At 37.2% G+C, this 66,855-nt stretch overlaps 1 protein-coding gene across 1 annotated transcript; it reads right to left on the bottom strand.

Annotated features, from left to right (window-relative positions):
- Positions 1 to 8,637: 8,637 nt before the first annotated feature.
- Positions 8,638 to 30,987, bottom strand: fgf5 (fibroblast growth factor 5). Its single transcript, XM_028804578.2, has 3 exons — positions 30,564 to 30,987; positions 28,302 to 28,405; positions 8,638 to 10,269 (listed from the first exon to the last, which is right to left on the bottom strand). Exons 1-3 carry the CDS (start codon positions 30,763 to 30,765, stop codon positions 9,904 to 9,906), a joined length of 672 nt encoding a protein of 223 aa, XP_028660411.1. The 5' UTR covers positions 30,766 to 30,987; the 3' UTR covers positions 8,638 to 9,903.
- Positions 30,988 to 66,855: the final 35,868 nt, after the last annotated feature.

Here is a 66,855-nt window from a genome sequence, read left to right as displayed (position 1 = left end):
TACTTTCTTTAGACTGAGTGGAATATAAGGACTTTTAGTACTATCTAAATGTGTGGGTTATATTTTTATGTATATGATTTGATCTATGTCTATGTCGGTAATTGCTGTTACTGCATTACGGACTTCCTGCTTGTGGATATGTTGAGCTAAAATCTTATTGGTCTTCTCTCCATGTTCATAATAATGATGTCACGATTTAGAGATGAGCTGTTCCATTTCTTTAGCAGTCAAGAGGTTAAACTCTTGATTGCAAAACACTGTCTTTTCCTATAAAGTGCCTCATTTGGAGACCTGGCATATTCTAGATATGTTCTGGTAATTTCACTGATTAACTCAGACACATTCTTGGTTTCCTAATTATTTTTGCAAGAAAGATATTAAATAATCTGCCCTCTTAAAAATGCCTTCAGAGTTTCCCAGAGTATACCTGCAGAGACCTCTGGGGATGCATTTGTCTTCAGAAAATAATTTGCTTGGATATGAATTCTGTACAGTGCTCATTAGCTAATGAGAGGGGGTTAAGACGCCAGCTACAATAGGGGCGTGGTTGGACATAACAATTGCGTCATACTTACATGATCTGATAATGGGCAAAAATATAGTCTATGATAAAATAATCAATTCTTGAGTAATAATGATGAAGCTTTGAGAAGAAGGAATATGCTCTAAGGATAAAATTTAAAAACCCCCATGGGTGTGATAAGTTCTGATCCATTGCTGTGTAATTATTTTTGCAGTATTAGATGTCATCATCGCTGGAGCTCATGACCTGTCCAGGTTTAGATTTAAAATACAGTTAAAGTCTTCGGCCATTACAATTTTATGAGTGTTCACATTAGGGTTGCAAAAACATTTTGGATGAAATCTCGATCATCCATGTTAGGTGCATAAATATTTATCACAATCACTTTAGTATTAAGCAGATTGCCCATCTCCATGACATATTACGTTTGACGCTACATGGGAGAGTTCTGTGTATTAAGATTCCCATACCCCTAGTTTTCTTTGAATAGTCAGAGTGAAACATTTGGCCAATTAAATCCCTTTACAACCAAAATTGGTCCTTACTTATTTTGTGAGTCTCCTCTAAAAAATACTCTCTTGGCATTTAAACCTGTTAAGTGAGTGAATACTTTCTTTCTCTTTAATTCATGATTGATGCCTCTGACATTCCAGCTCCCAAAGTTCAATGTTTGGTCATAAAAACATTGCTTCTGAACTTTTGTTGACATTTTGCAGTCTTAAGTTAAGGTAATACATTTTTACATATGATAGCTTTGACCTAGATTTGATATTACTGCTAGGTGTCATGGCTATGACGCCTATTGTTGTGTTGGCATTAAAGAAGAAATTATAAACCATTACATTTTCTTCTTTTATCCATTCGATTGCTGCTTCAGAGAGCAAAACAGTAAAACACATGCAGAGTTATACATGGTGGATATGCTGATACACTATCTGTGGAAATAGCTCCTGCTGCTGTTCTGTTACTGTCCCATTAAAGCAGAACCAGAACTGTAGAAGGAAACAGATGGAACAAGAGATGAAAAATAAAATGGATCCCTAATATGCCAGGGTCAAACCAGAAATTTAGATACACTAGATATCTGCATAATCTACAACACTAACCAAAAATCCTTGCCTGAAATCAAATAATTTTTGGGAAAAATGGCTAATTAACAAATTCTCACTAGACATTTTTAAATACATACAGAATTTTGGACAGCAACTTAATGTGCCACACCTGCTTATATACCATCACTCTCATGATATTATCCAGCAGTTCCTGTTGCTGCTCCAAAATGGCAGCACTCAAATGGAAACAAAGATGGCTGCAAGGCATAAATGAATAATTGTTTTTATTCTGGGATAAAGTAATAACTCTAAATAAACCATAACTAAATCATTCTACTTCATGGAATACAGAAACAAATTATTGCAGCAATAAAAAATGTTGACATTGTTAAAAAAACGCTTTAAGTATTGTAATAACTTCCAGAATCATAATACATTGATTGTGCGGTTTAGACTATTTATTATGTATGATTTCTTGGTTCTTTTTCGGTTTGTTTTTAGGTTCATGCTTTAAATAATACCATACTCCCATTTGGGACATTTATCATGTGATTTTATATTGCTGGTGAGGACAATAAATTTATTTTAGTCATAAATAACAATCTCTAACGTGATGCAGGTATTTGGTATAAATTGTTTTTCAATGCATATGTGTTTTTATTACATGATTTTATTCAACTTGCCATTTGTTTGGCTGGGTCAAATTTTGCAATCAATTTTTACCCACTTTTACCACACTGATTTCCTTCAAACTTTGCAGGCATACTGATCTCCGGTGATAATGCAATATTTCATCAGTTTTGACATGGGATCTGTACGTTAATTACATCAAATTTAATTTTGTTATTTCCTTATACTTTTAGTGATTACACATATGTGCAACACACCTATATATGAAAAATTAGCAGTGTTAGTCAAGTGGTTGGCATATTGGACTTTCGATCAAACAGTTGAAGGTTCAAAGCAAATGTAGGCAAATTAATTTAAAAAATTTTTTTGATTAGTTGATATTAAAGTTTTGTCAAATTACTTCAATATGACAGTTAAGCAGCATTGGTCATGTGGTTAGCAGGTTGGACGTTCAATCAAATGGCTGACAGTTTGAGACCAATGTACACAAATTGTTTTGTTTTTTTTTATTTATATACAAATTTGGCAAAATACTCTTTTCAGTGATTTGGCGATATTGGCTTAGTGGATAAAGTGTTGGACTTTTCTAAGAAAGATTGGAGGTTCAGTTCTCCAAAAGACAAATGCACACCTCCAGTACTTCACACGTGTAAGGTTTCACCATGGTTAGTATTTCCTGAAATAAGAAATGAACATGAATGAATGTTGCATTTCACTTTAAGATCGTAGGTTCGATTCCACTGTGTCGCTAATGTAATTTCTGGCAAATCTCCTTCATACCCAAATCAAGGTTTTTGTAACACACCGAGGTCTGTGGCATTAAGGTGGATAAAATATTTATAAGAAAGAGAATTTTAATGACACGATTTTATTCTAAAATGTGCCAAAAAGGAAAAAATACATTGTTTATTGTACTAAGATTTTGTTTGGCATATGTGACTAAAAAGAAAATAGTGGGGCATTCTTAAAAGAATTAATTTAATTCAATTAAAATGCATAGCTTTGAAATTAAATTTCTACCAGCACTATAGAAAGAAAATAATACATTATATAAGAGTTGATTGAAGTATGTAGGATAATGGTTATAACTGGAGAAATTCCACTCTGTCGCTAGTGTCATTTTTGTTTAAGCACCTTCCTACCCAAGTCAAGGTTTTTGCAACGTGCCAAGGAAAGTGTGGCATTAGGGTGGCTGAAAAAAATTTTAAGTGACACCATCCATCCATCCATTATCCAACCCGCTATATCCCAACTACAGGGTCACGGCGGTCTGCTGGAGCCAATCCCAGCCAACACAGGGCGCAAGGCAGGAAACAAACCCCGGGCAAGATGCCAGCCCACCGCAGGGCTTTTAAGTGACACAATTTTATTAAACAAAAAAGTGAAAAATAAATTTTTAGATTCCTTAAATGATTAAAAAATACTCTTACAACTTGAAAAATTCCCCAATTTTCACATTTTGTTGTTTGATGAATTGTGTTGCGGTAAACACCAGTTCGTTTCTTTTTTTTTTTATTTAATCTTCATTTTATAGGTGAACTGGGTATTGTACTGGCTGCACAGGGCACACAACAGTTTAAAATTAGATGGAGTCAGAAGACAGGTTGCAATGGTAATAACAAGCCAAGGTCATAACCAGGAGTGCAGGAACTGAATGAACTAAGACCACAATGTGAGACAAAACTGTAAATCAAGAAACATAGCAAAAATTTCATGTAGCCTAAGCTAAAACAGGAGTTGTAAATCAAAGTAAAAAACATTAAAAAATAACAAGAATGTAATATTACAGAATATTAGCATAACATAAAGAACAATACCAGTGTTTACACAAGGTTTTTTTTTTATTTGTCCACAAATTTGAATAGTTAGAAAGTGTATGATGCCTACCTCCCTCTATACCATCATGGTAAAGATATTATGCATTACACACTTTCAGGCATCCTGGCTAGCAGCAGCCTGGCATCACAACCCTGCATCACAAACAACAAACAGTGGTGACGCTCGTAATTAAAGCAAAATGGCACCATGAAAAGAAATTCAAATAAAATCTTCAAAAACATTCTAAATGAATCTGACCATTTAATTCTTTGACCTCTAAGACCCCAAGAATGATAACAAAGTCCAGATCAAGAAATGTGTGGAAATAATATTTTGTCAGTAACACCATTTCTGTTTTGTTTTTTTCTTTTTCATTTATCCTTCCAACTGTGGTTTCTAGATAGTATTTGGAAAATTTAAACTGCAAATGTTCACCACTCCTTTTTTTCTGCATATGTAGTTGCTTGCATTATTTGTTGACTGTTAGCTAACCCCATTCACTAAATTGCAGAATATCTTCAGTAGATTTCTTATTTATTTATTTTTGTCCTTAGCTCAGCCACTGAGTTCCTGTTCCTAATACAATATGTCTGACCTTTTACCTTATGCATTTTTATGCTGTTCTACGACGGTTTCCCTTTGGCTGCCCTCCAGATTTGGAATAATGGCAAAAACATTATCATTCGTCAAAGTGGCTTGTTTGCATTATCAAAAACAATTAACGATGATTACAGGGGGAAGAAGAAGTAGGAAAGAAAATTGCCTGTTGCCCCACTGGGCTTTCTTAAACTTGTTACAGCCTTGACTCTCTGCTGGTTGGATGCATTTTCCATCCTTACAGCTCTAAAAAAGGCAATTCTCTCACTATCTCTCCACATACTTCTGGTGTCCTCCATGCTTTTTTTAATATTTTATTGATTTTTTTAAAGGAAATAACATTCCATACATCCAGTCAAACTTGACAAAACTAAATTCAAATCAACCCCCACCCCTGAGAAAGAGAACAAGGACAACAGTAAAAGTTTAAGAGTAGAAAAAAAAGGGAAGAAAATCCTGTTCCCCAGTATAAATACTTATTCTAAAATGTTATTGATTAGATCCTGGCAGGTTTTAAAAAAGTTTTGAACAAATCCTCTAGGTGAGAATTTGATTTTTTCCAATTTCAAATAATATATAACATCAGTTGCCCACTGACTTAAAAGAGGTGGATTAGGATTCTTTCAGTTGAGCAAGATAAGTCTACATGCCAATAGTGTAGTAAAGGCAATTACAGTTTGTTTGTCCTTCTCCACTTTAAGCCCATCTAGAAGTACACCAAACACACCTGTCAATGGGTTAGGAGGGATTGTGACACCAAGGCTGTCTGAAAGGCATTTAAAGATTTTGGTCCAGAATGATGTTAATTTGGTGCACACCCAAAACATACGGCCTATGGAGGCTGGAGCTCAATTGTATCCAGCCTGTGAACCAGAACTCTTTGACTCTGGTAGGAAGCAGCATTTAATCTATTCCTGGCTAAAATTATCAAGTTGAGATTGCCTTATAAATTATTGTGCATGATGCCCCAGAACTTCTAGATCCTAAACCTCTAATAAAATTACCAGACCAGTAAGGCCTCTTCAAGTCATGACAAATTCATTTGTCACCTCTTCTGCTTAAAAGAGGAAGGTGAACTGGCTTTCTGCCTATTCTTCATCCAAGAAATGGCATTCTGTGGTGTAGTCTAACTGCTGGTTTAGAAGATCCATTTTGGAACTTTCTTCTGGACTGTAGATGTTGTTATTTCTCTTCTTCATTATGATTTATGTTTGCCATTTAAGAATGTGACTGCTACTTCTCCCTAACACTCTATTTCACATAGTGCTTGACATTTGACAAAATTTTGAAATCTTTTTAACTTACAAGCACATTTCAGCATTGACCATCATTATTCCGTTTAGTACTTCTTTGATTTTGTCCTAGAGAAAGATTTCATGTTTTTATGTTTACAATTCTTCACCTGCTTCAGAACTACAGTTTGTTCTTTGCCCTAGTAGCACTGTACTTAGCGTACTTAAAGTATGTGTTTATGAAACTCACTTCTTTTTTATCTTTTCTCTGTCTTCTAGTATAGTCTATTATTTCTAGAGTGATTCACACCCTTGGGAACCCCTTGGGGTTTTTTCCCCAATTGCCTTTGGCAGACCCAAGTACTCCTGCCCCCCCTAAGCCCCAGCTGTCATTTGTCCAGCCCTCCATTATAAACAGCAGCATATATTGGACTACCTTGCTGCAACCTATCAGCCTGAAGGAGTTTTGTTACAATACTGTCCAACAACCTTTGGAATTCCTTCATTTTCATGCCCATAGGACATTATGTTTTGGTTCACACATTCCATAATATATACATATATAATATCTTTTTTCTGTCATAAAATTAGCTAACTTACTTACAGGACTCACTCATACTTTGTGCCTCAGACCTAAATTTAAATGTAAATCTGCCTGTTTATTGTATTACTCATTTCTCCAGTAGCAGCACTCAACCAGCCTATTTTTGAAATGGTTGCCTGACCAGAGAAGGCAGGTGTTTTTAAAAATCAAACTTCATCTGTTTGTCATTTAATAACAATATATGTTTTTCACATGCTGTTATATTTTTGTACATGTACAAAGCAGATAAGCTCCAGCCCCATCATGACCCTAAATTGGATTAAGCTGGTCTGAGAAAATTATTATTAATATATGAAGTTATGTTTTTAAAGAAAAATTGCCGTTTATTTCAGATATAAAGTACTTTAATACATTGAGGCTCATAAAATGCCAAATGTACATGTAGGCTAACAGTAAATGCATTTGACCATATATAACAATCACCAATGGATGGCTATCATTTACATTTCACAAATAACAGTTTCTATGTATAAAATGTACACAATAAATTTATTATAACTCTCTTCTGTTGTATCTTCGTAAGTTATGACAGTTAGAGATTGGTGTAGCCTGATTTGAGTTTTCTTTTAAATAAAATGAAATGATGTATTTTAAAATACTGCACCCAAAAATATTTTTATGTGTTTCTTACCCTGCGTAGTTTGTAGTGATGACCAAGAAAAAAAATATGTAATTTCATATTTTCAAGAAGAAAAGACATCATGAAGATTCAAAATCAACAGGAACGAGTTGGAATCAGTGACCAACAGCAAACAATGTGAAAAACATCCATGGGAAAAAGAAAGAAAAATATTATGTAATTTGTGTGGCATAATCCACATGTTCATTATCCATTTGTATTTTCAGAATGTGCAAAATACATGCAGGTTCTGCTAAAATACTACTAATACTTCAGGAAAACTCATCATAGAAAAGGTAAACAGGGAAGGCACTTTCCCCCGAATTCTGAATATTTGAACTGAACATCTTCCCCTCTTTCATTGGTCAAGAATCCTACCTTTAATTCAAATGCACAGTATTTTAGGAAAGTGCCTTTCTTGTTTATCTGAGTTTTCTGGAAGTAAGCATTAGTAATATTTTAGTAAAAAATATATACATCATGCACATTCTGAAAATATGAATAGATAAAAACAAGCTGATTATGCAACATGTTTTACATTAGAGTTTTTTCATTTTTCCATGGATGTTTTTCACATCGTTTGCCACTGTCCAGAGTTGGTCACTATTGGGTGCCATTCAGTTTGAATCTTCACTATGTCCTTTCTCCACAAAAACATGAGATTTAAAAGCTTTGTTGGCTTCAACTACAAACTGCATGGTATAGATAACATTAAAAAAATCATTTTTGGGTGAATTACTCCGTTAGTACTTATTTATGATGGTGCCACGGAGTGGGGGAGGTGTTGCATGTTGGTGAAGTGTGCAAATAAGAATTTCACTAACCTTGTAAAGGTGACATTACTGCTGTTACTACTATTATTATTTATACATTACCAATAATTTGTTTTAAACTAGTTGCAAAGAGTCTATACTTACCTAAGTTTCTTCTGAGCCCCGCTTTTTAGTAACACTAGTATTGGTAGTTGGGAGCTATTTCTGTTGCGCTAATTTAAGGGAGCAACCACCACTGGACAGAACCATCATAAGACACAATCACATGCACCAGGCCAATTATCGAGTCACCAATTAAACTAGCATACTTATCTTTTGGATGTTGGACAATCCGGAGTACCTAAAGAAAGGATATGAAAACCCCACACAGACCATGGCTTGCCCTGCAATTCAACCCAGATTCCTGCCTGTCCTTTATCATCATGTGATAGAATGGTATTAATGAAAAAATAAATTTTTGAAAGTAAAGTGTCTAATATCTCCAAATAGTGTATACATGTCATAACACCATGAAATAAATACATTTTATGATGGTTTCAGAATGAATTATTTATTTTACAGTATCAGAAGTAGTTTCTAATATGTTGCTGCATCCATAATACTCAAAGAACGGCGGGTTTCCATTTATGAATTTAAAGAATTTCTCCTGGTAAAAATTAAAAGTTACAGATTTACAACTTTAAATGTTTAATATAATGATTGTATTCTAACTTTGAAATATCTAGGGAGTTTACCAATTATAATTTTACTTGCAAGAAAAAAATGCTAATTGCACTATAAAGAAAATTTGCGTTTTGCAAATCATTTGTTATTGTATATTATACTGAGTCATTTAGCAGTGCAGTAAAATACCTCATGGCAGGGACAAACAAGGCAATGTTACTTGTACCTGATCTTTCACCAACTGTGCATTGAAAGTGTTTCAAGTAAAATCGTGATATATAATACCAATACAGCAGCACGGTGACAGCAATCAAAGGACATAGTTTGTTGTTTTTAGAGAACAATGTGTTCTATTATAGCCCACAAGTCATTTGTTTCACTGTAAACACAGCCACAAGAATCATTACCTTCCAGAGCCAATTCTTAGGAGGCCTTTGATGGGGTGGATTCTTAGCTAACACTGTGTGATAATAGGCCATGACATTAATGGATGCCACCTGATACACCTATGGCTTCAGCCATTTCCAAAACATGTAGTCCTCCTGTGAGGCATCTTTATCCCTGTGGAACTCTGAATGCAGGAATGCTGTTGGGTCATAGAGGGGATATTTTAAACGGCCAGAGACTAAAATGATAGGAGTGATAGACAGTCTGTGATTCATCTTTCCACCTGTTCATGAAAAAAAAAAACTGGGCCTGGTAAGGCTTCGTGCTCGAGTAACATTATTTTTCAGTGAATGAATAAAAGTGGCCAGCCATAAAAAAATCTCTGTGCCTTTTGCATATGTTAAAAATTCAGTATCTCAATATACTGTTACCATGTTTATATTGCTGAATTGAATATAGAGAAAATGCACAGGAACAGATAATTATATTTCAAAAGTCACAAAATGTCAACAAAACATTCAGTATTCAGGTCAAAATCACATGATTGTGTTCAACACGACTTTACCATCCAAACCAAAATAAACTTAATCTGTACCAAAAGGTTTACATTTGTTCACAGTTCAAATGCTGAATCTTTGACAATTAAGAAATAAAGGCAGCAGGCACTGGTATACCTAGTGCTGACCAGTCATTCTTCACCCCTTTAGCTCTCAGAGGTAATAAAGATGCTTTGGAAACAATGCAAGAGCTCTCTTGAAACTGCGACATCAGACACATTCATTACCAACCTCATCAATTCTTATGGATTACTGACGGCTGCTCCATTGCTGGTTGGAATGCTACAAGTGATAACAAAACATTTTTTGCTTTGGACTGAGCTAAATGGATGATCTTCTGTATTTTGGTATTAGCTCATTTCGGCTTCTATTCAACGTGGCCTGTATTATGCATAATACATCTTTTTCACTTTTCTTTGCTTATATTCCCAGTTGGATATATGAGTCTCTACCCAAATCTAAATTTGGGCCAGTATTTCATTGTCTGAACAGTTTTCTGACCAGTATTCGGGTTTAACTTTGGCACTGTGGGCTTTGATGTTGATGCTGGATGCTTCTTCCTCTCTTTCTTCTTTTCAGTGATTGTAAACCCTGGCTCATTCTCCTCTCGTGAAAAGAACCTTGGCAGAAAGTGCGTTGAAACATGTTGAGACTTTACCCGGGGACTGGAACCCATCTTTGCTTTCCCTCTTTTGTTTAAAGCCACAAACCATTCTCTTCCGTTCCGGTGATTCTTATGTGTTACTGAGGCATATGTGTTGTAACTGTTTTCTTGAAACCGTTCCCTGAACTTGCAATCATCTGTGAATTTGGTCTGAAAAATACACAAACATCAAAAGACTTATTGTTAAACATTGCTATTTATGATGCACTGACTGATTCCTTTAAAGTATTAAGACAGCTTTACGTCATCACTTTAATCTGAGTTATATTCCACCATTTATCCCTGTGGTTTATATTTAATTGAAGGTTTGTAGGGCTCTTTATTTTTAACCTTCTGCAGCAAATGCATAAAACAGCATATAAGGTGAAGAACTTTTCAGAATGGAAGGAGAACAGTCTATGACAGTAATTTTAAACGACTGTGAATATTGATTGCTGAAGCACTTTTCGAATGCATTGTTCCACTTTATATGTCTTCTAGGTTCTTAAAGCTTATAAACAACATTAACTGGATTTGGTAAATTAAATGTGAAAAGAAGCACCTACCTTATTTATTATCTTCGTTGAGAAAAGGATGAATTAGGTTTAGGTTTGACTGTACAAAAAATGTCTATACATGAACTTCCTGAATTTTTTACATAACAGAATTTAAGTTTAACTCTGAAAGTTTTCTGAAGGTTAATGTGGTGCAGCAGTTCTTAAAGCAAATAATAAGCTCCTAGTTGTAACAGTTTTGATATTCAATCTTACAGTCCTTATTTTAATAGACATTGTACAGTTCCTGTAGCCATGTTTCCTTTGCAGTTATGCCTAAAGCAGAAGCAATACTTCTGAAAAGTTGACAAAACACATATGCAAATTGTCTGTTTCTCCATTGAGTGGTTTTATGTGAATAAAGTTTGTTTTATCACCAATATGATGGGTGTTGGTTCTGCTATTTCAATTGTGTGTACAATCGCCGTGTTTGTTTTTAATCTGAGGCAATGAGAGCGAGTAAATAAAATAAAGGGAAGGCGAACTCCCTATACCTGGCAGAGGCCACATATTGTGGATTTCTTGGAAACTGTCCACAGTGGTTTTACTGAGGGGCAGTGGGTACAAAATTTTAGGATGAGCAGCAGAACAGTCATGGAATTATGCAGCGCAATATGCCCACTTTTGTCCCCTGCCGTAGCATACACAAGGGAGCCAGTCCCGACCAAAAAGCACATAGTCATCACACTTTGTAAACTGGCCAGGGTTGTTGTTGAAACTTTTGGTCGGAGCAAAATCACCATTCACAGATGAGTGTCAGGCCACATGCTCCAAACTAATGAAGCAATACATCACTTTACCTGATGTGGAAGAAGCTCAACAAATTTCGCAGCGCAGTTACGAGGCACACAAAATACCTCAGGTGTATAGTTCAATCAGTGGCTCACTCATCCCCAATTCGTGTACCAAGTGATGTGTATCGGGATTATGTTAACAGGAAAGGCTGGACATCTGTTGTTGATGACGAATTAATGATCAGGGACATTTGTGTTGGTAGTGTTCATAATACTGCTGTATTTGCCAAATTGCATTAGCACATTCATTTGAAAATTTACTATCATGTCATGTGAGCTAAATGCAAAAAAAGTGTTTCCATTGTAATTTTGCAAATTATTGCTTCATTGAATTGCCTGAAAAACCACCTCAAGCATACATATAAACTTTTGTGAGAATTTTGAGAGTTTCCATTACCGTTTTTTTTGGTTTTTTTTCGCAATTTCAAAGTGAGCTTTAAGGAGGAAATGCAGCTATTGTCTTTCTCTCAGAGTTTTTAAATGTAGAAGCCTTGACTACTTTTCTGTTGGGTTCATGTAGGCTTCAAGCCTGCTTCTCAAGTTTGGGGTAAGGCTTACTTTTGTGCTAGGCCTAATTGCAGCCTTAAGGCCTAGTTTTGCAGGAAAAGCCTCAGTTTAGGTTTTGCAAGCCAGGCAGATCATAATACAATTAATTATCTCTGAATATTCATCATTTTTTTGCCAATGATACAAATTATGGAATATTACTAGAGACCGTGGATACGTCCAGTTAACATGAACTTTGTTTGTGATGTGTTGTATGTGGAAACTGGAGTGGTCACAGAAAATTCACTTGAACACAAGGGGACATAAAAGACCACCCAGATACTAACTACATTATGTAATGACCCAGCTGCAAGGAAAACAATATAGATATTTTGTTTGAAGCATAAAACATGCCACTGACTCAGACATGTTTTGATAATGATGGGGCAACAAATAATCACAGGACAATTGCCTCAAATGAGGAGCTAAACAAATACCATTTAGCAAGACTCACAAAGGCTTGCTCGACTCCTCCAACACTACATAATCAAAATGTGTGCCTACATAATCTAGCTAATAAAGAGCACAAACAAATATTAGCTGTGCAGACATGAAAAATGCTCACAGAGTATTGTGCAAACTATACAAGCAGCTGTTAATGCTGAGCCAAGCATGAGAAATAAAGACAGGTTTGAGACAAGGAAATGAAAACAGGTCAAAGATCAAATAGAAAGCTGAAACCATGGGGGCAGAGAGATTCAAAACAACAAAGCCAAAAACTATTAAACAAGTCTTTAGTTGAAAAGAACACGCAAGAAAATTGAAACCAAAAAATCTAAATAAAATACCATGCTATGCTGAAAAGGGTGGCATGGTGGTAGCGCTTCTGATTTGCAGTAAGAAGACCAGGATTTGTGTCTGAGTCCTTCCTGCTTGTGTTCCCCATGTCTGCTTGTGCTTCCTCCCACAGTCCAAAGACATGCAGGTTAGGTGAATTTGGTAATACTAAATTGCCCATAGTTTGTGGTTGGGGTGTGTATGTGTGTGTCCACTATGCGATGGCCTGGTGCTCTGTCCACAGTTTGTTGCAACTTTGTGCCCTATACTGGCTGGGATTGGCCCCAGCACACCCTGCGACCCTGTTCAGGACTAAGCAGGTTAGAAAATGACTGACTGAAGTTGAAAAGGGTTTCTTCTTATCCAGGCACAGAAAACAAAATATGTGTCATGCTGGTATATAACATGTCCTGCTAAAGACGTCAAATATTACGCAATGCTAAAATACACCCTTGGCAACTAGGACTAGCGTGTTGATGACCAATTTACAAAATTGTGGTGCATATCAAAAAACAAAACATCAATGCAGTGATTTTAATAATAGTGATATTCACAACTGCAAAAAGGAATCAAAGCTGATAAACAGCGAGAGAGTTTGCAGTCTTCCTTTCATAAGAAAAACAATTGCTGTGACTTCACACTCTGATTCATGTGGACATGTGCACCATCTGATGTCACAATGGTGTGGCTATTTTTGATTGCAGAAAACAAAATGAAAAATACAAAGACATAAATTATGAAAATTAGACAGGAAAGCACACTGAACTTTCTGTAGATCCTGACAAATTAGCTGTAGAATTGATACCAGCAGCATTAATTGTTTATTTCCCAAGACTAATTAATATTTATAAGTAGGATATAAGCAACTACATTTATTTGTTTACCCTATACTTTAATCTAAAGCAATTTACCATACTCTAATATATAATGTTGATAAGTGTACTTCTTAAACAGAACACTGACAGTTTAACTGTCTTAATTAGGCTGACACTGTTGTGGAGAATAAACTAACAACCTTTTGGTTTACAACTTAACCACCAAATCAAACTGGACTGTAAGTAAGAAAAAACCCCATTCGAGCTTGCCGTATATTTTGCAAGTTATGTCTTCTCCCACTCAGTTTGAAGTATGCCACTGACTATCAGTATCTTTGTCCACACAGGAAGTGATTCCAGCTACTGATTACATGCCAAAAGTATACATTGTATATCTTGTAATCTAATACTTCTTCAGATGGTGATCCTTGCGAGGTTTTGTTTATAGACATCAACAATTTGACCATCTGCCGTGATTAATGGAGTAGCACCAGGTTCACAAAGTCAAAAGGCTCACAACCTGGTAAAAACAACAAATATATACATGGATCTTCATATAAAAGTCAGTTATGTGTAATATTAAAATAAAACATCACTTTCTGCTGCCTGACTCAGCTGCTGATGAGACAAAACTCTCCCATGCTGCATTGACTTTTAAAAATGGAAGTAAAGATAATAAACTGTGCTTAAATGTGTAAATGACAGTCCAGACTTAAAGAAACAACATTTCAACTGTCATTAAGGATTCTCTGTCATAGCTCTTAATAGTGAGAGGATATTACTGCGCCACCACCACCTAATCAAAGCACCATGATGTTCCTACATTGATGGATTAAAAGCCAGAAGTCTGCATGACCATCATCATCAAGTCCTTCCAGTGGCAACCCTAAAAACAAAGAGGTCTGTTTCATTTATGTTAGGTAGAATGCCCAGAGGGGCGCTGGGCGGTCTCATGGTCTGGTACCCCTACAGATTTTATTTTTTTCTCTCCAGCCGTCTGGAGTTTTTTTTTGTTTTTTCTGTCCCCCCTGGCTATTGGACTTTATTCTTACTCTATGTTAATTGGTATTGTCTTATTTTAATTCTTACTTTGTCTTTTTTCTTTTCTTCATCATGTAAAGCACTTTGAGCTTCATTATTTGTATGAAAATATGCTATAGAAATAAATGTTGTTGTTGTTGTACTATTACAGACTCTTTCTGCACTGGCAGCAATGTTTCTCATGAAATCTTTTACAGAAAATTTACTGGAAGACTAACCTCGCAGCGTATCTTTTGACACTACCCTGTGCACTTATGGATGACCATTCCTGAGGATGAATAAACAAATTTTTGAAAAAGCCAAAATAGAAGAAAAAATATTAAAATAGTCCAGCACAAGGCAGAACTAGGTATAAAATATACATACTTACTATTGTAATAGGTGTTCACCATATCCCCTGCCATTCCCTTCCATGCCTTTTGTGCAAAATAAGAAAAAGCTCACACTTGCATGTTCTCTTCTGTACAAACCACTGTTGTTATAATGAGTAAAGACTTACTCTAATATGATTTGCCAAGCTGAATAAAGGACACATTCCTGGAAGTGAATGCAGATGCCGGCATTTATTTATGAGTCATGTGCTCTTACAGAGTCTATAAAAAGTATTCACCTTCTTGGAAGTTTTCACATTTTATTGTTGTTTAACATTGAATCACGGTGGATTTAATTTGGCTTTTTTGAAACTTTAATGTCAAAGTAAAAATAGATTTCTGAAAAGTGGTCTAATTACAAATACCGTGTAACACAAAATAGTTGCATAACTATTCACCTCCTTTATGTCAATATTTACTTCAGTAGGTGCAACTTTGGTGGCTAACCCAGCCTTTACAAGTATAGATACATTTTGCCATTGTCCACATGCATTTTTTACAGTTGAAGTACAGGCAACTTAAGTGACTTGTTCAAATTCAATCAGCAGGTTGGAGGCAGGCTTCAAACTTGCAACCATGATACCTGCAACTAATATGGCACCCTGTCCTCTGAATACATCTGCCTAAAAGCAGACATTACATTTAGGATTCAAAGCCTTCAAGTGTTTCTAGTACCTTGTCTTTTTTAAAAGTTTTAACTCCTAGCAAATATTTACATTTTATCGACTATATAATAAAACACTAAGGTCTGTGTGTCCAGTACCTCTGACCAATCTGATTGGTCAGTTTGGCTTTGATGTGGTTGGTCAGTTTGGCTTTGGTGACATGACCAAAGATGACATGTAAGTGTGAGACACACGAGGAGGAGTAAAGGCATATGAGGAATGCTGAGAGAGACACATTCAAGTATAAATCTGGACAGGAGGTGAGAAAGGCACCTCGAAAATAATGACAGAATCTGAGAAGCAGGCTTTATGGGAACGTGCTCAAGAGAGGAAGCCCTGGGTAGGATAAGTTCAAACACAAACAATGAGTTTCTGAAGGTACACGTTGGACAAAAGATAGCAAGTATTTATTAATTATTTTTTATTAAATAACATTGACTCACAGTAGATTTAGTTTGGCTTTTTTGACACTGATCAACAGAAAAAGACTCTTTATTATCAAAGTGATTACGGAACTCCAAAAAGTGATCTAAATTAATTACAAATAAAAAACAGAAAATAGGTTTTCTAAAATGAAAGTATAGATAATAAGCTGTGTATAAGTTTTCCATCATCCAACCTGCTATATCCTAACTACAGGGTCACGGGGGTCTGCTGGAACCAATCCCAGCCAACACAGGGTGCAAGGCAGAAAACAAACCCCGGACAGGACGCCAGCCCACCGCAGGGCGCACGCACACACCCACACACCAAGCACACACTAGGGACAATTTAGAATTGCCAATGCACCTAACCTGCATGTCTTTGGACTGTGGGAGGAAACCCACGCAGACACGGGGAGAACATGCAAACTCCACGCAGGGAGGACCCGGGAAGCAAACCCGGGTCTCCTAACTGCGAGGCAGCAGCACTACCCACTGCACCACCGTGCCGCCCGTATATGTTTTCACCTTTTTTAATATGGAACACCTAACTCATCACTGGTGCAGCCAAAATGTTTTAGAAGTCATGGAATTAGTTAAATGGGGATCACCTGTCTGTGGTCAAGGGATTTCAGTTGATTGCAATATAAATGCATCTTATCTGGAAGGTCCAGCTTTTGGTGAGTCAGTATGGTGAACGAACCTACACAATGAAGACAAAAGAAAACTCCAAACAACTACATGAAAAGGTGATCAAAATTCACAAGCTTGGGAACCGATTCAATTAACAGTGGATTGGACTGACCACCGGCAGCATATCAAAAAAGGAAATATGTCCTCGGCTCGCAGCTCTCTCTCCTTGTCCAGTTTGTCCATGTCCTTCCTCAATCAAGGTTTTGCTCAGACCAAAGATCTGGAATGGTCAACTTCCTCTATCCTGGAATTCCAGCTAAACAGCAAGGGTAGTCAGGCATCCAGGTCCGAAGTGGTGGCGGACTTACTGGACCTTACCCCCGCTGAGCGGTCTCTCACCCTGGGCTTTTCTCCAGCCCAACTGTTGCCCCACGTGGAAGTACTTTCCAGCCTGAAAACGGAGGGTAACGTCCCCTTGGAAATCATTCGGGATAGCAAGTCCTCTACTCCAAGGCCAAATGGGTTTCCCCAAATGGCTTCCCTTGAAACCCCAGCAGATCTGTCTTGCGTGGATCTCTCCGATCTGCCATCCACGGCCCAACCACTCTGGGAGGTCTCTGCGATCCGCCATGGAGGATCGCTGATGGAATCCAGCCCCTCAGACTTGTACAACACTGGGGAGGATGACTTCTGGAGCTCTGGTCCTAAATCCATCACTTTTGCTGAAGGCTTACTGTATTCTAGTAATGTGCAACCCCCAGGGAGTGGAGGGGGCCTGTTCATTCACTCCGATCAGTTGCTGCTACCACTACACAGGGAGACTGGTCTTGGAAGTCGCATTCATCAATTCACATTTCCGGGACCAAATGTGGATCAGAGATTTCAAGGATCAGGCTTGTCACCAGCAGCTGAATACACTTCTGGTCCAGTGAACAGAAACTCTTGAATTCCATAGGGATTGACTTGGACATGTGGTCTGATAAGGACTTGTAGATTTTTAAATGGCTTGGAGGTCTGCCGTCTCACCATCCATTTAAGGAATGGCAGTGAGGAGGTGCTCAGCTATCAAGTGTAGTATAAATGTAAAATCAAATGTAATTATAAATAAAGTGTATTTTTATAAAAAAAAAAAAAATTCACAAGCTTGGAGCCCCATTAAATCGATCATTAAGAAATGGAAAGAGTACAGCACAGCTGAAAATCTGCAAAGAGCAGACCTTCCACAAAAACCGAGTGATCATGTAAGAAGTAGACTAGTGAAAGTGACCACAAAGAAACGTATAATAACACTGACGGAGTGAAAGCTACTGTGGCTGAGATTGGAGAGTCTGTGCAGACAACAACTGTTTCCCAAGTGCTTCACCAGTCGTAGCTTTATGGGAGAGTGGCAAAAAGAAGAATGCTATTAAAATGAATACACGGCATGTCATCTAGAGTTTGCCAGAAGGCACATGGGTGACTCTGAAGTCAGCAGGAAGAACATTGTATGGTTTGATGAGACAAAAATTGTGTTTTTTGGGCATCAGATTAAATGCCGTGTTTAGCATATACCAAACACTGCACATCTTTAAAAACACACCATCCCCACCTTGATTCCTGGTAGTGGCAGCATTATGCTATGGGGGTGCTGCTCTGTAGCAGGTCCTGGAAGGTTAATGAGGGTAGGGAGTAAAATAAACGTGGCAAAATCAGGGAAATCCTGGAGGGAAACCTGATACAGTTTTCAGGAAACCTGCCTCTTGGGAGAATAATTGTTTTTCTGCAAGGTAACATCTCCTAACATAAAGCCAAATCTACACTGGAATGACTTCTAAACTATTGGCTGAGCATCAGAGTTGTACTCTTAGTCCTGCACTGCCTTCCCATGTTTGTAGGCAGTGTGGTGTTATGGTTAAGGGTTTGAATTTCATACTCTGAGGTTGTGGGTTCAAATCCCACTACTGACACTGTGTGAGCCTAACCAAGTCACTTGACCTGGCTGTGCTCCAATTGGAAAACCAAAAGAAATGTAATCAATTGTATCATAAATGTTGTAGGTCAGCTTGGATAAAGGTGTTAGACTAATAAGTAAATGTAATCTACAATGTTAATGTCCTGGAGTCCAGATATTCATCCAATTAATTAATTGTTGCTGGACTTGGAAAAAGTCCCTTCACTTATGATCACCATGAAACCTGACAGAGCATGAGCAGTTTTGCAATGAAAAATGGGGAAAAATTACAGCGTCCAGATGTGCTGATAGACACCGGTGCACACAGACTGAGGGCCCTAATGGCTACCAAAGGTACATCTGCTAAATACCGACTTGAAGAGAGTGAATACTTTTTTAGATCAATTATTTTGTGTTTTAGATTTCCAATTAATTTAGATCACTTTGCAGAGAGACATTTGTTTTCACTTTGACATTGTTTTTCAGTGCCAAAAAATCCAAATTAGATTCATTACGTTTCAACATTTTGTAGTAAAAAATAAGTGAAAACTTACATGGTTGGTGAATAGGTTTTAAAGGCACTGTATATGCATCTTTTACTTCATTATATCAATTAATAGGTTGGAATATACCAGTAAAAAATTAGTAATACCTTGTGTTTTGTGAAGTGACTTAGATCAGTGATGTCATCACAAGTCCAGTGCAATGTTGAACACAATAAATGAACTCAAGTTGCTAAGTGAATTTGAAAAAGATTTTTATTAAGTGTATTGATTAATTATGTTTTTAATTTAAGAAATTGGAACTGTTTTACAATAATACGGCTTAATAGTATCCTTTAAAGTGCAATAAATCTGACATAAAACTCAAAAGACATTCACCTGCCAGCTTCCATCTTTCAAATTAATTTATTCCAGTTCAGGGTAGGGCAGAGGTGAATTGCCATTTATTATTATTTTCTCAGTTTTTATAGTTAGATAACTAGGTACAACTTTATAATAAATTCTAATAACAATTATTTAGACTTTTCATGTATAATGAAGTAACATGTTTTGTGCTTGCAGATGAAGGGAAGCAGAGAGGCGGTGATGGCTAGGGCCATTAGGGAACAATCATTTTAACATGGAAGTCTGTGAGAAGTCAAGCAAAATTACACCTTTTATTGGCTAACTAAAAAGATTACAACATGCAGGCTTTCGAGGCAACTCAGGCTCCTTCTTCAAAGGCCAACCACACTGCTAAAGCAGATCCCGTATAGCCATTAAACAACTAAATTAAACAAGAGATACAAGGACAACTTGGATAAAAGCTATATCAGACAGACTACTGTAAATGCCCTGTTTTCATTTGTTAATCTCGCAAAGTCTTTACAAAGGGGAATTAGCAAAGCATGATAAATTGGAAAGTGAATCTGAAGATTATTTGGCAGATATGAAAGAAAAATAACTAGGCTGGATCCTAGGTGAGTGGGGCATAATGAATAAAGAAAGTGGGAAGGTAGCCCTTTAGAAGTTAAAATCATTAACGTTCTCATGTCTCCCCTGTAAGTGTGAGAGCAAATAACACATCAAAAAAATTATTTGAAAGTTTATCTTACTCTTCTTTTGCTGAAACCACCTGTCTGAATAATAAAAGGTGGGACCATGGATGTAAAGGATTAGGTCGTAACATTAAAAAAATAATTTGCAGGAGAATTATAAGTGTGCATCGGATAATGTGCAAGAGTAAGACTGGAAAATTTTATTTATATAATGCTTTTAAATACAAGAGAAAAGATGAAGCCCAGATGAGCTAGATGAAATCATTCAACGTACAAAGGCATGGCATTATAAAGAGATCATTACTCTGTTCTGCTGATTAAAGTAAATAAATATCAATGTTATCCCTAGGACAATCACATTGTTTGAAAATATAAAGGAAGTAAATTCAGTCTACATGTAGACCAAATTAATCTATTGTAGCCCTGTATTGCACGGCATAGCGGGTATCCTGATCTTGAATCCCGTACCTAGTCATCTGCATGGAATTTGCACGTGGGCCTTTCTCCAGGTATTCTGGTTTTCAAGATGTGTGTTAGCTTAAGTAGAAACTCTTAACTGGTCCCAGAGAGTGTGTGCAAGAGTTGGCCGTACAATAAACTATCAGCCTGTCCAGAGCTGTTTCCTGCCTTATGTTTAACGCCATCAGGATGGCCTCTGAACCCCAGCAGCCATTAATTGGATTAAGAAGGGATGACAATGTTATGTTTGCTATGTTAGAAATTATGTAATGGCTGCAATAATTATGTTGTTGGCAAATAGTGATGAACAAACTCCACTGAATTTGCTTTGCCTTGAGTTTGGTGAAATGCATTGAAGTCAGTGGGGAAGGAGAAACGGAAGTAGTTTTGAGTGAACTGTAATGGTGCAATGGTCTTTTAAAGTGTTCTTGGTGGCTAGGTAAACATCTACCACTGCATTCCTGTGCCTCTCTGAGGTAAAATTAATAGAATTAAATATCAGAATAGTAAAATTTCTTGCAGAAAGTCATAGACAGGAAGCACGAATTCACTAAGGCTTGATCCCTATGGATACATTAGCAGGTTCTTACCTGTCTTCAACCAAAAAGTACAGGATTTTATTCCTGATGCTTTTGCTCGCTTATTGCCACTGCTAACAAATAAGCACACCACTACAGCACATGGATTCTTCCTTCCTGTTTGCATCAATTGCACTCCACTCTGTGTAAAATTATTAAACTAAAACTAAGCTTACATATTACATAAAAGTCCACACAAAGAACCATTGCCTTTAGGGCATAAATACACCAATACATTTCCAGTTTTCTTGTGCATTCACATTTTGCATGTAAATTTTCAGTTTTGGTTTTAGCCCACTACTAGGGTCTGTGTTATATACTGTACTTGAAGGACTGTCCAATCCAATGTTGGCAGAAACAGCTCTGTGATGTTACACTGGCCTGACAAAGCATCATGGGGCATTGGGAAAAAAATACATCTAAACTTGCCCCACAGTGAATTTCCAAGAAAACATTTTGTCGAACAAGGTCACCGGCAAACATAGCAAATTTGCCGCAAACAAAACTTTGGCAAAATATTCCTGATCAACACTATTTGAAAATGCAGAAAAAATAAAAACATTTCAGTGTTGACATACTAGAAAATAAACAAAGAATTGTTTACGCATGAATACATTAAAAAATATAGAACAATGTAGAAAAAAGAATTAAGCATATTGACTATATTTATATTCTTGAAGAATAGTGAATGAATACTGTTACTGAAGAGATTTTGACACTTATAGAAATGAAGATGACAAGGATCTGCTGTCCGTTATAAAAAATTAAGTCCAATAACTCAACTTGTTTTTTTTGGATAAATTAGATGGTTATGATTGATGGCTTATTCTGGGCTGTTCTGGTCAAAAATTTTCCAAAGTTCTAAGATTCTTGGTTTTTCTCTTTCTCTATCAGGACAAATTTGGGACTAGAAAGCGAGCTTCAAGTCTTACATAAAATGTAGCTGAATAAAAACCTTACTGTATGCAAACACAAGTCTGTTTAACAGGTTTACAGTCTCAGTACATAAATGTACCTATTGTTTTATCTTGGTTTGTTGGAAAAGAATGACATTGTTAACTAATGGGCAGTCAGTCACAGGGGCCAACAACGTAGATTACCTTCTACTGCATAAAACAGGCAAATGAAAAATACTGGGAAAAGATAAGACAATGAAAGCCCACTGAACAGAGCTGTGCTGGCCAGAAAATAATTGCGAGTATTTCTTTTATCTACAGTTCAGCTGAAAGTCATCAGAATGACTTTTCTATCAAAGAGCTGCAATGAGTGACAGGTGCAGGATTTCCTTTGTGCTGGTTAAAACTAATTAGTCCATGAAATAAGTTCATGCAGCAAGGATGGGAAAAAGACAGATGCTGTTTTGCCTTTAATTTGCATAATGTAATAGTTAAAGGGAACACAACTTTCACCACGGCTGCACTGGAAGTTATGTCCGATGGTTGCTGTAAAACAACAGTATTTAATGATTTCATTGGTACTTATAGCACTACTGTCCCATTTTCCTGAATATCATTTTTATTTGCACACCATTATTTTTGTGTGAAACACTTAAAAAGTGTTTTTTCTGTTTCTTCAAAACATCTATCCTTTCACTTTCTGAAACACATTTTTAATGACAGGGCTATTTGATGTAAGTTAGCAGCAAGCTGTTGATGGAATGTCAGTTGAGTGCAGGGTGTAGTCTTGCATATGTTTAATCTAAGCAAGTTAAACGTGCATATGATTTTGGGATGTGGAAAGACACCTGATTACCTGGACAAAAAAAATATAGTCACCGGGACAATGGACAAGCTTCACATAGTGTGCCTATAACAAATCTTCACCCCCTTTAATATTTTATTATTATACAACACAGTGGATGTAATTTGACTGACACTGATCAACAGAAAAGATTCTCTTTATTGTCAAAGTGAAAACAAATGTCTGCAAAGTGATCTAAATTAATTACAAATACTAGGGAGCTTTGCCCCCTGCTCCCTTCGCTCGCAAACCCCCATGCTTGCACTACACAATAGCCTCTTTGTGGTTCTGCCACTCATAACGGGGATGCAGATGTACAATTTACTGACTATTTTACATTAGAAGGAGTAATTAGCTATATTAAAAAATAGTAAAACGTAATAATTTGAAAATAAATTATGTTTCATGTTGTGTTAGATTTATTCATTGTGTAATATAATTTCGTTCTGTTTGGCTTTGAAATGAACACGCAAAAACTTTTTAAACTTATACTTTCACTGTAAAACTTAAGTAAAAACAATTTTTTTAATTCAATTTTTGTCAATATCGCATTGAATTGTGATTCTGTGTTTGGACTTTCATCGTGACAATGCAAAGTATAACTGCCCATGATTGAATTTAATTTCTTTCTCTCTATTGAATAAAATTACTTTTTCAAATGTTTGGCTCTAAGATTTGTATATTGTCTTTGCAAAAGCTATTCTAATGGGAAACTGTTAACATTTTAATACGAATAGCAAATCAAGATCTCCTTTGTTGTCTAATGTTATCCCCTGAAGATGTACTACATATCCTTTCTTGGATACATCCTTCTTTCTACAGTAATTCAAAGACTGGACGGTGTTAACCATTGTAGATATTCTTCAGAATATTATAAGTTGATGTTTTCATCTTCCGCATGATCACCACCAACTGTTTCAGCATAGTCTATTGATACGCATTTAATCAATTTGCAGTGTAACCGATCGACATTATTGGCGTTAATTCGTTTGACTTCATCGTTTCTCGGTGCTAGGTTTGCCCGTGTACTCATTTTTACTGTTGATAACCCTTTGTGATGAAATTCTTCAATAAGATTTGGACATAATATGTTTTCTTTAATTGGGAACTTAAAGTGAGGAAAACGTTAAAATTTATAAGAGCTGAGAGAGCAAGAACTATGTCTGTCAAAAGCTTTCACACGAATGAGAGGTGAGAATACCTTGTGTATGGTTTTCTAGGGTTGAGAGGAGGGCGTGACTTGAAAACATTTCATGGCCAAAGTCTCGACTTGCGGGACTTGAAAAAATCTTCCAAAAAGTCTCTTCTAGTTGCAGGATTTTTTTATATAATAGACAGATAACAAACAAAATAATTGATTACTGAAGGATTCACCCCTTTCAAGACAGTAATTAGTAGATGCACCTCTGGCAGCCATACCAGCCTTGAGTTTGTATGAACAAGTCTCTCTCTATCAGCTTTGCACTTCTGGACACTGCTATTTTTCCCCATTCTTGTTTGCAGATCTGCTCAAGCCCTGTCAGGTTGCATGGGGATTGTTAGCAGACATTTTTTTTTCAAGTCTAGTGAAAAATTCTCAATTGGACTTGGCCACTCCAATGTTGTTTTTAAGCCATTCCTGTGTAACTTTGGATTTATTCTTGGAGCCTTTGTTTTGCTGGAAAACAAATATTTCCTTAAGTGGAACTGCAAATTGCACAAATCAATTAATATTGGTAGAAAGCAAACAATATTGCTGCTTAAGGGATATTCTGTGGCTGAAATCGCTGTCCCCTTCTTCAGTCCCCTTCAATGTTGCTGCCACTTCCCTGATCTTTCCTGCAGCTCCATTCGCTCTTATTGGCCTTGTGTGCCACCTGCCTGCACATTCACAACACCAGTTCTGCCTTGTCCTGCTCATCTGGGCTCAGAAAGTATATCTTCTACACTCACTTTTGCCAGCTCCATAAACCAGTCCAAGCTTGGATCCGTTCCAGAGACTCACCCTGGCCAATAGATTTTAGCAGAGAAGAAGCACCTTCACTATTCTTACAGTATCTGCGTCCTCCTTCCTATGCTGAGTAGAATAAACTGGTTTTGCAAAGGGGGAAAAAGGTTGCAGATAGTTTTTTTTTGTGAAGAGAAGCCCCATGTTTCACTGCAAATTCAATTTTGCAGAAAATGTTTTCATTCATCACTACTTTTTGATGGGTAAGAAGTGGGAGGAACAATCAATGGGCCTTGAGGCATCAGTTCAGAAATTCAGGAGTAAAATTAAGTGAGTTGTTTTTGGTTGTTTTAGTGTCCGCATCAAGAGGAATATTGAGTGGGATTTTTCCTTTTAGTAAGAGTACATAATAATTTTAAGCAAGGGATGGTTTCGTTTATTTAATTTGCTTGTTGATAAACTGTTGTCTGTTTAGTGCCTTCTTGCACAACACTGAAATAGTCCTGCTGGTCACTGGGACTCCCAACACCAGCTGAGCATCCAGAGCCTCTACTGCAATACCTGCCCTATAAACACACATGGAAAAGCTGTGTGTTCTGGTGGGACTTTGGGCAAAGACGTCCATGGTGAATATGCATAGATTGTGTTCCTCTGAACAATTTATCAATTTATTGTGATCAAATTTAAAAGTCTAGTAAAATATTTTTGCCTATAAAAAATATCATAAAATATTAAATGCACAGACAGACAAATAGGCATCTTAAAATAGTTGACCAAACAAACTATTAAAACCATATACTTAGAATTATCCCCAATTTATTTCAAGTTGAGATAAGGCTGCACCAAGGGTACACCTTCTCATTTCTTATGATGGTTAGGATATCAAGGGACAGCTAATGGAGAATTTGTAGTTTGGAGACCTGAGAGATGAATCTCTGGTGTTTGCACATGATACTGTCTTCATCACCTCAGACTAAAGTGGTTTCAGCTGAATATGAAAGGTCAGGGTGGTAATTAACTAATTCAGTGCATGTAAGAAGGTCCACTTTGCACCAGGAGGGGGAGTTTAGGCACCCCTGGGTTTTGCATATGAATGGCAATGAAGTTAGTTTTGAGTCTGAGCAATGCATTGGTGAAGAGCTGCAGGAATTGTGCTGCATAGAGCTGGACACCAGTCAGCCTACAGTGAATATCACAAGTCAGTACGACCACATTAAAATTTTCAGCTCATGACAATATAAAACTCAAAATCAAGACAAATCATGTCAGACCTTATTCTGCTTTAATTGGTTGTTTTAAAACTATATTTAAGTCAAAATGTACTTTTAAGAAATAAGTTTAATAAATCAGTGTTGGCTTTTTATATCTTCTTTGTGTCCCCAGTTTTATAAAATCTTTGCAGAGTGATCAAATAGATGATACTGAGAATGCAGGTTACTAGGATTGCTTGGCTCACTTCCTAATGGTGGAAAACATGACAATCTGGAAGGGCTTTGGAGTTGACAGATGACGGATCTCCCACAGGAGACGTACAATATATAATCTTCCAGGAGAAAACCCAAGGATGCCACAGGTCATGTTGTTTAATAATATCTATCTGCTGGCCTGAGATCACCTTCTAATTCCCCAGGAGGAGTTGGGAATGAGAAGTTGTCACCATCATCAGGAGAAGCAGATGAAATGTGAATGAGTGAGTGAGCAAGCTTTGCATTTTATTTCAACCTTTTTAATATTTCAGTGGAATGTAATTACTGATGTCTTAAAAAGGCTTTTGCATGTTTTCTCATGAACTCTTTCAAATAGTAAATTGAAGTTTGTTCTCATTGACATAAACCAAAATATAACATTCTCTTTTATAATATTTACATCATCCCTCAAATATTACATATTTTTAACAATTAATTGTCATAATTTTGGTGGCATAGCCACAAGTCATTTGAAGACGGCTAACAATTTAGAAATTAGTGGTGGAAACAACAAGTGGACTGTCTTAATCATTTTAGCAACACAATTTCAATACTGTGCTGTACGCAAATTTGCTGCATCATTAAAATGTCATAAATTTACTCACATTCTGTTCTCTGATTGTTTCTGGTACATTTATAATAGTATTTAAAAGAAAGCTATAACACAAATCTGTTCTAAACAAAGTTGATTTAATTATTTCCATAATCATAAACATAAGATTGAAAAGGAATGCGCTAAAATACATGAAATTGTGTAAGATGTATTATTTTAGCCAACTATGTTTGAAAACTTAAAAGTTATTTCTAAAAAAGTGGTGAAGAACGCATAAGCCTTTTGTTTTTTTAATATGGTGACCCTGAATAGAAAACAAATTGCATTTCAAAGTAGAAGTGACTTTGTGCTTTGGTAAATTTTGTAATATAGCAGAAAATTATGTAATTAGTGCAAGTTCTCAGCATGCCATTCCATCTTTCAACTAAGTAGAACTATAAACATAAAGCAGACAGGCCTCTTTCTGCATTTTATAATCATTTTCCTTTGCTATTATTTTTTTGTTTCTGCCTAGTCAAGTGGCTTACCTACCCAACTTTAATTTAAAATGCTTCAATTAATATTTACAGTTATTACTAAATAATGACTTGTTAAATTAGATGTTTTCCCCATTTTTATTGATTGTTCAGAGTGCTTTTGTGAATCAAATAACAGCTTGGTAATTCTGCTCAAACAACAACTCATAGAGTTAAAGCCTTTTAATTTCAGTAAGTAGTAGTCTGCAGTCATTTTTTTTCCTGAGAAATTAATGTCATTATTCTAATTTTAAATTGTTTTATTGTGTAGTTTCTTTTACACAACACTTTGAGATACTGTGCGACACTAAAGTTGGCATACACAAAAAACTGAAATTAATCAACGAATGTAGTTATTGGTTATTTTTTTAATTAGACTATATAAGAATTATGTAATCTTTTCAGTTTATGTAAGGATTAAAATTTCAATAAATATGTACTAACAGCCTTACATTAAACAGGCTTACATATTATAAAATATGTTAATATTAAGTAAGCTTCTTGACATTTTGCATTTATAAATTTCAAATGAACATCACTCTGTATTTTGTTTTTCTAATCCCATGAATAGTGAGCCTTAGTTATTTTTGGAATACATTAGCAGCAGGATAATGCCAAAATCTCTATGAATCCTGTTTGGATATTACATAAAAAAGTTTTGTTCTTAATATTAAAAAATAAAAAGCAAAGTCAATAGTACAATGAATCATTAGCCGAAAATATTTTTGGCTGTGCATTTTTAATTGGTCAGATCATGAACCCCACAATGAAAAATGCTGGCAAAAACTATAACGAGGTATGCCTTAACTGCATAGAATTTTTCAAAGCATTTAATTATTTCTTTTGCTTAGTACTGAAGTAACACTGCTATACTTACAGATGCGTGAAGTCTTCCCTTTTTATTCATTGCTAAAAATCTGTTGCTAAATACCCCACGAATTCCAACAATCCCTTGGGACACTGCAAAAAGTTCCAAAATACCTACAAACAAAAAATTGGAACTGTTCATTAATAATATAATTAAATAATAATAATAATAATAATAATAACAATACTAAAAATAATAATAATAAGGCCTTCAAAGAAAACAAAGAAACATTTGATCTGTCATTAAGTTAGAACTTTGTTTCTTAATTTGCACATTTTGTATGTCAATGAAACACTATAGGTCTAAATCTTTATTCATCTAGATATAATTCATTATACAATGTTCCATATTGATTTGGTTTATGATACATGTAATATTCTTTACAGGAATGTCTTATTTATAAGACTACAGATAAGGTTCAATTAAACCAAACATTCTACCAGATAAAGGCCCAGTAATTGGTGCAATTATATCATTTAGATTTTTACATGTGTGAACATAATTTAGATTAATTCACAGTCACATTTATCTTTGAAGCTCAGTTAAAATGAACATCATGATATGTAAAAAGATAACATTTTCTATACACAAGTAACTGAACCAGCATTTCTCAGAATTTAGAAATATTCAGAAATTTTAGGCTAAATTCTGTTCAATTTTGTTTTCTTATTTAAATTAATATATCTCAAATTAAAACTGATATAAAAGAGGAATTTAAATTTTTAATAAACACATGGCATTTCAAAATATTGTCCAATAACATCATGTTGTAGCTTTTAACATATAATATTTATAAATTCACAGAACTTTCTGAAGTAAATTTCTTTCATTCTAGGCATATTAATAGACTTTAAATACATAGTAAAAATGTTAGATAGATAGATAGATAGATAGATAGATAGATAGATAGATAGATAGATAGATAGATAGATAGGAGAGGCACTATAAGATAGATAGATAGATAGATAGATAGATAGATAGATAGATAGATAGATAGATAGATAGATAGATAGATAGATAGATAGATAGATAGATTAGGCTTACATTTTTTTCTAATGCAGTAATTGCAATACAATTTAAAAAATTTTAAATTGCACTAGTGAGCAACTTCAGACAATTGATGTAGATTTAAATCTCTTGTAACAGACTATAAGTATCAGGATAAGCGTAATGTTTTCATTGTAATGCAGACAGACATTCTTGTTCTAAATGAAGTGACTACAAACAGCAGGTCAATGTACAATAGCTGCACCTGTTACCCAGCTGCATAACAAAACACTAAGTTAGTAAATCTGCAGGAAGAACTCATACACAAAAATTAACAAATCATACCTTTACTTGAAAAGTTAGATGAACATTATTTGCTTTGCTTTGACTCAGAACATTTCAGAATTAACAAAGCTGAAACTGCTTGTTAAATCCACAGTAATACACAGTTACACTGAATCAATAAACTTCAGAGGTAACTTAAAATCTATATCTATCCTTCTATGGACAAATAAAGTACTATCTATCTATCTATCTATCTATCTATCTATCTATCTATCTATCTATCTATCTATCTATCTATCTATCTATCTATCTATCTATCTATCCAGCTGTCTGGCTGGATGGCTATCTGCCTACCTGATTGTCCGTCTGATTTTAAGTCTTGAATGTTCAAAACTCCACTGTACTAGTAACGAAACAAACCTCATGTGTTGGTCAAAAATAAATAAATAAATAAATAGTTCACAAGTGCACGGTAAAGCGAACTGGTTTGAGTGAATTACATCTGATTAGTTATAAGAAGCTACTGTAGGTGTTGGTGCAACAACCGACGCAGTGCATGTTGTTATTTTAAAGCTTATTGCTTACGTTAGATAAAAATGCTGAAAATGTGCACATGTTTAAAAAAATAAACTGAGATGAGATACTTTAATTTGCCGTATTCCTGATTGACATATTTGTCACAAAAGAGTACGAGCCGCAATATTTTGCATAGAACTGCTAAACCCAAGTGAAACAAACCTTATCGCCATCTGCTGAAATATTATTATCAGTACATGCGTTTGGTGATAATAATAATAATAATAATAATAATAATAATAATAATTGTTTCAACACAGGTGCTAAATCACATAGAGGGGCTTAATACCAACGCCAGAGGCGAACACCTTCTTTAGAAACCTTTCCAGAGAACCATTAGTGGACTTCGACTGTGCCTACTTTTCATTTCGGTACTTCGCACGTTACTTCGTTGTACAGTAACTTTATAATTAAATTACTCACTCAAGAGGCTAGGTTCGTGACTGCCGTTAATTCTGCCATCAGGATGAATCTGTAAATGAAATCCAATGCCAACCCTACAATAAAGTCTGCCAGTCCTGCGCCCGGAGCTGCTGCTCTCTGGAAGTTGATCCTCCAAATGGACCTGTTCAGCGAAGACGCGAATTAAATAGGTGAAACACAAAACGAAGAAAGATAAGCTCATTCTTCCAAAAACATTGGCTCTGACAGTGCTAGAAGAGCTCCAGCATTTTTTCGTGGATCCCTTGCTCCATGCAGCCGTAACGGTTTGCGCGCAGTTGCACTTCTGTTAGGCATAGCTTTGACTGCGGTAGTTGTAGTAGCGAGATATTTATAACACAAATGATCTCACAGCTAGATGCATGCTTGACTTATGAAGGGCGCTCTCCCATCCTAGCTTTATCCCCCAAATGAATAAGGGGTCTTCTCGTCAGTAACCTGCACAATGACAGCGAAAATAAGTAAAGAGGAAGCGGGGTAATAACAGATCTACGCACTAAACCACTGGACAGGCAGGGCTTTTACGCACCAGTTCTCTAATTTAACAGAAGCTTAAAACCTACAAATTATTCATAACAAACGGAACATGGATTCCCAAAAGGGTCTACAAGTGAGTTATTTTGAATTGACTGACCTGGAGAGACGGCACTAATGCAAATGATCTTTTGCAAACCTGTTTTTTTTTTAATAAAATAATGCCACAAAGAAAGGAAAACGGAACAAATCTAAGGAAGCGCATTTCACAAGATTTTCCGTGCTGTCTACAGAACATAGTTGGAATGAGAAGAAAAATAATACATTCAGTTTTCGAGATGCTCGAAAGAAAAAGTTTCAAACTCACAAATAGGTTGAAAGCTAAAAAAGAAAACCTTACCGATACGCAGTTCTGCAAACCTTTACGCTATGTGTGCAACACCTAGGTAACTTCATAGATAGTTATCTCTATAGATATGAAAGGCACTGTATAACATAGATAGATAGATAGATAGATAGATAGATAGATAGATAGATAGATAGATAGATAGATAGATAGATAGATAGATAGATAGATAGATCTCAACATTATAATTTTACAGAATCAATATAAGTACAGTATTAGAAAATCAAAAAAGAACCGGGACTTAGGAGATATATTCCAAATGCGTGACAACCCCTAAACCTGGCAAAAGTAACTGTAAGTGAAAGTTTAATTTTTAGTTACTTTTCTACGTGAGTCGATTTACTTTGCAGTATTTTTGCAATAGGCAAACCTTCTGATGCAGAACATTTTTATGAAAGAAATATAAACTTTACATGCACATTACACCTTTCATCACTTGAAAATGTGTTTTTGCACCTTCCTGTACTACCCACACACACAATCACACCAAGACATCTACAGATTTTTACACACATGCACTAGAAAACTGAGAAAAAACGGGCTTCGCTATAACAATACAAATTGTTCTTCCAAAATATCACAGAAGGAAATTGAAGAAGAAATTTCAAAATAAAAGAACTGAATAAGGTAATTCTTACAATTAGTAAGTAAATAATTATGGGTGCCAAGGCAAAACCTGAGCACAATGCACTTATTCAGTGTCCATAAACAAATTTATACAAATTCATACAAAATATTGCTGAAATAAAAAAAAGAATGAGAGCTAATTACGATTTCAATTATACTTTTACTTGCTCTGTATAAATCAGTACAGCTCTAACAAGTGCTTAATAAAGTTCCAGAAGTGCTTACATGCACATAGTTGTTTTAATTTCCATTTTAACACTTACAATAATACACACTTTATTTCTCCCCATTTTTTGTGGATTTCCTTTTAACTATGCAATATTTTAATGTGCTTTAGTGATGACTAAAACTAGTTAGTGTGCCAAGCAGATATTCAAGTGCAGTGTCTTTTTATGTATTTTAAAGAAGCGGTTTTGTCACCTTAAGAACACTTTCCATTTGGGTTGAATGTAATGTGCTGCGTTCCAATACAGGTTCTTAAAGTATGAAAACAACTCAGCAACATGACGAGAAACACCAGCAAAGAAAACTGATGCCACATGGTTTGTTTTCTTTCTCGTCTAATTTAGATTAATTTGTAGGCCATCTGGAGGCATAACAAAAAAGAGTATCTCTGGTGGACACTTTCTCCCTCTAATATTCAAAGAATCTCTTGATGTGCATGTGGCTCCAATAAAAAGCATATTGGACTATGATGCAGATGCACTGGCATTTGTTTGGTTAAAAAAACATAATCCAGTCAGCATTTAATAAGAATTGGTGATTCAGCGCCAGCAGTAAAAACAACTAAAGTGTTAATAATTTCTTCTTTTAGCGGCCTGATCAAGTACTATATCCAAAAGAAGTAAACTAATTACAGTTAACCCATATAGAAGCTTAAACAATGATTGCATTATATATTAAAATTACATTCAGAACAGCTGCAGAGAGATACATCAGATTTAAAATAGATTCATCCATTATCAGACTTCAGAAGCCACAGAAGTAGCATCAGGCAAAACCAAGGATTAATGTCAAGGAATGGAAATTCATCATTAATTGGGTGTTTCTCTTTTAAAAAAACACGAGTGGAATACTGTATATTTGTGTAAACAAAGTCCAAGAGGAAATCGAAAATTAAAATCAAATCCTGTGCCTCCTCGGGGTCTTCCTAATACTCTGCTCCAGGCTCTTAGATGCAGAGAGTCACTGACTTGTCTACTCCACACTCTTTCATTGCCCTGATATCTCCTGCCAGTGAATCTTCATCCCAAACTTGTCTCCCAAGTGTAGACTCGCCAATGTTCTGGACTGAGATATCTTTAAATCTTCTTCTGAGTTGACTTTCATTTTGTATGTATAACCCTCCTTATTTAAGTGAGTTCAATTTCAGCCAAACCCAAAATCTTTGCTTTGCGATGCTTTGACATCTAACTCAAGATAGTGGCTCACAGTGTGCCTACACTACTAAGCATTGTTTTTTTCTCTGAAATGTGGCCTTCAAAGTAGCTCCACCACTAATACCAATCTGGAAATGTGTGCTTTCCCCTATCTAGGTGGCAAGGTGCAGTCTAGTAGTTAAATGATCACCCTCTGGCTTGGTCTTCATTTTCTCTCTCTTTCTCTCTAAGTAAAGGGCCAAGCACCTCTGACATTTGCTATCCACTAGCATTCTGATGGGAGACCTTCTCTTTTGCCTGTGTCCTGTGAGACTTTACCTTGCCCTATGTCATTCTGGTGTGCTTTGCCCTGATAACCTCTTGTAAGCCTAGTAACAGTATGAAAAATTACAAGCAACTTTATGTACATGTAAGCAACTTGGACTGCAAAAAGGTGCTGATTAAGTGAAATCCTAATTTTAATTTAGAGTGGAAAGAATACCCCATTAATCCATTCTTCAGTTCAGTTACATAACAAGATTCGTCAAACTTCAGTGTCGTAGGAATCCAGAGCCTTGGCAGCTTTAGATGCAAGGTAAGAATCCACCCTAGATAGGATGACAAAACATGCACATGCACCCACATCGGATTAGTTAAGCATCATTAGTTAACCTAACCCACATATTTTTAGGATTTGGGAGGAAGACTGGAGAACTCTGAGAAAAAGCTTTGCATTTCCAGGGAGAAAGTGCTGGCTTCCCAATGACAATGACTGGGAAAGGATTTGAGCTCAGTCTCCTGGGACTTGTGAGGCAGCAGTGTTAGTTGGTGGTGTGTTTCCCATTTAAAGGGGATAAAAATATCTAGCCTTTATTGTGCATATAGTATCTGTCTGTGATGAATGTCACCATAAAGTGCATATGGTAGGAATGTTTCATTATAAATACACAATCATAATTTATTACTAGCACATCAACTGAATATGCTGTTTAAGTGCAGCATTAGAGAGTAATAGGACATGTGTTCTATGTTCTTCAGAGAATTTCATTAAACAATGTTTTTCATGTGTATTTTCAAATACATAATAGCTATGTAAGGTGTTTCCTACCTGGCAATTTGGAAATGACACCGACGCTGATGCAGGAATGGGACACGTACCAAGAGGGATTAGAGAAAGTGGAACTAAGGTGGCTAAGCATGAGGCCACTTTTCTAATTGTCTTTGGGTGTTAAAGACTTGGAGTCCCAGCATTGTAAGGGCTATGTGGAGCTAAGTAGTGCAGGTACACGAGTGATTGCTAGAAGGGTCCCTAACCTGGTAACATGGTAACCGCAATGGCCTGTTAGGGATTAACACCAAATTGAGCCTCTGATTGCTTCCTAAAAAAATTTTTGGTGATTATGATAGACAGCTTGAAGATGAACACAAATATAATTTCAGATTGAACATATCATGTAGGAAATTTGGAGAAATTGTTGATTTTAGAGTGCTTAATCGCTTAATGATCTAAGATATGTTTGGGTGCTGATTTTCACTTCAATAGTGTCCTGTCAGCGAGGGCAATGAGATGGAAAGTTACCAGGAGAAATACATAGTCAGAAACAAGCAGAGGCTAAAAACCAGGATATCGAGCCAATTGTCAAAATGCAGAGCACAAGACAGGAATCAGAAACCAAGAAATGGAAGCACAAAGTGAAATTCTGGGAGATCAAAAATAAATAAATCACAGGGAAAAAAGCACAGACAGTTTTTGGATCCTTAAAGTCGGAAACCACATCATCATTTAGAATGAAATTTAAATCCATCACTAATTCAGATGTCATCAGAGCTGCGTCTCCCACTAAGCGCTGGGATGTTTCCATAGATAGAGGAAATGTGAGCAATATAAAATAGTGATTGTTGGATCCAAGATTGTGTCACGTGTGACAGACGGCCTCGGCCTTTACCTGGTCGGGACGCCAACAGAATGGAAGGACCAGGGGAGAGAGCATCGATGAAGCAGTACCTCCCCTGGGACGCTAGAGAGCAGTCCTTCTGGGTGGGTGTGGCACCACAGATTCCCGCAGGGCATGCTGCGACTTGGAGTTTGGTATAGCCCTGTTGGGTTTTGTGAGGGCCGCCAGGGGGAGCTGCAGAACCCTATACTGGACTTCCACCACACCTGGGAGTAATTCCAGGTAACAATAATGAGCCACCTGGAGCACTCCTAGGAGCAGAATAAAAGGAGCTGTCTCACTTCATTTGAGGAGCCAGAGTCTGGAGGAAGTGGACGAAGCTTGCCAGGAGTTGAGTGGAGACGGAACAAGGAAGAGACAAGGAAGAAAGGAAAGAAAGGGTGCTATTTTGTATTGTGCTTGGGAACTGTGACACTGTGGGGAATGAGACAAAAGCATCCCCCCACGGGAATAAATGTGTCTTGTGTGCTGAACAGGGCTTCTATGTCTGGTGTGTCCAGGGTTTGGGGAGCTGTATGCCCTCTGTTGTCCACACATGGTAAACAAGAAATAACCACCATAACAAATTGCTGGCCAGCCGCTCTGATACCCCTCATCCATCACTGCAGTGTCCTGGTGAAACTTATTACCGTATTTGACACAGACATCACCAAGATTAGCAAAGATTAAATTCAAGTGTGAATGCAGAAAATTAATCTTTAGAGACATGTTGCACCACATGCATTTTTATGCCTGAAGTATAGTGTCTAAAGCTGGACGTAGGTTGGTGTTCTGTAGTTGCCAAATATTCTTAGCAACATCTATGAATGCCTTCCATGTGATTTCCTCTGGACTCGCTTGCAGATCTACAAACTGCTTGTCACTGCTGATGGGCTGATTTGTGGATTGACAAAAATGCCTACGTTAATCACGGCATCAGTTATTCACGGAAAAACAACTGTCTCAAATTTCCTTGTCCATCGCTTTCATTAAATTTTCTTTCGTCAGTTGAAATTTAATATGAAGAGGATGCAAAAATATCATTGTTGGTTTGACAAGTGGTTTATGTGTAACACATTTCTGCCCTGGAATCAAAAGCTTATGGAGTGGCTATTTCTTTTTAATGTAATGAGACTCTTTAGCATGGCTGTCCCATTCATAAATGAAACAACACTACTTACTATATCTGAGCTACATTCCTATTAGCAGTACCACTACTTTTAGATCACTACAAATTTTCCAGTTGTAGTTTTTGTCCTGTGTTTGTATACTTGAAGTTTGAGACAAAATCACCAAAATAGGAGATTACAATAAAACTATATGATAAGAAAATTTAAAGGTGATTTTTGTGCTTAGGATGCAAAAATCCTTAAGATACAGCCAGATGTGTTCAGGAAGCAACATTCTCATCATCCAGTGTGTTGTGTAAAGCCTATTGACTCTCTAGCTGGGAAGAGGCGTTTAAGCAAAGGCTCACTAGCAGGAGCAAAAATATACCAGACGCTTGGAGAGACAGGAGGTGAGAGTAAATTCTTTAGTGCAGGTATCAAGAGTTGAGAAAGTGGAAAGCTATTCTGTTCCACTCGTCAGAAATATGGTCAGAAGGGAAGCACGATTTTCATGTTTTATTCACCTTTTGTTCATTCTGCGTTGTGTTTTGCAGTAGTGAAGCTACGTATATTATTGTATTCTGGAGTATTTTAAGCATTAGTCCTGTTGTGTGGTGGAGAGGTGGAAGGAGTAATAATAATAATAATAATAATACATTTTATTTATATAGCGCCTTTCCCATGCTCAAGGCACTTAAGTACACACTCATATTCATTCTTCATTTGTAAGTTTTATCATATTTTTGTATTTAGAAAATAGGGAAATGAGTTGTGATGTTTTCAGAATCAAATAGATGTAAATTACAAGAGAAACACAACACCATGATAGAACTAATATGTGGGATTTGAGCAAGGGGAAGGTGCTATATGAATAAAATGTATTATATTATTATTATTACAGGGGGTTAAGCATTTCACAACACAATTCCAAGTATTAAATTAGTTCATATAGTGCCAAAGTAACCCTTAAGAGTTTATATATGGAAGGAACAGGAGTCTTAAACATTTTATGTATTTATTTAATGCTGACAATTTTGCTGTGCTTCAAGTGAAGATATCTATAAAATCATTTTGCTATGGTTTCTTCTTGAAGCTAAAATGTAAAAGGTAGCGCAACAGAAAGTCCATTTTATTGTTGCATGATTTACATTGGCAATACAAACATTATAAAATAATCCCACAATCAAAACATGTTCCTATTTATTCCCAATTTTACCATTGACAACATCATGATTGCACTCATTAGATACATTTATTCGTGAAATTATAATTTGTAGAAGCATGTTTTACTTTGGTGTGTGTTGTACTGTAACCTGCTAGCAGTATTCCTTTAATGTAGCACTATTTCATATTTCTTTAACTACAAAAAACATAAACCTTACTGATATATGTAAGTGGGTACTGAATGTGGCTGAATAGACATAATTGTTAATTTTAATTATTCTTTCCGTGTGCTCCATTAAGTTAGCTTCTCTAGCTTAGTCTTCGGTAATTATTCCCAGTTGATGACAGTGAGCCTTGGGCTATTTATGTTCCCTATAGCTAAAATCCACCTGGCAATGCTATTTTTAAATGTTGCATTTTTTGCTGTTTGCTGTTGTCCTACTTCTTTATCTAATGTTTTAAATTTTAATAGTTTATGTCTTATGACTGTAACAGCTTGGAAGGGTGACATAAAATCAATTTACAGTTAGTTGAATGGCATTTCATTCTTTCATTAAAAATAATAAATGGTCAATTACTCTTCATTTTCTATACTTTACTTTTCAATGTTTTTCCTAGCAAAGCAAATTACACCATGAAACAGAACCAAGCTGTGTCCTCAAAGGAAGCAAATAAATAAGACATGATTCTTCAAAGAAAGAAATTGCCCAACAATGATGTCTGGTAGCATTATGGTTGGAATGCTGGAATCCTGTTTATTCAAATACAGTAACTGCCTTTCAACAACAGAACTAATTCTTTGTATTGGGTTGAGCCCTCCAGAGTAAACGTTTGCCCTGACTTTTTCGTGTGACCTCAAATCAGTAAATAGCATCCATCTAATGAAGGTCAGGATCAGAAATGAAACATACAAGCAACATTATGGATGATACGCCTAAGCAAGCTGGACTGACATACTCGACCTCTAGAAAAGACATAAAATATAAAGTATGAAACTCTTCCCAAAATAATCATGTCTGAAGGGAACCCATTTAGATGAAAATTGATAATAACAGTAATATCTAAGTGTATTGTGGTGGTCCAAAGGAATGATGGGTCAAAAGACAAGATAAATGTCGGGGTGCCAGCCTAGCCATCCCTGTTTACTTCATTCGATTGCTCAATAATAAGTGAAAATAGTCACTCACTGGCATTTTATACATCAAAATTACTGCCTCTAAAGGCATCTCAGATCACTTTGGTTGGGGTTTGAAGGAGTTCTGTCTCTTCAAGCTTTCAGTCAGTTAGTGATGCCTCCTTCCCTGTGGCTGGACTTTTATGGTCCTGGGACTGGAAGGGGCGGACTCAATGGCCCTCAATGGGCAGTTTTCCTACACTGTGGAGGCAAAGGAAGATAACATAATTAACAACAACACCCTCTCTTTGTCTGCGGTGAATTAATACCTTGGAGAAACCACAAGGGTGACCCTCTGACATGCGCATGCAACACTATATACAGAAAGGTGATAAATAAGAGTATTGTTGAAACACAAGGGGGAACAACATTCCTGGAATTGTTATTAAAAAAGTCTTTATTGTAAAACTTACAGCAGTTCCCTTTTAGTCACCTTCATATTGTTCTCTTTCAGATGCAATACACTAGTCCCAGTATGTCTCCCATTCCTGGGAATATTTCCTGTACTGTTTTTGTTACTATGTCTAGAGCCTCCTGAGTTTTATCCTGGATTTCTTCCATGCTAGAAGAACTAGGGTGTTGTACCGTGTTAGCCATTATGGATGCAGAGAGAATGCAAGCTTGCATATTGTAATCTTTTTAGTAAACCATGTGGACGAAAGGGGGCACTGTTGCCCCGTGAAACTCAACAGACAGACGTTCAGGACACACGTATAAAAGCACCAAGTATAATTTTTAATTATTTTCTTTAATAAAGTGCACAAAACACGACAATCGCCACAATTCCCAAATATCAATAATCAATAATAATACAATGATCCTCCACTCCCAGCAGCTCCATCACACACCCTCCCAACTCCGGCTCCGCTTGCTGGGTCTTGAACAGTCCTTTATATATTCCTTGACCCGGAAGTGCTCCTTCTCTTCTTCCAGTTCAACGACACATCTTCAGTTCTCATACATCCCGGAAGTACTGTGGGCTTCCATTCTCGTGACTCCAAAGTACTTCCGGGTTGTAGGAAAAGTAGGAGTCCCCAGGTCCTTTATGAGCTCCCCCTGGCGGCACCCACGGCACCCAACAGGGCTGAGAAAATGGACTCCATGTCCCATGATGCCCTGAGGGAATCCGGGGTACAGTTACCATTCAGGGGAGCTGCCACCTAGCGTCCTGGGGGAGGCAGTGTACTGGAAAGGCTGCCATTCTCCATTCTTCCCATTCTGGGACGTCCAGGCCAGATTGAGCTGCCGGCCGTCTCTCACAACCAATAAAATGTGCTGTTTTGCTTGACTTCTCACTACTTCCATGCTAGAAAATTTTCTTCACTCCAGTCTCAATTTTAATTCAGGTACAAAACAAAAGTAACAGGGAGTGAGATCTGGTGAATACAGGGATTACAAAGCAACAATCATCTTCTTTTGGTCACTTCCCTGGACGTTTTTTTCCTGATGCTTTCTGATAGATGCCTAAGTAGTTCAATGTAATGTTGTGGATTAGCCGTCACTCCACGGGGAACAAACACTTTATAAACAAGTTTGTCAATGCCAAAAAACACAGACATCATTGTCTCTTGAAAAACTGCCATGGCAGCTTGGACAGAAAAAAAATCACCCAAGTCACATGCATGATTGTAGAATAACCACTAAAAACACTTTATCAACTCATATCATGCTTGTATGTTGCCACCAGAGAGTAGGCATATGACACCTAACAGCATATTTGATAACTATACTACTGTGCTGTTGACTGATTCCAGGGAACTTTTGAATACCCCTTATATTCTAGCGTACCGTTCATTGTGAAGAGGCACAGGAATGTAATATTTAGTAGAGTGGCCTCACAGCTTCAGAGATGCAGCTTTGATTATAATTTGCATATCATTCTTATGTTCATGGGAGTTTCCTTGGGATATTCTAGTTTATTCCCACATCCCTAAAATGACTTAATGTGTGTGAGAATGTATGTGGAATGTTATTGTTGATTCTGCCTGATTCTGTCAGAAATGACTCCAAAAAGAAAAACAAAGATGAAATAAAAGAAGGCACATACTGTAAACAACTGAAGGGAGCTCCTGTTTGCTTCTTAAGCTTTCCAATTCTTCATCCTGACATGTCCGAATTTAAAAAAAACTTTGAATTTGTATATTTTCCGTTGCATTAGTGCATGTATTTTTATCACTGGTTCTGGTAGTCTTTTACGTTGTAAAATGGAGTATCTTTCCCTCACTCCCACATGTAAGGTTTACTGCAGGCCGTCTTGCCACCACTGTGATCCTCCACGGTTCCTTTCATGCAGCTCTAATAAGCTCTTTTTCTGAATAATGTACTGCTTTCACATTCACACTGCCAGCTCTACCTCACACTGTTTGTTTAGTGTCAGAAACAACAACTTGTGCAATCATATTGTTCAACTCCATGAGCCGAACAAATACAGGGTCCTTCCCTAGATCATGTACTGAGTCCTGTGGATTTAATCAGAGGAGAGGGTGTAGGACAAAGAGGGCTTGAACATTCTGCTGATCTTTAGTGGAACACCAGGCCTGTTAAGACAGCAGATTTAACAGGGATGTAGACATCCAGCTGTGGGTTCACCCACTTACATTCCAAAATAAGTGACTGAATTCTGCATACCAGGACAAGCCTATACTTCATCTGATAACAAAGATGTAAATCAGAGTTGAACTGACATCTTTACAGAGGCCACTCTGCAAACATCTTGAGGCAGAAGGCATGAAATGGACTCAAGCAAGAGCAAAGTCCTCTAATTCAAGGAGTGACAATTGTGATGGACAGAATAACTCAAGGCACTGATTTTGTAACTAGAAGTGACCTTAATTCAGTCATGATAGGTTCTGTCTTTATTCATAAACTAGTTACACTCATCCCATCTAGGAATTCTCTGCACATTCACTAAACTCTCAAGAGATTTCTGAGGGCACTCTGAGAAACTCTGGGGAGCGCTCTGCTCTGAAATTCTTCAAAATTACCTCCTTGTAAAACGTCTCTATGAAACTAAAATGTTGATGAGCTTCTCCGTTACTTGAGAGCCAAAAGCTCTGACAGTCTCTTCTCTTTGTGGACCAGAAAGCTGAGATCCAATCTACCAAGCCAAGCACTGAGCCCAGTCGGAAGACTGAAAAGCAGATATTACTTCAAGAAGGGAACTGCAGCATCTAAACTCTTGAGCCAGAAAGAGTAAAGGTTTTCCCTATAAAGTTGCAGATGACACAACTGAGGAAAGAACAGAACACCATGGACAAAGGATCACATAGCATTGAGAAAGAGTGCACTCTAAAGGAAGACATTCTTCCAGTTGAACCCAGAGCAACAACAAAGTAATGTCTTCACATAGCATCAGACATAACCTTTAAAGACTTGATATTGTAAAACGTTTTATCTGCGTCAAGATAAATTAGAACAGTAAACAGCCAACCCTTCCATGGTACATGTGTGTCTCTCTAGTCTGTCTGCGTCCTGTCTTATATATTTGCAATTATCATAATTTTATAATCCTTGTGTTTATCAGTAAAATGTGTTATTCTTTTTTTAATTGATTTTATTGATTTTATTAAAATCAAATAACATTCCAGTAAAATGTGTTATTCTGTTACTTAAAGTGAGTGTGCTTAGGTTACCTTGATATAAGTCTAATGGATGGAGGGTAAGGTAAATAATAGGGATGCACCGATACCACTTTTTTGGAAAACGAGTACGAGTACGAGTACTGAAATGCAAGTACTCGCCGTTACCGAGTACTTAATAAAAACATGATTTAAATTTACAGGTAACAGCTTTAGTCATATAATTTAACAAAAAAAAACAAGGGACTAGTTTGGAATTAAGAACATTTATTTAAAATGAAAAGCATGTTGTATGCAACATATTACAGAATAAATAATTATAAAAAAAAATTTAAACAGTGACAGTGCAACTCAAGTATTTTTTTCAGTTTGTTATAAACTCTGCCGCTTTGGACAACATGGTCCTCAAACACATGCGCTATAGCCTGGCTGGTGTGCGAGCCGCGGAATTGTTTAGCATGTAATATGGCTCGTTGCGGCGTGAAACTCTTGTCTATCCACTGGGAGGTTAGGCTAATTAGCGACACGGGGCTAACACTGCTTGTCCAAATATCCATGGTGAAACTAAACGCAGAGGAGGCTTGCAGTAGGCTGTGGATATGTTTTTTCACGGAGTCGTGTAGTTTAGGCAGCTCCGTGTCAGTCATGTAGCGGCGGCTTGGGACATCATATCTGGGCTCCAGAACATGGAGGAGACGCAGGAATCCCACATTTTCTACCTCCGAGAGTGGCTGGTCACTCAATGCAATGTACTCGATAATTGCCTGTGTTATTTTCACAGCACGTGGATTGTCTCTGGACATTTTCTCTCGTCTTGCAAGAGTTTGCTGCAGCGTGGGTTGTGTTGGTTTAGAAGCGTGGGTAAACTCTTTGTACTCGTTGTCGTGTTGGGATTTTAGGTGCTTGATTAAATTACTTGTGTTAAATGCGCTACCTTTTGAGCCTCCTCTGGACAATTTCGCTGAGCACAATTTGCAGTCCGCCTTTGTTTTGTCGTCTTCATTCACTTTGAAATAGTTCCACACGGCTGACATGTCTCGCCTCGCCTTCTCCCCGCTCTGAGCTGCAGCCAGGGCCTGGGGGCGGGCACTCGGCGGCTGTGATTAACCCCTTACACGCCGCTCAAACATAGACATTTCTCAGACCATGGTATCGGTCCCCGGTATCGGGGGACTTTTAACGAGTACGAGTACTTTAGAAAATGTGGTATCGAGGCCGATACCAGATACCCGTTTCGGTATCGGTGCATCCCTAGTAAATAAAGAAGGAGTCTTACTGAATTATTTAATTAATTACTAGCATTGCCAAAGGCAAGACTGCTAAATAATTAACTAAGATAAATCTATTCTCATTTCCTACATGGGTCTTGTAAGTGCTGCTATTTAAGTGCTTGATCACCCTCCTGTATTTCTCTCACACACACTCCCTCCGCATGGCTTATCTGGATGGCTCCGGCACCACCTTCTAACATCATATCTCTCTGTCCAAAATCTATTTGATCCCTCCATAGTTTTCACCCCAAAAATGGTAATGGAGCATGGTAATCCACAATTTAAAAGCCAAAAACAAGCATTATATACAAAATAAACTTCCTGGAATGTCACTGTTTAGCTCCTGATCAATAAAAGGGTATACCGTGAAAATGAAAATTAAAAAAAAAAATCTGTCTTTCAAATTTCTATAAAACTAAGGTAAAATAAAATATCTGATATTCTGTTTATGGGACGGCATGGTGGTGCTGCTGCCTAGCAGTAAGGAGACCAGGGTTCGCTTCCTGGGTCCTCCCTGCGTGGAGTTTGCATGTTCTTCCTGTGTCTGCATGGGTTTCCTCCGGGTGTTCTCCGGTTTCCTCCCACAGTTCAAAGACATGCAGGTTAGGTGCATTGGTGATCCTAAATTGTCCCTAGTGGGTGCTTGGTGTGTGGGTGTATGTGTGTGTGTGCCCTGTGGTAGGCTGGCGCCCTGCCCGGGGTTTGTTCCTGCCCTGTGTTGGCTGGGATTGGCTCCAGCAGACTCCCCGTGACCCTGTGTTAGGATATAGCAGGTTAGATAATGGATGGATTCTGTTTATGACTGATTCCTGCCATGCATGGATTTGTGATAGGAAAATCCTTTATTTTCAAAAGGATAAACTAGAGGAAAAAGTTTTTACAATAAAGTGCTTCATAAATGGGAAACAGAGTAGTTTTATATTTATTATCTTTTAAAATACATTGTCGCCATGGTTAGCAGTGCTACTTAACCAAACTAGGGACCACTCTTTTATTTTTCAGCTTCTCTGTGCTCCCAGAATCCAGAATTACCTTCCATACATTTTGTATTGTACTTATGCACTGTATGTATTTTTAGTAAATTGAAACTACACAGCACGTCAAGCAGTGATTTCAGCCCATGGGTGATCCTTGCAGTTGTAACAGGTGGGTCACAGTTGCAGATGCAAGAATAAAACAAGAAATCCATCATTGTCAAAAACAAGCTACTCATCTCAAACAAAACACACAAAAGTAGAAGGAGAGCCTAGCTAGACAATAGTGCAGGCTACTATGAGTATACAAAAGACTAAAATGTTAAAATTTTGACTTAACATGATTGTAAGCAATTTATTGAAGTGATTGTCTCTGTTTTTGAAGCTGAAATGATGGAGAAAATAATACTAAAGAAAAAAAGGGAATAACAAGCAAAATGTTACAATATGGAGACTGATTTGTCTGATTTTGATAATACATTTTTATATGCTAGCAAATAGGAATTGTAAGGAATTCCAGATCTTGTTAAACCCCAGATGGCCTCTAGTACCCTGTTTTGTTTATCCACGATAACAACTGTTGTCCTATCGCAGCATACTCAGTGGTGTCCGAAACAGATCTGTATCTCTTTTTCAGCACTTATGTTTCACTCAAAGAAGTGGAGCTGTTTTCACGAACAGCTCATCTCAGCAATGATTCAGAGCAGAGGTCTCCAAGTTCAGTCCTGGAGGGCCGAAGTGATTGTTGGTTTTTGTACTGGGACAATTACTTACTTAGAAATGGATCCTTGCTGATAACGGAACTTGTTATCTAATTTTATGACTTGTTAGTGTTTTCATTCTCCCATGTCAGGTCATTCTTATAGTGTAGATTTGTTTGACGATAACATCCAAATGATTTCTGGCCTGGAGCAGATTAGTAATTTGCAGCTCTTCCTTTCTTTAATTTCGCAAATATTTTATTAAAACAAAAAACTTCACAATAAAGACACAAGTGTAAATGGAACAAGTTAGATGATGAGCTGCTGACTTCTTTTTTATTTGTATCTCACTATTTAGTAGAAGCTACTTCAGAAAGCAAGAAGCAATTAAAAGTTAAGAGTGCAGCTGTTTAAAGAGTGAAAGAAACAATAAAGGGAAGGGAACCTTAGCAAGAGAGTTAACTGAAATGAAGCACAAAAATTATACTTGCGCCATACCTTCTTCAGCAACATCAATTAAGTTCTAATTAACAAACTGGGCTGAAACAAAAAAATTGTAGCCAAAGCCCTCCAGGACTGAACTTGATAATCCTGATTTACTGTAGAGGGTGAAAGCAGTCACCATTATCATTATCATGGCTAGCAAACTAAACACTTACAGGCAGGGTGGAATCAACTACCTGGAGTAACAGAGTCTGTTCCAGGGGGGTTCTTTTCAGCAGATTAGAATGTAATGAGAAATTCCATGACTACAAATGAGGTCCCTCATTACAATTATAGGACGGAGCTCTGAGAGATTGTGTGAGGAGCTGCTCCTAGAAGGATAGACAAACCTATAAGAATCAATATGCTGGAGGACAGATCAAGGTACACCTGTGAAACTGGAGGGAGCTAGGAGAATCTGCATGATGAAGAAAGGTTGAACCAATGTTGGAATAGCTTAGAAGAGCTCTCAATAATAGGATGCACCTGCTGGTGGCTCTTTGTAGTCATTGAAGCACTCATCTTCATAAGCGAAAACGTCTATGATTTCTAACAACCTTTTTCACGGAGTAGCATGATGTTGGTTATGTTTTCTAGTAGATCAAGTATAGCCAAAGCTTTTTACTCTTTAAAGACTTCTGTCTGGTATATGGTGAAGTGTTGTTGAAAAAAAAATCTTAATCCCAGATTTTTCTTCTTGTTCCCTAGACAACTTGGGCAAGAGTATACAAAGGTTCTTCAGAATCCAGCAAGTACATAAGAAATGTATTTAACAAAGACATCTAAGGAGCATATCATGCAGGGATTAGTCCTGCACTGTAATCACAGATATATTAACAATTCTTCATTCGGACAAATGTGCATCTTTAGCATTGTGATGGATGGCCAGGGAACACCAACTGAATGGAAGGACTGAGGGAGAGAACATGTTTGAGCCCCCCACTAGGTTGCTACAGCAGCATAGATTCCTGCAGGGCATGCTGGTTGTAGCTTGGAACAGACCTGTTGGGTTCTGTGAGCACCTCCAAGGGGTGCTCAGGTACAGCTGAGTCCTTTGTTGCACCACTTCCACCACACCCAGAAGTGCTGCCAGAAGAAGGTCAAGAAACACCTGGAGCACTTCCGGATGCACTATAAAAAGGAGCGACCTCACCCCCAGTCGAGGAGCCAGAGTCGGGAGTAGGTGGACAAAGCTTGTAGAAGGATGAGTGGAAACAGAGACAGACAGAAAGAGAGAGGAACAAGGAAGGACTGTTCTTGTTTGTATATTTGGTAATTTGTACCATGCTGTGTAGAGGGGAGCAACAGAAAAGCACTTCCCCACTTAAATAAAGGTGTGTTGTCAGGCAAGCCTTGTGTCTCTGTCTGTGTCGGGGCTGGGACAGCCGTGCACCCCATGGTGGTCCACAGCATATACTTGATAGAATGCAAATCTTAGGCAAGTGCATGTCCTAAAAAGGTAAAGTAGGATGATCTAAACCTTATTAACAAGATATTTATGGGGCTTAGACTCAAAGTCAGAGGCTGATAAACACGAGCATTATTAAAAGTAGACAGATAAAAGTAAGTGTAAAACACCTCTGTTGTATGGTATTCCTTAAGGTACTCTTTCAAGGATAAGTTCAGGCAGCGTTATCTTTAAAAATAATGTGAAATGAGCAGTGAGTGTTTTGTTATAGTTCGCAGCAAATTTAATGTGACACATTTTAGTATAGCATATGTTTTTATTTATATGGAAATGAACAGCCTTTCTGTTCCTTGGTGTCTTTGTGTTTTTATATTGCTGTTCTACCCGGAATGTATCAATCTGTTAATATCATTCTCATTTCCATAGTCCCTACTTTAGATTTTAAGGTTTTCACAATTCATGTTAGCTGACTGTAATGGGTGTTTTGTATTTCTTTGTGTGTGTGTGCGCTTTTTTTTCATATAAATCATATAAACCATTGTGAGCAGCTCTAATGTCCGGAAGTAAAATTAAGTGAACGTTGCACGATCATGAAGAATTGCTCTTAAGCATGTTGTTCCGTTTGCACACTTGTTAAGACCATTTTCATGTTCATTTTGTTTTTTATAAATTATAGTTTGTACACTAATTTTTACATAAGATCAAACCCAAAGAATTTAAGATGAAACGTGTTTCTGTGTTTTCTGTTAATTTTAAATCAGTGAGGACAAAAAGTATATGATGTTTGCTATTTCTGTCTGTGTCTGTATTTACTATCCCTAGGTATTCCAGTTTCCTTTCATACTCCCCAAACACATTCACTTTATGTTTAGTAACAACACTAAATTGCCCATGAATCTGTAAATATGTTCTGCTAACTATCTGCACTTGGCTTTTACCTTGGCCCAGTGTGGCCAAATAAGGCTGTGAAACCCTGCAAATCCTTTATTTGAATAAACAGATTTGGAAAATGAATAAATGAAGGATATGTAGAGGATAAATGCTGTGTTGGGCGCCTGAGGTATACATCAAAGGCATACTAATGAAACGCTATAAATGACTAGGTAAAAACGTGATATGTAAGAAAAGTTAAATTATTAAATTGATCTATTTTTTAGTCTTCCAATTAGTTTTAGCAATGTTTTTACATATGAAAATAGCCATTTTGTCAGTTCTGCAGTATTAATGAGCTTCTATCTGTGAATGAAATATGTGTTCCAAGCTTTTTCTTTTTTTCCGAGGCAGGATTATAGACAGAAATGTACAATCACATTCCATTAATGCCATTCACGCAGTAAATGACTTCATAAATTCCTGAATTGGTATTGTTTAATATGTATTCAAATAAAAATGGAATGAATAAATAAATGACTTAAGAGTTATGAAGTTTTAAAAAAAAACAAAAAAAAATATCTTATGGCAAAAAACTACTAAATAATTGGATTGATTATCTGAAAATTGTCAGAGTTATGCATATTTCTCCTGGAAAAAAACAAAATACTTCACTATGGACATATTCAAGCAATTAAAAACAAAAACAAACCTAAAGAGAAATTCAAAATGCATATAATTGTGTTAAATGGAATGGAGAAAGGAAAGTCCATCACATCAAAAAGACAACCCAGACATGAATGCAAATTTGCCGCAGTGCCAACTTCAGATCCAAGTTTTTATTTTGTTATTTATCATCTGAAAGGCTGTTTTTCAGTGCTATTGTCTGCAAAGTGAATTTTCCAAGACAACAGAAATGGTGTAAAAAAGACAGGGGCCTTCATGTCTTATCCTGTCTATGGATGAACTACAAGACATTTGCAGGTAAGTCTGACTGGGATGTGTAGTTTAAGATAAAATGTACATAAAAATGCAACTTTAAATAACAAAACAAGTATAAACCTAATTTAAAAATGAAAATAAATAGTGTGAGAACTAGTCCGAACACCATCAGACAAACACCGGTATTATTATAAAACACATGGTTTTATTAAACAAATGTCCCCAGACACAGTCCTGCACAGCATACAGTGCTCCCGCACCATTCACCCCAAATCACGGGCCTTCCAATGTCCGTGGGCCGGCTTTCTTCCTTGCGCTGGAGCTTTGTCCTCCTCCAGCACCCGACTCTCGCCCCCTGACTGTAGGAAGGCGGCCCCTTTTACAGTCACCTGGATGTGCTCCAGGTGCTTGTTGATGTCCTTCCGGCAGCACTTCCTGGTGTGGCAGAAGTGCCGCATGAGCACCCGGAAGCACTCCGGGTGTCCCTGGAAGGTCCTTCCTCCACCTTCCCAGGTGTGGCAGAAGTGCAGATCTTCCAGTCTCCACGATGCTCGGGGTGCCCCCTGGTGGTGGCCACGGGCCCCAATGGGTTTGAGCCTCCTCGCTCCGTCCCCATGGTCCCCTCACTATCCAGGGTGGTTGCCCCCACGTGGCTCAGGGGACGTATAGACCACCTCCTGGTCCTTCCAGGCGTCCCGGCTGAGTCTGGCCCCCAGTCTCCTGCCACAATAGTAAATTCAGACTATACTGGCCATGGCCGATATTTAAAGTGTGTACTAAAAATAGAACAACATCCAATAGCAATTGAAAATTTGTATAAACTATGCTGCCGAGCAATAAAGTTTAAGATCACAACCTCTGCAATAGGCAGACAAGGCTGTCCAGATGTCCCAAGGAAAACAATAGCCATAAAATGTGTGGCTCCTACAAAAAATATTCAGTTTCCACTTTATTTACCTACAGTTTATATTACTTTAAGCATTTCACTCTGGGAAGGTAATGGTTACATCCTTCTGTGTTTGTAGCAACCACCATGCCCAACATGTCCTGCATTCTCATAAACAAATTGGCTGATTAGTTTGTGATCTAGAATAATTGCAGAATAATTGAGATATACTTACAGTTAGGTCCATAAATATTTGGACAGAGACAACTTTTTTCTAATTTTGGTTCTGTACATTACCACAATGAATTTGAAATGAAACAACTCAGATGCAGTGGAAATGCAGACTTTCAGCTTTAATTCAGTGGGGTGAACAAAATGATTGCATAAAAATGTGAGGCAACTAAAGCATTTTTTAACACAATCCCTTCATTTCAGGGGCTCAACAGTAATTGGACAATTGACTCAAAGGCTGTTTCATGGGCAGGTGTGGCCAAGTCCATCGTTATGTCATTATCAATTAAGCAGATAAAAGGCCTGGAGTTGATTTGAGGTGTGGTGCTTGCATGTGGAAGATTTTGCTGTGAACATGTGGTCAAAGGAGCTCTCCATGCAGGTGAAAGAAGCCATCCTTAAGCTGCGAAAACAGAAAAAACCCATCCGAGAAATTGCTACAATATTATGAGTGGCAAAATCTACAGTTTGGTACATCCTGAGAAAGAAAGCAAGCACTGGTGAACTCAGCAACGCAAAAAGACCTGGACGTCCACGGGAGACAACAGTGGTGGATGATCGCAGAATCATTTCCATGGTGAAGAGAAACCCCTTCACAACAGCCAACCAAGTGAACAACACTCTCCAGCGGGTAGGTGTATTGATATCCAAGTCTACCATAAAGAAAAGACTGCATGAAAGTAAATACAGAGGGTGCACTGCAAGGTGCAAGCCACTCATAAGCCTCAAGAATAGAAAGGCTGTGGCCAGCCACAATCCACACTGTCTGAATTACAATGGGATCTGAAGCGGTTTCTTTAAGGTTTTAGCTAAAGAAAGACCCCTGGCTTTGACCAGAAAGATACTGAAAGTGCTTTCTGTTGATGTTATCTGAACTCTTTCTTTCCCTTAGCATCCTTCATACTGCACAACACCACTGCACTACACGCCACCCCTCCACAGTGAAAAGCCAGCCGACTACGCCAAGTGTTTTGTTGTGTGAGTCACACTATGAACGATCTTAGTTCACAGATTTGCCGGTGGCCGGTCATAAACCTGCAACATCTGGATTACAACTGGCCTCAGGCACAGTTTCTTTACAGCTTTGGTCAAACATACTGCTTCTGAACACTGCGAGTAGAGTGCTTCCTGGTAACGTCAGCTGAGTTCTCTCTCACTCTGTCCCCACCATATTGTGCAGCGCCACTATACCACACACACAGATGTTGTGCTAACTAAATTAGGAACCTGTGGTGAATGATTAGGATCATGTTCATTCTTGGCAATAATGTGGCATTGCTAACAATGAATCAAACATTAAAATAGTATTCTGCCATAATGAAAAATGAAGCTACCATATTTTGATAAATATAGAAATGCATTTAGGACCAGAAAACTAAAATCACAACACTCTTCCGCATAATGAAATATTTTTCATTCAAATGAAGGATATGATTGCCTCTTGAAATACTGAACAATGTTACATGATGTATGACACATTCTAACCCATTGATTACTAACAATTTAACAAGTTTTTCTTCATGCTAGTCATTCCAGCAATGTTTACTGTATGTAAAACTGATCATCAGAAATATATGAAATACTTGGATAAGCTTGTAACGTTGGTTCTAGTTTCAAGTACCCAAGAAATGTAAAAACAAATAGATTAAAAATAAAGGGAAATCTTTAAAGCTGAAGGGTACTTATTATTTCCAAAATTATTTTATGATTTCTTTGAGTAATACATATTGTATAAATAGCATAAACACATTCAAAGCTTAGTTTATACAGCATAAATAAAGCAATGAGGCAGACTACAAAGTGTCTGTAACTGGGAAAAGATTTAATCTTGGGGGGCTCTGGAGTTAAGAGGTAAAAATGATGACCACTGAAAATCATTGCAAGTACTTACATCACCAGTGTAAGTTTTAAAGTTCCTAAAATCACATCCTCCACTTTCTTTTCTATTACAACCTTCAGATAGATAGATAGATAGATAGATAGATAGATAGATAGATAGATAGATAGATAGATAGATAGATAGATAGATAGATAGATAGATAGATAGATAGATAGATAGATACTTTATTAATCCCAAGGGGAAATTCAATAATAATGAAATTGTTTCATTTTTTCATGGAAGAATCAAGTCAAATAAACAGGCAGTGGTCTAAATATTAATAGAGACAAAGAACTGAATATCAGAGCCAGAATAAAACAACAAAGTTGTAGTCCAAAAATAATAAAACAAAATTTCCTCATACTGTCCTGTTTTAATTATTTCCAACTAACACTAAATGTTGTATTTAGCTGTGAATCCAAAAGCTTGCATGCCAGATGTTGTGTATTGCCATCTTTATCCATGTGTTCCTAATGTTTGCTTGGATAAAAACAAATCTATTAAAGCAATACATATTAAAGCATTTTAACAAGGCCTCAACATAAGCCTGTTGCAAGTTGCGTAACTCAAGTTTAATTTTGTAGTGACAGCATATGTATCCTGGAAACATGGATCCAAGATAGCGCATTTCAAAATTATCACTTTAATTCATTTTATTTTTATATTACACTCTTTGGTCAGTGTAAACTCAAGGTTGCTTGTACCTTTTTATAGCTATAATGTATTAACAATAAATGAAAACCCATTGCATAAAATAGCACACAAAACATATTAAACATACAGCAAAACAGAACAGAACATACCATGACAATGAAGCCTGTTAACACTGTAATTGAGGTACCCCCATTCATGAGAAGAGCAAATTCTGATGCTGTCAACACCCAATAGTTATCTGACTGACTGAAATATTTGACTCAAATTTCTCTCTTAATAGAGTGAATTATCCCAGAGGTTTACATATTTTTATAAGGAAAACATAGTTTAATGGATCGGTGGGTTGAAAGAAGCCATGACAAAGTTGTTACTTGCTTAATCTGATTACTCACTCCATTTTTAGGACTAATATTTCAGGTCATCATAATAAAGAAAATAATTTAAAATGGTCTGCACTCTTTTCTTGTACTGTTTGGGCAATAAATTCATCTTACATTTGTAGACATATGTAAGATGAACACATGCTGTAAGTATTTACTCTGTGCATTGCAGAGGTATAAATGTTAAAGGAATTACATCATGATTATATGATTTATTCATCCATCCACTGACACTATGATTTTTTTTACATTCGAGTGTCCCAGGGGGGCAGCAGCAAGGATTTGTTTCAGTAGCAAAAGGCCCAAATCAGGAAACAACTGAGAAGAACCTCAGAGCATACACATGCATCCACAATCAGAGGTCAGTGGAGTTATGAGGCAGTCGTACTAACCTCCACACCTACTAACTTTTTGTGCCTCCATCTAGAGTTTCCTATACAACAGAAAGCAATGTGAAAATGCAATGGCAAAAATAAGACTGGCAGAACCGTGAAGAGATCATCTGATTTCCACCACGTTTTGCACAAATTATAATGGTGGCATTTAAAACAATTATTTACTTACCGGGAATTTGCTTAAGTTGATAGGCTTTTGCACAAGTTTTCAATGTTTTATTGAAAAAAAGGCTTTATGTAGTATGTTCATCATTAGCTGAATGAAATATGGTGCTGAGTTAATGTGGGTCTGAACAATATCTTGTCTCATGTCATTCCACTGCTATTCAATGTTCTTGGTCAGCACAAGGCAGAAATTCCACCAACGGGTCTTTATTGTGTTTGATTATTTGCACATTTGAGAACTTGGCAGGCAAATTTCCCTCTAGATGGGAGCACATTGGAAAACTGACGTTTTTGAAGGTGTTCGTGAAGGGAATGAGAGCAGTTTTTATCACTCTGTGAAGTTTTTTTTTTGCAAAAGAATGATAACCAATAGGGATGTGCTACAGCTTCCAAAAGTACAATTCCAACTGTTGCTGACATATGCCTTCAGTGGTCTTTTGGAGAGCTTATTTCTAGGTATTCTGTAGCTTGATGCAGAAATGATGCCTAATGAGGAATATGAGTCGGTGCCTGTGTGCTGTCCACAAATACGTAAATCTTACTGAAAACATGTTTTCACTTTGTTATTATGGGCTATTGAGAATAGATTGAACAGCCAAAATGGTACATGTATCCTTTTAAAAGTAAATCCACAACACATAAAGTGTGTAGAAAATGAAGGAGTCTGAATACTTTTTGAATATTGTACACTGTTCTCACACACTTCTTGTGCACCGCTCTTCAGGATGACTCCGCTCTTCTGACAGCCTCTCTCTCCATGGTCTGCGTGACCTCATCAGAATTTTCATGCCAAAAATGTCACTGGATTAGATAGATAGATAGATAGATAGATAGATAGATAGATAGATAGATAGATAGATAGATAGATAGATAGATAGATAGATAGATAGATAGATAGATAGATAGATAGATAGATAGATAGAACAAACTTAATTGGTCCCCAGGGAAGATGTGGCTTTTTACAGAAGATTTTCAAATAAATAAATAAATAGATAGATTAAGTAAGTAAATAGATAAATATACATGCACACTTTGGTCTGAACACACACTGGAATGACTATTGTCACACATGTGTCACAAATTGGGAAACATCTGAAAGGCCTTAACAATAGTACTACCACGTCAGACCAGGAGGTGACAAGCTGCACTAACTCTCTTTGTCAATCTTTTGCAGACCATCCATGGGAAATCACGCCAGGTCCCTGCATCGGTGATGACGTCACTTCCATTTTTCCAGCACCAGTGGTGACGTCACTTCCGGCACCATATATGACATCACTTCTGGCGCCAGTGATGAAGTCACTTCCGGTCCAGAGGACGTCACTTCTGGTTTCGGTCCCAATGATGTCACTTCCAGTCCCAGCCTTTAAAGCTGCCATTTTTTTCCTGTTATAGTCAATTCTGTTGTGGACTCGAACCTGTGATCATCTCGATCAATTAAAAAACCATTTGCAGCCAAGGCACAATATATGGGTGGCTGCCTCAAACCTTTTTATGTCTATGGTCTGTTTTTGTGACACTATAATGCAAGAAATTTCCAAAGAAAGAAAAGTTCTGACTTGGCTGTCACAGACAAAATGAGGCATTATGCAGAGGTATTGCTATTGGTATAAAGCAGCACCTGCAGCATTTCTTAACGCACTTCTGCTGAATAATTTCTTGGCTGAATTTCCTCTTTGTTAGTGTTTCACTCAGAGGATCTGCACCATTGCTCATAATGGCACTCAGTTTTGTTATGATTCTTTCCTTTGCTATGACCTCCAGGGGGTCCAGTGTGTGTTCTATAACTGAGCATGCCTTCCGATTAGCTTGGGCCTCTCTTGAAGTGATGTTATCATCCCAGCACACCACAGCATAGAAAATCACACTGGCCATCACAGAGTTATAGAAGATGTAAAGGATGTCACTTCCTACATTAAAGGAACACAGTCTTCTAAGGAAAAAGAGCCTGCTCTGCCCTTTTTTATATAGTTCCTCTGTGCTCTAAGACCAGTTTAACCAGTCATTAATGTGGACCCCCAAGTACTTGTAGGAGTGGACCACCTCTACATCCACTCCCTGAATAGTAACTGGACATACTGTACATCTCTCTTCAGGATGGCTCCGCTCTTCTGACAGCCTCTCTCTCCATGGTCTGTGTGACCTCATCAGAATTTTCATGCCAAAAATGCAGATAGATAGATAGATAGATAGATAGATAGATAGATAGATAGATAGATAGATAGATAGATAGATAGATAGATAGATAGATAGATAGAAGACATTAATAGAAAAACAAAAAACAGTGTAAGATAAGAAGTTCTGATTTTGAAATATATATTTTTCTTTTCAGTTCTTCTACAGTCCTAAAGTATGGTGTAAACAGAGCTGATAAAAATTGCTAGAATTCTGAAAAAAAGAAATACATTTGTAAAATGAAAGCTAAGGAGGAACTCATATGACATTAGTTTGAGAGCTTTAGTTTAGCATTTAGAAACACTTTCTTTCAACATTGCTGGTTCATTTGCTTTCCTTAATCCCCTCACTCCTTGTCTTTTCACTCTTGAGTGAATTAAAAGATAATTTTTAGTGTTTCTTTCACTGAGATCTTGGTTTGACTTCATATGAAATGGATCTGTAAAAAGCCTACACTCTTCTCACTTTCTTCTTTTGCTTGTTAGAATATAGGCCAGGTGTCGAGATTCTTTCTTGTGTTTATAGTAGTAAGGAGAAGGTTGCAATTTAGTTCTTTTATAATTCCTGAAAGCCTGGGTAGCTATTAAAATTGTTGTTAATTCTTTGAATTTTCTTCAAAAGTGTTAGCAACCAAAAAACTAGGCTTCTTGGTTATTTTTATTATGCAGAGCTAAATTTCTTAAATTTTGAAATAGGTTTAGTACCTTATATTATTTATTAATTCTTTTTTGGCAGATGTTGCTCTGTTCTTTAGAGAATTATCTTATTATTGAAATGATTATGCCTTGTATCTAACACCAAAGTTTGTTAGTCCTTCAGTTATGTCAACTGTCAGTTTTCTACTACACTACCCTACTATTTTTGTACCTGTTTTCTCATGTTATTAGTGTCCAGGGTGTTAAAGCCTACGTTATTAGCAAGAAGAGGTTTTCTTTTACACAATTGACTAAGGTAAAAGGTCAGCATTACATCACAACTAGAACAGTTCAGGTAGCATTTGTGTAGTGTTTCTGACTTGACAACTCTGGTTTAACGTCTGTTCGAGAGCACATGAAAGCAGCCTAAGATTACGGCCTTATCTGCTTTCTGTATGTGTGATGTCAGGACCCACTCCAACTGATTTGCACTCTTCATGCATTAAAAAAAAACTACAGTATTTTCATTTGAGGGGTACATTTTATATTATGAGTACTGCCACTGCATATACAACACTGATCGCTGTGCACTGGTTTACAGAATGAAACCCAGTGAAATAATAATTATAACAAATAATTAATTACTATTTACAAAGAGTTTCTATCTTCCTTAACTTTATTTAGTTTGCGGCTATCATTCCATTAATGTCAATTGTTTTTTGAGGCATGGTAGTGCAATTTTTAGCACTGCTGTCTCACAGCTCAGATCACATTTTTGGCCACAATAATCAGTCCAGCATATTTGCCTGGCACTTCCCACACTATAAAAGTCCATTGCACATTTATAATTCACTTAAAATCGTTCATCCTTGTCTATGGATTTGGATGCATTTTATGGAGTTCGGGCGAAACAAAATATTTCTTTGATATCACCAACCACATCCCGAAGCAAACTCAATGGGGTTCAAATATTGATAGTCAGCAACAATAATTTTGACACAGGAGACAAACAAGCAACAACAATTTATTTCTTATCTAGCCAAAATTCAAAAAGGAATTCCTCAATGGGCTTTACCAAGCACAAGCATACCAATCCATTTCAGGGAAAAAAAAGAGTCTCCAAACTACTGGACTCAAGACTCAATTGAACACAGTGAAAGAAAGACAGCTAGTTTCTCCTTTTCTAGTCCCTTTAAAGGGACCATTTCTTTACATTCCTTTTCTGTGTTTGTTGAAATGGTGGTTGCAACCACACACCAACCTAGAACAAGTTGTACATTCTGGCCTGATCAATTTCTATATGGATTTTGCAAGTTCTCCTTGGGTCTGCATGAGATTTTGCAATAACTCTGCTCTCCTTAAACTGATGTGATTGAGTAGTCTGGAATCATTTAGAAAAACAGATTAACACTTACAACAATCCTGAAATATTCATAATATTATTACACAAGTTTATTTATACAAATATATTAAAAATTGCTGGCAATAATCCCAATACAATACCTTAAGTTAAATGGTAGTGGCTACAGTATGTATCTCGGTTTAGATAAACCTTGGCTTTAAATTTCTGAGTGATGTTATCTGGTTACCATGGCAACACCGGATTTCATTCTGCTCAAACCTACTTTCCACAAATTGTTGTCATGTCTTATAGGCTTAGTGCACTTGGTGCTCAATAAAAATCTGAGCCAGTCATGGCCGCCAGTGTGTGTCATCAAAAAAGTTTTGATGAGTTCTATGCGAGAAAATCTTCTTGCTGCTGAGGCAACAATAATGACAAGAATGGCTACTGCTCCGGCTGATGCCGACTTCAACTGTTTGATATGTGGCAGCTGATGTCACTGCTTCAGTCTGAATTTTTAAAAATGTTCATTTTATTACCTCTTTGCTTTCATTTATTTGTGTGAATTTGCCTTACTTTTATAATTTTGTTTAATTTTAATGTGTGGCCACTATAATGTTATTGCAAACTGACATGTTTATATATTTATGCAAAACAAAAGTACTGTATATAAATAATTTGGCTGATCATCTAAGCTTGAATTAGAAATGGCACTTAAAAACACAAGTGGAATACCTCTTTTCTTATATCTGAAGACTGTTGTATGATTTTTTTTTTATTAAAAACCAAAACAAAAAAAAACACTTTTCCTGGTGAGGGTCGCAGAAACAGTAGGCCATGCAGGTCAGCCCAAACTTCCCAGGCGTTCCCAAGCCAAGAGTTCTAATCTCTCCAAAGAGGGATTACCTCAGGGTCTCCAACTCAGTGGGACGTGCCCATAGGATCTCTAGGGGGAGCAATCCAGGGGGTCATCCTTATGATAGATCCAGACCCCCTCAACTGGTTTCTTTCAATCTGAAGGAACAGTGACTCTACGCTGAGGCTCTTCTGAATCGCCGAGCTTCTCGCCGTGTTACAGAGAATCAGCCCAGTCATCTTGTGAGAAAAACTCATTTCTGCTACTTGTACTCGATTTCTCATTTTTTCAGTCATTACCCACAACTCATGACCACAGGAGAGGACAGCTTTGCCCAGAAACGTTTCAAATTCATTGGGCCTCAGTTACAGTGTTGTTGGTTAATCGGATGTATCAGAATTGCTATGTATCTAACTAAGTCCTCACAGGTGGCGCAGTGGTAGTGCTGCAGCTTTGCAGTAAGGAGACTGTGGAAGATTGTGGGTTCGCTTCCCAGTTCCTCCGTGTGGATAGCGCTTTGAGTACTGAGAAAAGTGCTATATAAATGTAATGAATTATTATTATTATTAAGTACTTTTCTGCATACAATATTATTCTTATTGTTATTATTGTATTTTTACCAGGGCTAATATTATTACTTCACTTGTTGTTTACTGTTGAACATTCTACATACTGCACTGTCCTTGGTGGTGTTGGTGTAAAAGAGATTGCAAAAGAACTCTGCATTAAAGCAGTTTTTAGTAATGTTACAAAGGTGATTTAAAAATGATTCATTCAAAGCTAAAACCTGCTAAATATCTTGACTCTACATTAGCATCTTGTTCTCTTCTTTTATTCTGAAAAACAGCATCTCCGTCAGCTACCGAAAAAAATCACATTTCAGTAATCGTGGCTTGGCTCCATCAGTTTATTTGCAGTTGCTTTTTTTTTTTTCTTTCTTTTTTTATTTAATCTTTTTTAATCTTTAAAATTCACTTAATGCTAATTGTTGATTAGTACTGTATTTATCTGCTGAAGCAATCACTAATGCCGCACAATATTTTCTTTGTTTCTAAATGTGCTCGCTTCAACAAGTGGACCCCCACAATTGATTCATGAAGAGGAAAAACACCCCACGCTCCACAAATGCTGTCTGTGGGTTGTCAATGGACTGAAAGAGGTAAAACTGGGTCCCAAGGTCACAACATTTTAGAAATGCTGCTCTAAGATAAACTCCATAATCCAGAAAATGAAATTGTTATCCCAAAGCGGCGGAGGAAAAAAAAATGAAGCTGTTGCTACCTTTGATGGCATGCATGATGATGCACTTGACCCTATGTTAGGATATAGCAGGTTGGATGATGACTGACTGACTGTAAGTGCCGATGAAATTGCTTGGAGTAGTGTACTGCCTGATGGGAATTGTAGTCCCGACTTTAACATTTGCATCAGACTACAGAAAAGATGAAGGGAATGGGGTGTTAATATATATTAAATATGCTTCTTACTGGATTAGCTTCTCAAAATTAACTACATTCACGGCTACAATGCCTGACAAGCACTTGGTAAATGTGTCTTCTTTAAGCTTTCACTTCTCTTCTGCAGATGGCCTTCATTTGCATAAACCGGCACGCCCCATTTCTCCATGTGATCAACATCAGCCCTGTCATGAAACAGAGAACATGGTGCATTAGAATGTCACACTCACTGGAGCATTACTGATAACAAATATCAACAAATTTAAAAATGTGTTGGTTAATATTGTGACAAAATTCAATTAAATCCGTCAAGGCATTTTTGAGATTTTGTGGTATATAGTTTTTCTATTGTGTTCTTTTTTCCCCTAAATGTATCAAAATGTCCTTTCTTAGTTTGTATATGTATCCAATGGGGGCATTATCTCCCATGTTGAAATGAGTTCTTTTGTATTTACGGCGTGTTACATAACCCAAATCTATATAGATATAATATAAAAAGCTGATACCCCTCCCTTAGTGATACAGCGGTAAGAAATCACATAGGAGAAATAACTTAACTTTGTTTAATGATGGCTTATGTTGCATAACAGATGAAGGAAGCCAATGGCAAGAACCCAGTACGGGAGTGGGGGCCTGATGTGTAGAGTCTGCCATTTTCGCTATGCAGTGGAAGGATTTTCAGGATGTCTTCCATCCGTCCATTGGCTTCAAAGGTGTGCCGGGCAATGTTCCAAGGCTTTATACTCTTTCTTCACGTGCAGACCCCCACTTAGGCGAATCATGCCATTCCAAACACGGCAAAAGAGAATACAGTTTCATGCTAACTTTGACATACAAAAATAGTATATAATGGTCCTCAGTCTGACTGCCCATTTTGCAGTTGTCCCTAACTGTCTTGTCTTATAATGCTTGCCTAGCAGTTCTTATATGATGAGCCCCTGTGCTAAATCTGGCTCTGTGTCAACTGTGCATGTGAGTAGAAAGAAAAGTAGATTTATAAAATATATTTGCACAGAGCACAGTGACTTATTAAACTTATACACTTATTACAGTATACCTACTGTCCAAGATGTAACATCTTTCCAAATTTTAGCTCCTTAGCTAAATTGGAAATAGCAGTTTTGTTGATGAGTGACTTTGCATTATATATACATGCATATGTATATTTTTTAAATTCATTTTCTATGATTTCTTACACAGTCACTTATCGTGTGTGAGGAATGAAAAGCTTGTCATTAACACAAAAAAGAAGAAAAGCAGATGTACAGTGTGCAGCGAGCGTTCAGGCCTTTTCATGAGAAGTGTGGTGTAATGGCTGTGGACCATAAGTGCCAGGGTTGTCAGTTCAATTCATGATGTGACCCTGAGCAAGCAGTGCAGGATTTACGTATAAGCTACACAAGCTATAGCTTAGGGCCCCCGCCGTCTTGGGGGCCCCCAAAACAAATTGTCCAAGTGAGCAATTGTCATATATACTTAAATATACTACAGCATTATTTGTCCCAATCAGGCCCGGCCTTAGGCATAGGCGAAGTAGGCGACCGCCTAGGGCCCCGGCTTGACTCCTTGGTCTAATTTTCACGCATTTCACAGAGCTTCCAGGGGGGCTCCGCCCACCTCAGGGGGCCCCTGGACCCCCCTTTCGCCTAGGGCCCCATAATACCTAAGACCAGGCCTGTGAGCAAGTCATTTTCTTGCCTTTCCTTTAATTGTAAAAAAAAAAACAACACTTTAGTTTAGGTCCTGCAAAAATGAACCTATTACAGTACTTAGTTACTATTATATAACAAGACCTTAACAAACACTTCCTTGCATCTTCATAACACTTAAAATCATCAGTAAAGTAGTTATTCATCTCTGCAATGTGACCTACTAACAAAACGTTACTTTGGAGTGATCTGAGGTGGCTTAATGGAGGCACATTCCTCTTGATATTACATATTGAGTGTAAGAACTGTGAATCTTTCATATTAAGTCATTTTACCATCATGTCAATATGCTGCACTGCACAGAAATGAAAACCCTATCTACTGATCTTTTATAAGTGTTAATGAAGACCAAAAGAAGTCTTTGTTAACCAAAAAAATGTATAGTATGTAATCAATTGAGTATTATCTTGAATTTCTAAGATACAGCAATAGCCAAGTATAAAATATTAATAATAATATTATTAAATAATTTGACCAAATTCTGTCAAAAGGACATTAATGATGGCGGGTGTTCTTTGGTGTAAACTTCTAATCAGAGGCTGGTTCACTCTTGTAATGGAGCTCCTTGTCTGCTTACCTTTCACGTGTAGGCATTCCTGACTTTACAGAACAAGAAAGTGTGAGCTTTCGTCTTTAAAATATATTAGCACAGATTTACAGTATATTTTTGAATTTTAGAATTCCGGGACTACATTCAGTGCAATTCACACTCACATCTGTCTAAAAAATAAAACATCATTTCAAAAGAACACAGGTGTGAATCACAATGCACTCCTAGGAGAAGCAGCCACATTGTCATTTTCACCTGCCATTCATCATTAGAAACCAACTGCTTACCACTCTTTAAATTGTTTTAAAAGAGAATCAGCTATAAAATGGGAAATGTGATGTGTTTATATAGCAATGGGAAAAAAGGTGGAAATTAAAACAAAACTGTAGAAATATTTTCTAGGTAGCTCCATTACTTTCAGTTATTTAGAAATAAAATGCATGAAAAAGAAGAAAAGATTGCTTATTTTTTTAAGCAGTGTATGTGGCCTTGTATGAGGTATAAGATGCTGTGAAATGTCAATCAGAGATGTTAAAAAAGGAGTAATTGACTTGAGAAAACTAAATCAAAGTTTTAACAAAGTAATTTAAAACTACAAGTACAGTTTCTGAAAATATCTTGTGGCTTGTAGGGGGCACCACTGAGCCTGAAACCCCCAGACGGAATTGTGCCATAACAGTCCCAGTTCAGCTAATGTGCTTTTAATTTAAACAGTACTTTCATACAGGCTTCTCTTTCTTCCATTTCCTTTTCTTGACCTCCACTCTCTCCTCAACACCCAACTTCAACTCTCCCTGAGTCAAGTGCAGGGCTCTCCTTTTACTCCAGACCCAGGGGTACTTCCAGTGATTAATCTATTGCCCCCGGAAAACACTTCTGGGTCAGGCAGAACCACCAAAGTCCTTGTAACATCAGTATGTAAGAGTTCCCCCGGGTGGCCCCCATAGAACCACAACTCCCATGTTGCTTTGCAGGGATGCTGCCACCCAGTGTTCAGAGGGACGTTCTGGTCATTGCAGGCAATCTGCCACTGTACTGACCTTTCACGTTCCTGAGTCCATCCCAGATGCGGCCCAATGGTTGCTAGGATGTCACTCCCAATGTAGCCACTGTAACATTTTTCCACTTCTGCATCCTTGCATGGAAAGGAGATGTTGCTCCCTCTATGGTCTCCCTTTATTAAGGTCTCCTGGCCAGGTAAGGGAGCATTGTTCATATCGGCTGGGACTCTGGTTCGTCCATCACAATCTTTACTGCTATATGCAAATTTAAAAAGGAATATATATTTTAAAATTTTAATAATCCAAAGTCAATTAATTTACATTCTGTATTTCCCTTTGTTTTATGTAAGCTGTCAGTAAAGTACTGAGAGGCATAGCAGCAGATAGGCTAGTGCTGCTGTCTAAACTCTTTGAAGGCTGAATATTTTGTCCAAAAAACTCAGTTTTCTGAAAAGCACAAAAAGCAATGGCTTCACACAGAAATCAACATAAAACATCTGTTGCTGTGGCTGCTGTCTGTGCTTATTCTGCATCTCTGGCAGCAGTGGCTGGACGGTGTCTGCTTGATGGCCAGCAGGAATACATGGCATGCTGGCTGTGGTGGCAGTCACAGTGCAACGGAATCTGGTTTTTACCTGTTGTCATCATAAGTAGTGGTCCTCCCAGGGGGTACATCACCTACACGAACATGTTGAACACCATGGTCAGCTGGGGACCGATCAGATGATTCTGGTACCTCACTTACGTTGCATCAAAATCGAGTCTGACAAGTCCAAGTCCGATTCAGTGATAATACGCAAAATATCGTCCATAAAGTATCCAAAGTATTTTGCTTTGTGCATTTTCTTTGGTCTCTCACCAGATGTCAATGCCATTTTAGAGGTTGTTTGCTCTTCACTACTCATGCACATGCAGGGAGTTGAGGTCCACATCAACAAAGCTAACTTTCTTTCCAGCAAAGAGAGTCGAACTAAAATGTAACGGTGAGTTTTGTCACAACTTAGTGCTGATTACCATACTCTACCCATGAATTTCGACAAAAGTCGACATCTGCCTTGAAAGAGTTAAAACCGCAAACTTTGGGGTCCAAAACTCATCCTAACAACTGGCTCTGTCAGTTTTTCTTTGGATACTCTAGGTTTACTTTCATGTTGGAAAGATGTTTGTGTTCAGGTAAAAAGTGACTCTAGACTGGCCTGATTTGAATATTTGTGTATGCATGAGTGTGCCCTGTAATGGTCAAGCTTACCGTTTAGTACTGGTTCACGTTGTGTGATCAATGCCCAATGTGACCATACCATTAGATTAAGTGAGGTAGACATCCCAGATAATTACTGATTAAATATAAGGATAAATCAAAAAGTAAAGACAATTTGAAAATTAATTAACTGCAATGGATAGAAGCTGACACAATACAATACATTTGTAATAGCTTATGGGTAGTTTGAACACGCACAGCACATGTTCTGCCGTTAGTCTAGTTGAAGCCAAGGTCAAATGAACATGGACGCTCTACTGCAAGATTGCACTATTGTTAAACAACACGCCTAAGTGAGATTTCTTTGGGTAGAGAGGGTGAAACCTGCTGAAATTCACTGAATAAAATCAACAACAATGTACGTGAAATTACTTAAAATCTTGTAACCACATAACATTTAATTTTCTGCTGAAGTTCACTTTCATTGATTTGACCAGTGCAGTCTTGAAGAAAATGTAATTAAACACTGCTAGCATCATAAAGTTTTGTAAAGATGAATATAGATATTGCTGTGTGTACTGTATATATAATTTCTTTTTATAATATTGTAGTGCTGCAGCAGTTCCAACCCAATAGATCTTTGTTGTTTACATTTCTCTTTTAGTTAACTTGCTTTCTTTAGCACATTGGAATCGAATAGACAAGAAAAGGCCATTCAGTCCAACAAAGCTTGCCAGTCCTAGCCACTTAATTCTTCTAAAATAACATTGAGTGTTGAAGGTCACTAAAGTCCTACTGTCTACCACCCTACTTGGTAACTTATTCCATGTATCTATGGTTCTCTGTGTAAAGAAAAACGTCCTGAAGTTTGTGTGAAATTTAACCTTAACATGTTTCCAACTATTTCCCAGAGTTCTTGATGAACTTAACTTTTGAAGGACATCTCTCTGTCGCTTCCCTATTTGGACTCCATATGTGACTTTGGTAGGTTTGCTGTTTTTCTAGGCTCCCCCACAGCAGTCTCTGAAGCTGCCAGCTCATACTGTTGGTGACTCCTTAGTGATGTCATCCCCAGGCTGATACAACTTCTCACTGACAATACAATATTTAAAGATATGCTATTTAAATCATGCACAAATACTGTAACTAACATTAATTTAATAACTTAATACTAACAAAACAACAGAAATGATTCATAAAAATGATTAATATACATTTAAAATTAACCATATAAATAAAAACAAGGTTTACTGTCAGCAGCTAAATAAGTAAAATACTTAATTATTGCCTAGTCAGGCTTCAATGTGCCCTGCAAAATGGATTGTTACCTTCTGTTCACTCTGCAGTATATCCAGCACTCTTGACACTGAATAAATAAAAATGTTTACTTCAAAATCATACAAAAATAAAAATATTTAGATACAAGAGCAATTTCACAAAAGCAGAAATTATAAATGATACCTAAAAAATACCATTCTCTGCATAGGCCTTACACTGGCAGCATATTGGGACAGTTATATTATGACTCCTAAAACGTTTTCCTCTAATCTTCATGCAACTAATGTTTTTCCCTCAGGCATTCTCCCTGGAACTCTCAGACGATTTATGCTTTATTTAAAGGTACTTCTGAGGTCAGAGTTCACCCTAAACATTTATGGCCAAAAGGCAACATTGCGTGTGGTGGGCCCTGGGAACAACTCTTTTTTAAATGAATTGCATGCCAAGTGTCTGAGCCATATTCACACATAACCGGGATTCCAACATCTAAAGACATTCAATTACAACCAGATAACTTAGACCACCACCTTGTTGGAAATTCTTTTTTCTTATTTTTTATTCATTATTTTCATTAACTTAACTAAACATTGCTGCAGCTTTGTGATCCAAAGAACTGGAATTGCCATTCACAGTGTGTAGATCATGTGCTCTTGGCAGGGCATCACACGATTGCCCGGACAATAGTCTTGTTTTAGAGATTTTTGTTCTATCGGTGTCATTTGATCTGGATAGGAGTGTGCTTTAAACTCTTCTGATCTAAATCAAATGTTAATTCTCTTGAGAGAGTGCAGATTTGCATCAACTTGATGGAGTTAGCATTTCTTCTGTCTCAGACTGTAAATGTTCGATCAGATCACAGTCTGGCTGCTCTTTATGCTCTCTGACGTAGTAGCTGTTGAAATGAATAGGTAAACCAATTAATCTAAAGTTACCTTCAGATCTTTTTGTATGTATTTTAAATGTGGCCAGGTTAAGGCTTCAGGATGGCCAGATAACTGTGTTGGACTGAT

This window comes from Erpetoichthys calabaricus, chromosome 7, assembly GCF_900747795.2.
Source record: "Erpetoichthys calabaricus chromosome 7, fErpCal1.3, whole genome shotgun sequence".
Classification (NCBI taxonomy): domain Eukaryota; kingdom Metazoa; phylum Chordata; class Cladistia; order Polypteriformes; family Polypteridae; genus Erpetoichthys; species Erpetoichthys calabaricus.
This window is presented reverse-complemented; position numbering and strand designations above follow the sequence as displayed.

Excerpts from the sequence above, each read along its gene's own strand:
- fgf5 (XM_028804578.2), bottom strand. The coding sequence starts at position 30,765 with ATGAGCTTATCTTTCTTCGTTTTGTGTTTCACCTATTTAATTCGCGTC. Across the intron at positions 28,406-30,563 it reads TCACGAACCTAGCCTCTTGA|GTATTTTGGAACTTTTTGCA; the intron begins GTGAGTAATTTA and ends TTTTGTTTGTAG. Across the intron at positions 10,270-28,301 it reads AGGGAAGACTTCACGCATCT|ACCAAATTCACAGATGATTG; the intron begins GTAAGTATAGCA and ends TGTATTTTTCAG.